The following is a 72089-nucleotide window of genomic DNA, read 5'->3' as shown; positions in this document are numbered from 1 at the left end:
TGGTGTTTACTCTAGCTTTTTTTAATGTTCACCAAAACGATGTTGTTTTGGGGCGAAAATTATGGTGTGTTTGTAATTTTAATTTATTTTATGATTAAATAGTCTTTATCATTCTAATTTTTTGATTTTTCAACCCAAAACAACGTCGTTTTGGTGAACATTAGACAAAGTTGTATAAAATAATATTATAAACTTTTTTCTCTTAGACTTAATACATTAATATTATTTTTTAATGAATTTACATCGAAGTAGAATATGTTTGACACAATTTTATTTAGTTTAAAAGCTATTTTTAAACTAAAGTAAAAAAATAAGGCTTAAAAAAAACAATCGAAAATATTTTCCTTTTTGGCGTTTTAGATATTGGTTCTTATACAAGTATTTACAAACAAAATTACAATAAGAAAGGAAACGATTATATAGATGGTTGAGGCAATAGTTTATTACACTTTGATGAGTATATATTTAAATCTGTTTTTAAATAGTTAGTTCTAACTGTTTATTAGTTAGTTATTTTTCTGTCAATCTCAATTAGCCTCCGTTAGTGTTTCTGTTAGATTCAATTAGCCTCCGTTAGTGCAAAGCTGGCTAGCTTGTGTATTGACACATACTATATATATGTGTCAACTGTACAGAATAAGATACATGCATTGATTATATATCAAACACTGCAATTCAGTTTTCTATTTTCTCTCAAATGGGTTTGTTCAAATTCATTCGTATCATGGTATCAGAACTCTGATATTCGCCTCTTCCTTTTGTTTTTCAATCTGTTCCTTTTCATTTCGATTCTCAATTTGTTCCTTAGTTTCTTTTGAATTCCTATTGGAAGCTACCTATTGTATCTTCGATCTATGACGAATCAGAGCTTTGTTAGTGTTGGAGAAATGATGGAGAATCAAGATCCAGTTTCTACCACAATTCCACCACAATCAAGATCATCGAACTCTATTGATAGTTCGGATCCATCAAGTCCTTATTTCTTGCATTCCAATGAAAATCCCTCACTTGTGCTTGTTTCAACGCTGATGAATGGTAGAAACTACCATGGTTGGGCTAGGGCCATGAAGATGGCTTTGATATCGAAAAATAAATTTTCTTTTGTTAATGGTACCATATCAGCACCAGATCCATCAAGTTCTCACTATGGGGCATGGGAACGATGTAATACCATGGTCCTTTCATGGTTACACCGTTCCATTACTGAATCTATCTCTCAGTCAACATTATGGATGGTTCGAGCCTCAGATGTGTGGAATGATCTCAAGGAGAGGTTCTCACAATCTGACATTTTTAAGATTTCTGATCTACAGGATGAACTTTACAAGTTACGTCAGGGTGATAGTTCTGTGTCAGACTATTACACACGGTTAAAGATCCTATGGGACGAGCTAGAGGCTTTGCAACCAACACCAACGTGTAAGTGTGTGCGTCCTTGCTGCTCCATAGCTTCAGATGTGAAGAATATTCGTGAGAGAGACTACTCAATTCGGTTTCTCAAAGGACTGAATGATCAGTTCGCCAATGTCAGATCTCAGGTGATGCTAATGCATCAATTGCCTTCTGTCAATCGTGTCTTCTCTTTGGTAATGCAGCAAGAGAGACAACTCCACTTGGAAGGAGTTTTTAATAATCAGGAAGCACATAAAGCTTTCTACAATTACAATGATCAAGCACAAGGCAGAGGAAGTTTTCAACCACGAGGTAGAGGACGTGGTACCTTCACTGGAAGAGGAAGGTCCAGTTCATCAAGGCTTTGTACCTACTGTGGGAAAACAAGCCATACAGTGGAGACTTGTTTTGAGAAACATGGATATCCTCCTGGTTTTAAGCCAAGAGGGCCAATCCAACAAAGCTATTCAGGCAACACACCTCACAAAGACAATGCAGCAGCTGTGTCAAAAGATCAGGAGCCAACTCCAATCGAGGGTGTTGTGAATCCTCCACAGATTGATATGCAGGATGGTTTTACCCATAATCAGTACCATGCTATACTTGAGATGATTCAGCATTCTCTCCAACAGAACTCACCTCATTCAAGCAACTTGGCTCAGACCAAAGCATTCAGTGCAGAAACAACAGAATCTTCACCAGGTATCTTTAATGTATAGTGGATTTTAGACACGGGTGCCACTGATCACATCACATGTTCATATGCAAACCTTTCCTGTGTTCACAAGATTGAGCCCATTACCATTTACTTGCCAAATGGAAATCATGTGTTTTCATATTATTCAGGTACTGTTCAACTCTCGAATTCCCTCAAGTTGACAAATGTGCTGTTTGTAGAAGAGTTCACAGTGAATTTAATATCAGTCACTAAGTTGATAGAAGAATCTAATTGTCATGTGATTTTTCAGCATCCAACATGTATCATTCAGCAAATGCCATCTTAAGAGATGATTGGTTCAGCTGATTTGAAGAAGGGCCTGTATGTTCTTCAAAATAATGATCATGAAGACAAACATTTTAATTTTGCTAAAAAGAAGTTGTTCATTAATACACTTCCTTTCAATAATAGTACCCTTACTGTACAGTCCCTCATTTCTGATGAGTGGCATTCTCGTTTGGGGTATTGTTCCAAATCTGTAATAAAGGCCATGATGGCTCAATTTCCTTTCATCTCTTGTAAAAACTTGGATGATCCATGTGATATTTGTCATTTAGCAAAACAAAAGAAACTGTCATTTCCTATCAGTTCCTCTATTTCTAATTGTGCTTTTGATTTGGTACATGTTGATATTTGGGGGCCCTGCTCTCTTAATTCAATATATGGATATCGTTATCTTTTAACTGTTGTGGATGATCATACACGTTTTACTTGGGGTATCTTTATGAAAGCAAAATCTGAGACACGAAGCCAGATTCAATCTTTTGTAGCTCTTGTGAAAAATCAGTTTAATGCTACCATAAAGTGTTTTCATAGTGACAATGGCCTAGAGTTTTTAATGACTGAATTTTTCAATGAAAGAGGCATATTACATCAAACTTCATGTGTGGAATCACCTCAGCAAAATGGAGTTTTTGAAAGAAAGCAACAACATATTCTCAATACTGCAAGAGCCCTTTCATTTCAGAGTAAAATACCACAAAATTTATGGTCTTACTGCATCACTCATGCCATATATCTCATTAATCGACTGTGTTCACCTATGTTGCAAAACAAGTCACCATTTGAATTAATGTACAGCAAGCCCCATATTATCATTCAATTAAGGAACTTTGGGTGTTTAGCATATGCATCTACAATCAGTAATGGAAGGACAAAATTTGATCCACGGGCTAGAAAATATGCCTACATAGGACACAAAGATGGTGTTAAAGGCTATGTCTTATATGACTTGGGATCCAAACAAGTTTTCATATCCCAAAATGTGATATTTTATGAGAAGCATTTTCCTTTCTTAGAAATGGAAAACTCAAGAAAAGATCTTCCCTGGCCTCTTCCAGTTAATTCATCAACTCTATATGATTCGAGTATTTCACAAAAGTCTCAGGCAACAACACCATCTAGCACCCCATCTACTGCACAAGACCACCAACCTATTGTATCTGTGACAGGTTTCCCAAGGGAACCTTTGACCACTTGCTCAGAAAATCCTATTGCTCCCATTCTTCCAAGAAGGTCCACAAGATTAAGAGGACCTCCTAAACATCTTCATGATTTCCAATGCCACATGACAACAGCTGATCATACCCTAAACCAAGAATCTGGTACGTGTACTTACCCTTTATCTTCTGCGATTTCTTATAACCAATGTTCTGATGGATATTCCAAATTCTGTCACAATGTGAGTTCTGTTGTTGAGCCTCAAACTTATAGACAAGCAATCCAATCCAAAGAATGGATTTCTGCCATGACAGAAGAAATTGCTGCACTCAATCATAATAGAACCTGGACCTTTGTTGATTTACCTAAAGGAAAGAAGCCAATTGGCTCCAAGTGGGTTTACAAAGTGAAGCACAATGCAGATGGCTCTATTGCTCGGTTTAAAGCAATACTTGTAGCCAAAGGCTACAATCAAATGGAGGGAGTAGATTACTTTGAAACATTCTCTCCAGTTGCCAAATTAACCACCATTCGACTTCTTTTGGTTGTAGCAGCTTCACGTGGCTGGTTCCTAGAGCAGCTTGACATTAACAATGCATTTCTTCATGGGGACCTTTCAGAAGAGGTATATATGTCTATACCAGATGGTGTTGTTCCACCTAAACCAAGCCAGGTTTGCAAGCTTGAAAAGTCCCTTTATGGACTTAAACAAGCTAGTCGCCAATGGAATGCAAAGTTGACCAATGAACTTTTCTCTCTTGGTTACATACAATCCTCAGCTGATCACTCTTTGTTCACCAAACAGAATCATGGTTCTTTCACTGCCCTCCTTGTGTACTGTAAGAACCCGCACCGTTAATTAAGGAATTTAATTAATAAATTACGAGAAAATAGGAAATGATTCCATAATTGACCCTAATAATTATTATGAGGCTTTAATAATTATAGTAAGTGAGTAATAATGCTGAAAGTCGCTTTTCGGAAGAAAAGTGCAGATACCGGTTCTACTAGTCGATATAAATGCGTACCAAAAAAGTATCCCGGAAAATTATAATAAGTGTATAATAATTACTAGAATAATATGTAGGACTTGTAAAACGAGTTTCAAGTCCAGATAATGAGAAATGGTGCTAGAAACCAGTACTGGCTTGGAAAAGCGCGTACCGGAAAGGTGCTTAGAAAATTATAAGAAAAATATGATAAATCTTAGAAAATTATGTAGTTTCATAATCCAAAGTTTGGGATTAAAACACTAAGCGTAGCAATTAAAGATAATACTGTGTGTTTAAGTGGCTTGGGCTATAAATACCCATTTTTAAGGGCACATAGCCCTAGAAAACAGAAAACCAACGTGAGAGGGAGCTGACCAGCTGCTTGGTGACTGCTCTATTGGCCTTTCCTTCCATTCTTGAACCAAGTCTTGATCTTTCTTGATTTTCTTCATCCTTTCACTTGGGAAACACTTGGGAAACATCTTGAGAGGGTGTGACGGTGATGTGCTTGAGGTTTGGCCACTGTTTGTGGGTTGTTTGTGTTCTGAGTTGGGGTTTGGGTGGAGTGCCTCCTTGCTCATTGGGTTTTGAGGCTTAAAAGAGCTTTCTTGTTGAGTAAAAGGACCACCTTGGTATACTATTTTCGTGTGCAGAGAGAGACAGAACCTTGGAGTGACCTTTTGAGCTCCAAGAGCACCTCTTGTTGGCTAATTGAGCTTTGGTAAGCCTTGTCACCTTTGGTCTTGAGTCTTTGAACTTAAAAATGGAAGCTTGATGCATGTTAAGGCTTAAATATGATAACTTGTTGTTGGGTAATGTTGAACACACCTAGAAATGCATGTTTAGGTGCTTTAAATCGTTAAAAACCCAACCTTGGAAGGATATCTTCACGAAATGTATTTTCTGCATTCTGTCGTGAAATATCCGGATATGTTCCCGATGAATATCCGGATATGTGATATCCGGATATGGGTTTTGAGTATCCGGATATCAGATATTCGGATGTGGAATTATGGATATCCGGATATTGCATATCCTGATATGTCCAGTGAGATATCCGGATATTGCATATCCGGATATGGTCCCGAGGAATATCTGGATATTTTGGGATTTCGAAGAACAGTAGCTGTGTTGTGAGGACAGTAGGCTATTGGGGGTTTGTGGACCCTAGATTGGTGAAGTTGAACTTATGTTTTAATTAAACTAAGTCAGAATCAAGTGATTAAGGACTTATGGCTTGGTATGGAGCTTTAAGACGTTAAACGTATGGAAAAGCGTTGTCTTAATATTGTATGCTTGTGGTGCATGTTGTTTATGTATTGTTGGTCCCTAACAGATTGTGAATCTGCTGTGTTTGGACTTTGAGCTGTGGACTCTTGGCTTTTGGAGTTAGCTTGCAAGGTAAGCTTTCGTGTCCTCGGGTTAGCCATGTTGTGGTTCCACCATGTCCCATGGGGGTATGGTTTATGCATGCTGTGTATATGCTTTTGAATATTTGATATGTTGATTGAACTTTACATGTAATGGCTTTTAATATGCATGTATTGTTTCATCTTGACGGGAAGCCTCAGTATGTAGCGCCATACAAGACGGTGTACCGGGGTGAATGCAAGTGGTACTTGCACGGTGTGTAGGTGATAGACGTATACCTGCACTGTCTCTGGCCAGTAGATTAGTATTGACACACATGGCATGATTATCTGCTGCATTGCATGGTTTTAGAAATGATAAATGATAAACTGCTTTTGAACTTATATTACACATGTAAGTGAGCTTGGGGTGGAAGATCCTTGAGGACTCACTGACTTACTGAGATTTCTAGATTATAGATCTTACCCCACGTTTGGGGAATGCTTATTTCAGGATCAGGTAGTATGGGTACTGATGCCTCAGGCGGCAAGAGGCCGGAGCTTAGCTGATTATGTTGTTTCTGCTTATTTGTTAGCATGACTGGATATTGATGCTGATTATGTTTTATGCCTTTTATCATTATGTTGTTGTTGTTGAGACTGATGTTGGGCATGTTGCCTTATTTGAGTGAGCATGGGGGTTGTCCATGACACTTTCTGTTAGTACTTTTAGATTGGAGTTGTATAAACTGTTAGATGATCCGGTCTACATTGTTGTAGTTCCGTGACTAGAGCCACACTTATATTATCTATGTTATGAGGTATTTCAGTTAGCTGTTTTATTGCAATTACATACAGCGATGTTTATTTAATTGATTATTAAGCAAGTTGGTAATGTTAATGGCATCATAGTTGAAAAGAAAAAGTAATTCCGCATTTTTAATTAAGCGCAGCTTAATACGATATTATGATAACATTACCGGATATATACGGGGTGTTACATTTATGGTATCAGAGCAATGGTTCGAGGGAAAAGCATGTATGTATTACAATTGCTTGGTTGTTTGGTTGTGTCTGTCTTTGTGTTTACTCCGTCGAATTTTATTATGATGCTGTATATGTGATCACATTGCGTGGGCTTGATCAACTCATAATTTGTGTAACTTGTGCAGAGTCATGGTAAGGTCCGGGATAACACGAGAGACTTCTGAGGATCAACCCGATCCTATCCTGACTGCATTGGCTGAGATGCAGGCGGCTAGGTTAGCCGATCAGGAGGCCGCTAGAGTGGCCAACGCGGCAATGATGAAAGTTGTTCGCGAGGCGAACCGGATAACCACAGCTGAGGTTCGTGAAGCGAACCGGAGGACCACTGAGGAAGTCCTCGAGGCGAACAGGATGGCGAACATGACGATGATGAGAGTCATGTTGGAGGAGATGAGAGCTGGTCCTGCTGTTGGCCAGGCTCCACCAACACCGCCACCACCGCCTCCACCTAGTGTTCAGGAGGAGAGCCATAGTCATATCAGCAGTGTTACTCATGTCGCTGAGACGGGGGAGCCCCTTGTGGGGATTGCTGAGGATCGTGATGTGATCAATCGCCGACTGAATGCTTTCAAGAAGCATAAGCCACCTGTGTTTGAGGGGTCTTTGGATCCTATTGCTGCTGCGAGATGGCTAGAGTCGCTGGACAAGATTTTTCGGGTCATGCAGTGTACAGACCCACAAAAGCTGATGTTCTTGACCTACATGCTGGAGGGCGATGCCCATGAGTGGTGGACGCACACCTCTCGTGCTTTTGAGAGGCAGGGCCGTGTCATGACGTGGCCATTCTTTGAGGAGTACTTTTTGGGCCAATACTTTACCTATGATGCGCAGGAGAGGAAGCAGGGAGAGTTTGATCATTTGGTACAGGGCTCGATGTCTGTTGATGAGTACCTGGCTAAGTTTAATGAGCTAGTGAAGTTTGCACACTTCAGGATGGTTCCTCCTACTCTGTTGTTTCTGGCAGCTAAGTTCCGCAGGGGACTTAGTGAGGTGATTGTTGAGCATCTTGCTGGTGCTGCTTCGAGGGATTTTGGTACACTGGTTCAGCAGTGTAAGGACATTGAGGATGTTTGTGTGGCAAGCAAGGCCAAGAGGGCCAAGGTTGAGGAGAGCAAGGGAACAGGTGGTTCCACTCCTGCTCCTACTTCTTGGAAGGACAGGAGGTTTGCTGATAAGGGCAATGGAAAACAGTTAGCAACTAGGCAGGCGCCTGGTCAGTTCAAGAGAGCTGTTTCACATCAGGGGAGTTCTGCTAGGCCTCCTACCACTCCAAGATGTTCGGGATGTGGGAAGGAGCATGTGGGACGATGTGCTACGGGGCAGTTGCTGTGCTTCAAGTGTGGCAAGGAGGGCCACTTCTCTAGAGATTGTCCGTCGTCGACGGCGAGAGCTGCAGCTGTTCAGGCAGTTCCTTTGCAGATGGTTCCGATGGCATCTTCTTCGGCACCTGCAGTGCCACCTTCTGTTGGGAGAGTGTATACACTGGATAGGCAGCAGTCAGACCGCGCTCCGAACCTTGTCAGAGGTACTGTGTCTATTGGTGATTCTTTTGTCGATGCTATCTTTGATTCCAGGGCTACTCATTCGTTTGTTGCTACCCCGATTGCTTTGGGGCTTGAGTTGCCCGGTGCTGTGCTTTTTCCACCGTTGCGGGTGACTACCGCCACCGGAGAGATTTGTGATTCTACCACTGTACATCGCGATGTAGCGTTTCAGTGGGATGACCGTGAGTTCTCGGTAGATCTGATATGATTGCCGATGGCCAACCTTGAGATTATTTTGGGCATGGATTGGTTGTCTAGAAACTGTGCATTGATTGATTGTTGTGCAAAGCGCGTGGTGATGTCTCCGTGTGATTCCACAGCTAGTTCCTCGCCATACATTTCACTGCTGCAGGCCAGGAGAGCGTTGCGAGCAGGGGCATTGGGTTATGTCATGTTGGGTGGTTTGGTGAGTGAGACACAGGAGGATATCACTGGCATTCCTGTGGTGGGGGAATTCCTGGAGGTGTTTCCTGAGGAGATCCCTGAGTTTCCACCACAGCGGGAGATAGAGTTCTCCATTGACTTGTTGCCCGGTGTGGGGCCGATTTCTCTAGCTCCTTATCGTATGTCGCAACCAGAGTTGGCTGAGCTTAAGAAGCATATTGAGGATCTTTCGGCGAAAGATTTCATTCGACCGAGTGTGTCTCCTTGGGGAGCACCGGTCATCTTCGTGAAGAAGAAGGACGGGACAATGCGATTGTGCACCGACTACAGGCAGTTGAACAAGGTGACAATCAAGAACAAGTATCCCCTTCCTCGGATCGATGATCTGTTGGATCAGCTAAGGGGCGCTTGTGTGTATTCCAAGATTGATCTCCGGTCCGGATACCATCAGATTCGGGTGAAGCCGGAGGATGTCCCGAAGACCGCGTTTCGTTCGAGATACGATCATTTTGAGTATTTGGTGATTCTGTTTGGACTCACAAATGCGTCGGCAGTGTTCATGGATTACATGATCAGGATTTTCCAGCCGTATCTGGATCAGTTTGTGATTGTCTTCATTGATGATATTCTGATCTACTCTAAGACTGAGGAGGAGCATGCGGAGCATCTAAGGATAGTTCTGCAAGTGCTGAAGGAGAGAAAGCTTTATGCTAAACCTTCTAAGTGTGAGTTTTGGCTCAAATCAGTCAAGTTTCTGGGGCATGTGATTTCAGCAGATGGAGTTGCAGTGGATCCCAACAAGATTGAGGCCGTGTTGGATTGGGAAAGACCCAAGACAGCTACGGAGGTGAGGAGCTTCTTAGGTTTGGCAGGTTACTATCGGAGGTTCATCAAGGATTTTTCCACGATGGTTCTCCCTTTGACTCGCCTTACCCGAAAGGAGACTCCATTTGTGTGGACTCACGAGTGTGAGGCGTGCTTTCAGGAGTTGAAGGAGAGATTGACTTCTTCACCTGTGTTGATCCTTCCTGATCCTGAGGAGCAGTTTGAGCTTTATTGTGATGCTTCTGGAAAGGGGCTGGGTTGTGTGCTGATGCAGTATGGTAGAGCTGTTGCTTTTGCTTCGAGGCAGTTGAAGCCTCATGAGGAGAACTACCCGACTCATGATTTGGAGTTGGCTGCGATTGTGTTTGCTTTCAAGGTTTGGAGGAATTATCTTTTTGGTTTGAGGTTTGTGGTGTTCAGTGACCACAAGAGTTTGAAGTACCTGTTCGACCAGAAGGAGTTGAACATGAGGCAGAGTAGATGGATGGAGTTCATAAAGGACTACGACTTTGAGCTAAGGTATCATCCTGACAAGGCCAATGTGGTAGCTGATGCTTTGAGTCGGAAATCCAGTAGTTCATCCAGTTTGCTACTTGGTAACTTCGATGTGGTTGAGAAGTTCCGCCACTTGGCAGTGACCGCTCCGTGTGAGAGTGTACTTCTCGGGTTGGAAGCATCAGATGTTGTGAACGAGCTGCTAGAAAAGATTAAAGAGGCACAAGTTCAGAGAGAGTGTCTGGATTATGTGAAGAACCAAGACGGTGTGTCTTGGAATGATGATGGATTGCTTTTGTTCCAGCGGAGGATTATGGTTCCTCGAGGTCCGTTGAAAGAAGAGGTTATGGCAGAAGGCCATAAGGGTCAGTTTTCTATCCACCCTGGTGCTACTAAGATGTATCAAGACTTGAAGAAGAACTTCTGGTGGCCGTGCATGAAGAAAGATGTTGCTATCTTTGTGTCCAAGTGTTTGGTTTGCCAGAAAATGAAGATTGAACACCAGAAGCCGTCTTGTAAACTTCAACCTCTTGAGAGTCCAGAGTGGAAATGGGAGAGCATTTCCATGGACTTCGTTGTGGGTCTGTCGAAGACTCAGGTTGGCTGTGACTCAATATGGGTCATTGTGGACAGACTGACGAAGTCTGCCCATTTTCTTCCAGTGAAGGTGAGCTTCACTACAGATGTGTTGGCCAAAATGTATGTTCGCGAGATTGTGAGGCTTCACGGGGTGCCCGTGAGTATCATCAGTGATAGGGACCCGAAGTTCACATCTCGGTTTTGGGAGGCGCTGCAGGGAGCTTTTGGTACACAGTTGAGACTTAGTACATCCTATCACCCTCAGACTGATGGACAGACTGAGCGGACTATCCAGACCTTGGAGGACATGTTGCGGGCTTGCACGTTGGAGCAGAGCTCGGCATGGGATAGGTACCTGCCATTGGTAGAGTTTTCTTATAACAACAGTTTTCATGCTAGCCTGGGCATGGCACCCTACGAGGCGCTCTACGGTAGGAGGTGTCGTACACCTACCTGCTGGTCGGAGGTTGGGGATCGTGAGTTGTTTGGCTTGGATTTTGTCCAAGATACCACCCTGCAGATCCAGATGATCAGGGAAAAGCTGAAGCAGACGCAGAATCGTCAGAAAAGCTACTACGATGTCAAGCATCAACCACTGGAGTTCAGTGAGGGTGTGCACGTGTTTGTGAGACTTTCACCTGTCACCGGTGTTGGACGGGCACTCGGAGTGAGGAAGCTGAGCTCGCGCTTTATTGGGCCATACCAGATTCTTGGTAGAGTAGGACCTGTTGCCTACCGGCTTGCCTTGCCTCCGAACCTGACCAACATCCACGACGTGTTTCACGTGTCTCAGCTTCGGAGGTACTTAGCAGATCCTTCGCACGTGGTGCAAACGGATGATGTGGAAGTTCGGGAGAACTTAAAGACTCCCGTAGGACCACTAAAGATTCTCGATCGTGGCGAGAAACAGCTGAGGAGCAAGATCATTCCGATGGTCAAGGTGCAGTGGACCGGAAAGACTCCTGAGGAGTGTACTTGGGAGCGTGAGGACGAGCTTCTCCGGCAGTACCCCGAGTTTCGACCAGGTATGTTTCTGATTTTGAGGTCAAAATCCTAAAAAGGTTGGGTGAATGTAAGAACCCGTACCGTTAATTAACGAATTTAATTAATAAATTACGAGAAAATAGGAAATGATTCCATAATTGACCCTAATAATTATTATGAGGCTTTAATAATTATAGTAAGTGAGTAATAATGCTGAAAGTCGCTTTTCGAAAGAAAAGTGCAGATACCGGTTCTGCTAGTCGGTATAAATGCGTACCGAAAAAGTATCCCGAAAAATTATAATAAGTGTATAATAATTACTAGAATAATATGTAGGACTTGTAAAACGAGTTTCAAGTCCAGATAATGAGAAATGGTGCTAGAAACCGGTACTGGCTTGGAAAAACGCGTACCGAAAAGGTGCTCAGAAAATTATAAGAAAAATATAAATTATGTAGTTTCATAATCCAAAGTTTGGGATTAAAACGCTAAGCGTAGCAATTAAAGATAATATTGTGTGTTTAAATGGCTTGGGCTATAAATACCCATTTTTAAGGGCACATAGCCCTAGAAAACAAAAAACCAACGTGAGAGGGAGCTGACCAGCTGCTTGGTGACTGCTCTATTGGCCTTTCCTTCCATTCTTGAACCAAGTCTTGATCTTTCTTGATTTTCTTCATCCTTTCACTTGGGAAACACTTGGGAAACATCTTGAGAGGGTGTGAGGGTGATGTGCTTGAGGTTTAGCCACTGTTTGTGGGCTGTTTGTGTTCTGAGTTGGGGTTTGGGTGCAGTGCCTACTTGCTCATTGGGTTTTGAGGCTTAAAGGAGCTTTCTTGTTGAGTAAAAGGACCACCTTGGTATACCATTTTCGTGTGCAGAGAGAGACAGAACCTTGGAGTGACCTTTTGAGCTCCAAGAGCACCTTTTGTTGGCTGATTGAGCTTTGGTAAGCCTTGTCACCTTTGGTCTTGAGTCTTTGAACTTAAAAATGGAAGCTTGATGCATGTTAAGGCTTAAAGATGATAACTTGTTGTTGGGTAATGTTGAACACACCTAGAAATGCATGTTTAGGTGCTTTAAATCGTTAAAAACCCAACCTTGGAATGATATCTTCACAAAATGCATTTTCTGCATTCTGTCGTGAAATATCCGGATATGTGCCCGATGAATATCCGGATATGTGATATCCGGATATGGGTTTTGAGTATCCGGATATCAGATATTCGGATGTGGGATTCTGGATATCCGGATATTGCATATCCGGATATGTCCAGTGAGATATCCGGATATTGCATATCCGGATATGGTCCCGAGGAATATCCGGATATTCTGGGATTTCGAAGAACAGTAGCTGTGCTGTGAGGACAGTAGGCTATTGGAGGTTTGTGGACCCTAGATTGGTGAAGTTGAACTTCTGTTTTAATTAAACTAAGTCAGAATCAAGTGATTAAGGACTTATGGCTTGGTATGGAGCCTTAAGATGTTAAACGTATGAAAATGCGTTGTCTTAATATTGTATGCTTGTGGTGCATGTTGTTGATGTATTGTTGGTCCCTAACAGATTGTGAATCTGCTGTGTTTGGACTTTGAGCTGTTGACTCTTGGCTTTTGGAGTTTGCTTGCAAGGTAAGCTTTCGTGTCCTTGGGTTAGCCATGTTGTGGTTCCACCATGTCCCATGGGGGTATGGTTTATGCATGCTGTGTACATGCTTTTGGATATTTGATATGTTGATTGAACTTTACATGTAATGGCTTTTAATATGCATGTGTTGTTTCATCTTGACGGGAAGCCTGAGTATGTAGCGCCATACAAGACGGTGTACCGGGGTGAATGCAAGTGGTACTTGCACGGTGTGTAGGTGATAGACGTATACCTGCACTGTCTCTGGCCAGTAGATTAGTATTGACACACATGGCATGATTATCTGCTGCATTGCATGGTTTTAGAAATGATAAATGATAAACTGCTTTTGAACTTATATTACACATGTAAGTGAGCTTGGGGTGGAAGATCCTTGAGGACTCAGTGACTTACTGAGATTTCTAGATTAGAGATCTTACCCCACGTTTGGGGAATGCTTATTTCAGGATCAGGTAGTATGGGTACTGATGCCTCAGGCGGCAGGAGGCCGAAGCTTAGCTGATTATGTTGTTTCTGCTTATTTGTTAGCATGACTGGATATTGATGCTGATTATGTTTTATGCCTTTTATCATTTTGTTGTTGTTGAGACTGATGTTGGGCATGTTTCCTTATTTGAGTGAGCATGGGGGTTGTCCATGACACTTTCTGTTAGTACTTTTAGATTGGAGTTGTATAAACTGTTAGATGGTCTGGTCTACATTGTTGTAGTTCCGTGACTAGAGCCACACTTATATTATCTATGTTATGAGGTATTTCAGTTAGCTGTTTTATTGCAATTACACACAGGCGATGTTTATTTAATTGATTATTAAGCAAGTTGGTAATGTTAATGGCATCATAATTGAAAAGAAAAAGTAATTCCGCATTTTTAATTAAGCGCAGCTTAATACGATATTATTATAACATTACCGGATATTTTAGTTAGTTAGTTCTTAGTTAGTTCTAACTGTTTATTAGTTAGTTATTTTTCTGTCAATCTCAATTAGCCTCCGTTAGTGTTTCTGTTAAATTCAATTAGCCTCCGTTAGTGCAAAGCTGGCTAGCTTGTGTATTGACACATGCTATATATATGTGTCAACTGTACAGAATAAGATACATGCATTGATTCTATATCAAACACTGCAATTCAGTTTTATATTTTCTCTCAAATGGGTTTGTTCAAATTCATTCGTATCACACTTTTAAAAAAAATAATAATAATTGATGTTAATGAGTGGACTTGTTCGGTATGAGAGAATCGTAAATCTATACCATATGATATGTGCTCAGATGTATCTATTAGAGAGATAACTTATTGGCATAGAGCTAACGTTTCAATCACTAAGCACAAGCAATAGGCGTGTAGCCGAGATATGGGTGTGTGGGTGTGTGGACAGTATTGACAGTAATAGTAAATAGGTCAAAAAACGTGTATACCTGGAGTCTTTAGCCTCCTATTTATAGGGTTTACCTTTGTGGATTTTGGCATTAGGTACCTCTTTGATTGATATAATAAATGCCTTGCTTGTTGGAGATAAGGATCATATTCCCTAATTCTCTATGGATTGTATTGATATGATAAGATTGTGATAGATCGTCATCTTCTATTGAATAAGTGGTTGAGATATTGATCCAGTCCATAACAGTGTCCTCAGCCCAGCCGTTTGAGTACTCGGACTACTAGGGTGCAGATGAATTAATTCAATCTCGACGTAACCGAGATAATTCGTCTCAATGCGGGAATGATCATATGCCTGCTGCGTTAAGTGAGGTATGCATCCGACATATAAGGAGGTGTGGGATTTAAACAAGTTTCTTGTTCTTGGTCATTTCGATTTTAGTGCCAATGCATGCGTCAGGGATAAGGTTGGATTTGACTTCCATCGTGTCAAAATGACCCTCCTATCCGCGACAGGCTTGACGTTTGCGCAGACCCACGTGTCGTTTAACCATTGGTGGTTTGTGCATCGTGGTATGCGTGCCGTCCTTATTTTATGCAGATCATGATTGCACTTATTTAATACGTGCTTGATGAATTTACAAGTTTTCCCTTGACCTTTCAGCTCCACGTTGGCCTTTGGCTTTCCCGCCCAATGTCATTATATATTTTCATCTCAGAATTCGTTTGTCATTTTGCTCCCTTCGCAACATCAAGTTCCTTGAATAGTCTGGGATTCTGAAGCTGCTCTTGCATTTCCTCCCTTGCTAAGCATCGAGTTCTTGTGCAACAATCTCCTTTGCTTCCATACCTATAGGTACCTCCCAAATACCCTTCTTTTCTGTTTCTCTATTTTATACTTCTTAGAGTTTGATGCTTGGGAGTTTTGTAGCTTTAATTTTATATTTTCATATTTCCTTCTATGTTCATTCCTCTTGCTTGATTGTGTGGGTGATTCTGATGATTCTAAAGTTTCCTTCCTTTTCGAGGGATCTCCTTTCGTTCATCTTTAAAGGGCCCCTTTCATTTCCTGGTAATCTTTTATTCGAAATGAATTCTTCTGGTCAAGGCTATGTCTTTTAGTTCAGGTCATATTGGTATTAAGGATGGAGACTGCAATACCATGTAATACCAAACTATTGCCATCTCGAAAAGGAGGAGGAATGAAATGGAGGCCTTGAGGAATGAGAATTAGGTGTGGGTGAGACATGAAGCAGGTCTAAAGGAGCTGGTCTCAGAGTTTTATAAGAAATTATTCAGGGAGACTAATATTCAACGTCAGTGGGAACCATTCCCCTGTTGGATGGCCGAGTCTAGAGAAAGCTTACATTAGAAAGCTAAGGAGTGCCATTGCCAAGGTGGAAATTAAGAATGCATTCTTTCAACTTGGTACTCACAAAGCTCCAGGTTCAGATGGGTTCCCTGCGGAGTTTTATCAGAGGAATTGGGAGTTACTAGTAGAGAAAGTAAGTGAAGATGTGGAGAGGATCTTTGAGAACCTAAAATTGATAAGGTACATTAATGAAACTCTTCTTGATCTCATTCTTAAGATTGATAACCCAGAGAATATTGGTCAGTTCAGGCCCATTTCTTTGTGTAATGCGCTATACAAGGCAGTCACTAAGATTATAGTGAACAGATTGAAGCCTGTGATGAATAAGTTGGTGTCCCATTTCCATGCTAGCTTTGTCCCATTGAGGAACATTCATGATAATGTAATATTGCGTAGGAAATGACACATGCAATGAATAGGATGAGGGATAAAAAAAGCTTTCATGTCTATCAAGATTGATCTGATTAAAGCTTATGACCGTCTAAATTGGAGGTTCGTGGAAGCTGTTTTAGGGTAGGTAGGAATTCCAAGCGATCTGGTGAATGTTATTAAGGAGTGTATATCTTCTCCTTCCTTTAAAATCTTGTGGAATGGATCCAAGTTGGATAACTTCTCTACTTTTAGGGGGATTAGACAAGGGTACCCAATTTCCCCTTACTTGTTTGTCCTATGTATGGATAAACTACCTCATTTAATTGCAGAGGAAACTAGAAGGAAGAACTGGATAGCTATGAAGGCAGGCAGGAATGGGCCCTTAATATCTCACCTCATGTTTGCTGATGACCTAGTATTATTTGGAGAAGCTTTCCTTGAGCAAATGAAGGTGATGTTGGAATGCCTGAATAAATTTTGCAATATGTCGGGACAAGCAGTGAGTATTGAAAAAACCATCATTTACTTTTTGAGAAATACTAGCTTGTCCATCAAGACAGAGATTATTCAAGCAAGTGGGTTCAGACATGCTGAATCACTTGGGAAATATCTTGGAGCTTAGTTATACAATGGAAGAGGTAGGAGAAGTAAGTTTGAGAGTATTATTCTCAGAGTTAGACAATGTCTAGCAGGTTGGAAGAGTCAGCTATTGTTCTTTGCTGGTAAGACAACCTTGGCTAAAATAGTTATAAATGCCATTCCTGCTTATCGTATACAGTATGACACTATTCCGATATCTATTTGTAAGGAGGTGGAAAAAATGCAGAGAAGTTTCATATAGGGGGATACAACTCTTAAAAGAAAGCCTCATTTGGTTAATTGGGAGGCTCTATGCTATCCGAGGACTGGACATTACTAACCTTTAGGCTCAGAATCAGGCTTTTTCTTTTTAAAATTGCCTGGAAGATGTTGAATAACAAAGAAGACCTTTGGGTCCAGGTGCTGGTAGGTAAGTATGGTAGGAATGGTGATATGAGGAGAGACATCAAGGCTGTTAGCTATGACTCCTCCTTATGGAAAGGGATAGTTGCCATTTGGAAGGAATTCTTGCAAACATTTCAGTGGGACACTGGAGATGGAAATAGCATTCTTTTTTGGCAGGATTCCTAGACTAGTATGCAGAGGCCTTTGAGAGAACTCACTATTAGTCCCTTAAACAACAATGAGCTTTTGATGAAGAGCTCAGAACTTGTGGTGGAGGCTTCAGGGGAGTGGTATTTGGTGCTCGTAAGAAAGCTTCTCCAGGAGGATGTGGTTCAACATATAAGATCCTTTCTCCCTCCTTCAGAAGCCAGAGGAATGGATCGGCTGATACAAAAAAATAATTCTGGTGTGCGTTGAATGGTGAAGAATGCTTATAACAGCATCATGAGATTTGACAACCGGATGAGTGATCCAATATGGAAAATCATTTGGAAATGGAAAGGGCCTTTTAGATTGCGTTGCTTTATCTGGATTGTTTTGCAGGGAAGAATCCTCACCGAAAAGTTCACTGCTAAATGGGGTGGGTTGCCTTATTGCCATACGTGTGAAACAGAGATTGAGGACACTCTTCATGTGCTGAGGGGGTGCAAAAATGCTAAATCAATATGGGAGACATGGCTGGCAAGAAGTTCTTGTACTGACTTCTTCTCTTTAAATGTGAAGGAGTGGATTAGGAAGAATATGCAGGGAGGATGGAGGCATAATCAGGTGTTAGATTGGGATGATGTGTTCATAACAACTATCTGGCATTTATGGTTGTGGAGGAATAGTTAGATACATGACCCAACTTTTTCCAGACCTTATAAACCCATCCAAATTATTTCCAAGTACATCATGGAAATTAGAATTGCGAGGGAGAATCATAATAATAGTAGCTACCCCCACAGTGCTGGGGGTGAAGGAAGTGTGGTCAGCTCCTTCGAATGGATGGTGGAAGATGAACATTGATGGTGCTGTGGAGAAAAACTCCAATATAGCAACTTGTGGTGGTCTCATTAGAGATGAAAAAGGGACTTGGGTGTGTGGCTTTACTTACGGAATTGGTGTATGCACTCCTCTGAAAGCGGAGCTATGGGCAATATATATAGGATTGAAGGTGGCTTGGGAAAGTGGAGCTAGGAATCTGATAGTAGAAGAAGACTCCTCATTGGCAATGGGAGCTATAGCGGGTGGGTAAGATCCTGGGAATGATGCTCAGCTGGTGAAGAGCATTGGGAGCTGGAAGAATTTGGATTGAGAGATGAAGTTTGTTGCTGTCAAAAGAAATGCGAACAGATGTGCGGATTATCTAGCACATTACCCTTGTAACCTTGATGATGGTTTGCTCATTCATCAAGCCCCACCTGCTAGGCTTGAGTGGATGCTGGCTCAAGATATTGGGTTCTTAAGTAGTTAGTTTCTTTTTTTGTTTTCTGGGCTTGTGCCCCTTTCTTCTACTAAAAAAAACAAACAAACTTAAGTTATGGCCAATGACATGTTGAATTATTTATATTATTTCTTAACATATCTTCTTAAGTAAAAGGCTTTTTAGACTTAAAATATGAATATTACATAAGCCAATTCAAATTAAAAATATTTAAATGGTTGAATGAGAGCTTTTTTGATAATTTATATTATTTTTTAATAAATATAAATATTTTTTATGTAATGTTTACATTTAGATATAATTTAAAAAAAAAATAAAAATGAAAAAATTATAATAGTATTTTTTAAGTCAAGATTTATATTAATGCAAAAAGTAAAAAGAAAAAATTGAATAAAGATTAGAATAGTTTAAATAAATTTAAATAAAATAATTGTTAAGCTGCAAAAATTCTATCATGTAAGCTAAATATGGTTTTATATTGATGGAGGATTCGTGGAAAATTTAAATACTCCAAGTGTGTAGACGGTAGTTATTCAGACCAATACAATTAACTGTCAGGTGTCAGCTACTTTTCTTGGTAAGAAAGCGAACTTACATATAAAGCTTAACTTGTTGCTAACTTGCTATTAGAACTTTTCTAGAGGTTTTGTCCGGAATACTGGTCTTAGAAAGACACGTGTGTGAATCAGATTCACTTGAATTTGTTTATATAGCTAGTCAAGGATGTGGATGTGAACGTTCAACGTTTTGAAGTTTGGGAAAAATATTTATCTGATCACTGAAAATAAAGCCATCATCTCTAGTAAGTTCAAAATGAAGTAATTTTGAAGTTATATGATTTAAAAATTATAATTATAAAAATTAATATAATTCTATAATATATTAAAATTATAAAAATATTTTGATTTTCGTCCTAAAACAACATTATTTTAAACTTAACAAAAATGAGAAATTTTTTACCCGTATTTAATTGAGGAAAAACACTATTAAAGTGATTTTGTTTATTGTTTTCTTTACTATCTTCTAAAATTTTGAGGAATAATTATATATTATGAAAGTATTGCACTAATCTATATAATAGATGTGTTAGACAGAGTGCGATGAAATATATTCTAAATAATGTTCCATTCCATTCCATCTATTTTTCATAATCCAAACATAACATGAAACAATAGGTTTAAAGATTTTTTTTCACCGAGAGTCATTACTTTTCAATGTACCACAAGTGTTCAAGAATCCTTCCTTCACGTATGAGTTTAATAGACACAGATATTAGTGGAAGTCTTTCTGTTCTGGATTGGTCTTCATAAATATACACATGGGTCGGCTTATAAAGGTTTATCAAGATTCAAGAGGTCATTTTCCTGTTTTTTATAAAGAGTACATAGATCTCGTCTCAAAGGATCTCTCATTTTCTGTACAGTTCACCCTTCATACACTTTTTTTTTTTTTTTTTTTTTTTTTAAATACCCTTCATACACTTTCACGTGGTGGCGGAGCGACATATCTTCTGGGTGTGGTCTCGGTCTGAGTTAAATTTTAACAAATTACACTTATTATATATAATTATATAATTAATTGTAATTTAATCCGAGTTAAAATTATAATTTGACCCGGGCTACAATTTATAATTTGACCCTATTTAAAACTTAAAATATTTTTGGTAAGAGATTTGGGTAAATTGTATTAGGTTATGTGTTCAATTTTTACTTGTATAAAAAAAATTAATAAAATTATAATTTTTCTTAGTACTGCGTGCTCAGGTGCTCTGTATTTAATATAATTTAAATGGGGAAGATTATATTTACAAATTTTTTGTTTACAAACTCTTACAAATTACACTATGTACTCCCAGAAAAAGTTACACTATATTTTTTGAAAATATATAATATAATTTGCAAAAAATTTAAATAATATTTGCAAACAGATTTTTTTTCATTTAAATATATTATTATATGAACTAATTAAAATTTTAAAAAATAAATATACGTATAATTTTTTGACCCGGGCTCAAATTTGAGCCTGGTTCCACCATTGCTTCCACGATTGTGGTATAATTCCTCACAAAAATGAGGCAATAGGCAAAAATAGTTAGGCTCATTTTTCTTCTATGATTGAGAAATATTTCTCTCACTTATATATATCTCTCTTTACCTTTTGAAGAGGCATCTTGCATCTATCAATTTATGAGTTGTTATTCTATTGAATCCCCTTTCTTAATTATACTTGAAATAACACCTAGTATGACTCTCTTATAACTTTTGTTTATATGAATACAAACCTATCTCTAATTGCATATATATCTTACTTTCAAACAAAATCATTTGACAATATCACCAAGTCCAACTCACACGTCTCCTCCATTTCAAGTCACAAATGCTGACTTCATACTTGTATCACCGTCATCCAACTCCATATGGTTTGGAAGACTTCTGACAAAAGGAACTCTTCAGATCAATATCTACTAATCACTACCATGTCTCTAATAGTAAGGGAAATTTTCATTCAATAGACTAAGTAAAGAATTACATAAAAGTATACCTTAACCCAAAACTTTAAATAGTAGTTTTCTTTTTCTTCCCCCCGCTGCCGCCCAAAAAAAAAGAAAAAAGAAAAAATAGTACCTCTCCAATCGTATTTAGCTTAAAAGTTGAATTTCCAAAAGAAATAAATGTTAGAAGTAAATATACTAAAACTTTTTGTCCCATCATATTCGATGCGTGCGTTTGAAGAACAAAGAAATCTGACTAAAGCATGAAAGCCGCGTGGTATAATTGTATAAATATAAAATGAAGGATCCTTTTATAAATTTTTTTATAAATTTTTATAAATTATATTATGTATTCTCGAGAAAACATAGTGTAACCTAATATTTTTTCGGGAGAACATAGTATAATTTATAAGAGTTTGTAAACAAAAAATTTGTAAATATAACACTTTCTTAAAAATAATATATAAACAAAAACGTAATAAATGAGTAATTCGCAATCTTTCTAGTTTCGGTGGCCGAAAAGGTTAAAGTAATCAGAAAAATGTGCAAGGGGTTGGCAGAACTCAGTCTGTATGAACTGAATGTTTTGACAGAATAATGAAAAGAATGAATAAAAGGGGCAAAGCTGACGAGTTGTTGAAAGTGATGGCAGATCAAAATATCATTAAAATAAATTTATTGGCATAGGTCCACCAAATTAGTTAATGACCCACTCCAGCTCCACTCGTTAAGTCTGTTGTGTACTGAATCATCGCATAAATTGTCACGGTAGTTTCAATATTATTCTTTTTATAATTCGAATTCGGGATCTCTAACTAAAAAATATTTTTTTTATCGCTCAAACTAATTATTGATACATATACACTACTTTAAATCTTTATAGTTTTTTTTTTCTGTAATAAAATCTTTATAGTTTTTACTATCTAATTATGACTGGTTTTTTTTTTTTTTAAATACAAACCACTAGTTTCATGCATTTTGCTTTCTTTGCTAATTCAACCACATTATTACAATTAGAGGTATTGTGCACTTTGCAATTTTTATTTTTTTTTTGGTATCCTTGTGCACTTTGCAATTAATTGAGTATATATCATGTAAAAAAAAATTACACTAATGATACATCAAAATTAAACTATGTTCTATTTAGTAAAAAATATAACAATATATTATTATTTCATAAAATCATATTTTATAATATTACTCATGACAATTTTAATATTTTTCAGTTTAATTTCAACACTTAATATATATTACCCAATTCCGAAATATATGCTATAATGAGTTGCCTTAATGAGTTTTATTTTATAATATTTGTTGCTTTAGACAACGAATAAGATATTAATTTTTTTTATTTTATCTATATTTCTTATTATCTTTTTTTTGGTATGCATATTTCTTATTATCTTTACTAAATGAAACGAAGGATAATGAAGATTAATTTTATTTTTATTTTTAATTGATTCTTTAGTTAAATACTATTTATATTTTCTTACATTATATTATCTAATAACTACCCTAATTCTTATAAAAAACTTTGAATGATATATATGCCAAATAAATGGACTAACATAAATATGAGATTTACTAACAAGTATCATTATAAGGAAAATTATTAAAATAAATAAATAAAGGGATGAATTATTATAGTGAAAGCAACAAGATATTTAATATACTTGCTTTAAGTATTTTTTTGTTCAAAAAAATTATCACTTCAGAAGATTTAGTTTATTTAAAATTGTTTAAAGGGATGAATTTCTTAGTTTGATTCAAATAATGTTACTTTGAAAATTAATTAATTAATTAAATTTTTGTAACTATATCCTTATCTTTTTTTTCATCATTATTAACATTAATACAGTAGGAGGATAACATAGTAAAAAATAAAATTGATAATTGAAATCTTTTAATAAATATTGTTCAATGTTTCATAACTAATACTTTAAGCTTAGGGCGTTGTTATCAAAACTATATAAATAAATATAACGAACCAACTTTTTCAAATTTGGTAAAATGTGGTTAGATTGGTTGGTTGGTGTATACATCAAATTTCGAGTATTCTTAACTGTGAGAGTCCTTTTAATTTAATGTTGATAAAGTCAAAAGCGGTTTATAGCTTTAAGCAGTAAGCAATTTAAATTCAAAGATTGAGATTTATAATATCAAGGGTTTGAATTCATTAAAAAAAAAAGAACTTATAAACTGTGCAACTTAAATATTTCAAATCTCACCTAACGAATATTAATTAAAAACTTATCCTAAGGACAAAATCAAAGTAATTTTCTATTTATAGTTTATTTATTTTTGAAAAATATCATGAAAAAGTTTGTTTGATAAAGTCAAATAGCATTGAATAATTATATCTCAACAAAACAAGGAGCTGGGGACATTAGATTTCCCTAGTATATATCCAGAGAGCGGAAGAGAAGCATGAGAGGACTCATTCAATAGTCAAAAGTTAAAGTTGAGGCTATTATAGTGAGATTTCACTAATTAAGAACCGGGCATTATTTTTTTTTCAGCAGCGGCAGAAAAATAGTATTTGTCCCAAAGACAAAAAATGAGATCCATTAATTTTTTTTTTTAAAAAATTATCAAGATCCGATGTTATATCCTGATAATTTTGTATATGTGACAGATAAAATATTTTTGTAACAACTAGAGAGAACCAAATAATCGCTATCGAAGTCTTCTTCGTAGGGTGACATATTTGTTCAAGCTGGACTTTTTGGTCATCCACAGCCGAATTTATCGACCCCACGATTCATTACAAATGCGGTCTTGAATTAAGTTAATTTTGACCATTTTCATATTTCAACTGGATGTTGTGTTGTTACATGTCAATACCTCTTTCAACAGACACGATTGGAGGGGGCTGGTGTGGGCCACCACAACACGGGCAGCAGCTCCAATTTTTTAATTTTTTTTATATTACAATAACATAAAATCATTATTAAACATGAACCAATTATCGATTCGGTTTGAGTGTGAATTAATGGATATTATGATTACTGAATTTTATGACACGGTCCAGTTTGAGACTGATTGAACCCGGTTTGATAGCAGTTTGCCGGTTGAATATCAGTTAAAGTGCGTAGTCAATTAATTGTTGGACGAGACAGATTAATTATTCGGTTCGCGATTCAATCGATCAAATTTTATTAACATTGTTTTTAACTGTCAATTTCTTCTTTCGGTAAATAATAGCCAACGGACATCATCCACTAATCATCTTCTTTTCTTCTTTATATTTTATCTTTTTCCAATTTTTATTTTATGATTGTGTAAATGGATCAGCTGGATTAACAAGAGCCTACGGTTCAGCCTATAGCAAGACATACTCGACCTATTAATTTAGTCACACAGAACAGATTAAGGCTTTCAAAAAAGCCCATTTAGAAAACAAGTCATAAGCTTTCTTTTACATGTCAGACCTTTAAGTCCGTAGGACAGCCTATATTATCTTATTTATTTTAAATAAAATAAATAAATTATAATTTTAATGATTTTAAATAATAAAATAATATGTAAAATTTACAATTTAGTCCTACATAATATTAACAGATCATGTCAGGTCTAAAATATTTTACACAAATCTCTCTTATTTAAGCTAAACCCTAACTCATCCCAACCTATTTACGCTCTTTCCTATAACATCAACTTCTAATCCTATTGAAGATTTTTTTAAAAAGGTATAGATTTTTTTAAAATTTTTATAATACATTGATATTAGTTAAATTTTTAAAAATAATACAACCTTAACATCAATTAATTTTCACCGAATCTTTTATCTGATTTTTTTTTTTTTTTTCTGATTCCGCCACGCATACTAAATATTTTCCTATTTTGGGCAGCTAATCTGGTAACATGCTAACTGTACATGATAATTATCAAGTTTAACCTTTTCGTTGAGGACACAACGTGTGAAGAGCACTTTGTGAACAATTATGGTTCCGACTTGTACAATAGTATGAACGGTTTGGATCTTGATACGCGTGCCGACGGAGGCTAGGCGGTGGCGGATTTTCATTCTCCTTCCACATTTGCAACTACCCAACAACAGCATTTCACACATATATCCGATAAGATTTGGATGCTATCATGTAAAATTAAAATAAAATAAAATAATGTGATCATATGAAAAATTATAATTACAAAAAGATGGATCAATAATAATAAAGAATGATTGAAAAAATATTAAAATAAATAATTATAATTTTATAATTATTATTTTACCTTTTATAAAATGTAATCTTTTCACATAATTATATCATCTTTTTTACATGACAGAATTTATTTTCATATTGACAATATATGAAAATGCTGATGTTTCTATATTATTATTTTTTTAAAGAAAGTTAAGTAGGCAATTTTCTCTCTCTCTTTTTTATCTAATGAAATTAGCACGTTTTTCATTCGACATTAATTTAGTGACAAGTAATCTATTAAAGCAGATTTTACAAACGCGTTTTGGCGAATCCTTCGACCCTTCCACGTTTAGAATCTTACGTTCGTGTTCAAACCTGCTGTTTGGTGCTTTCCGACACACGTGTAAAGCTCAAATACAACTTCAACTCCTTTCTTTCATGGACTTTAGTTATTCCTTTCTTCATTTTTCTTTTTCATTATTTTTTTTATATAAAATGGTATTACTGATATTTGAATATATTACTTTATGTCAAACTGTTACCACTTACCACCAAATCATTTCTAGTGCTATTTTTTTTTAAATATAATATAAATTTATTAATATAAGATTCAGTTAATAACTTAACCTTTATTGAATTGATTATTTACATATATAGTATTTGAGTCTCCCTGAGTTAATAAACTCTTATGTAAAATAATTCACCAAATATCTTAAGTTTTTGGTTTTCTTATATCTTATTCTCCGGGTGCCTACTTTGGGTGAGTAGTAAAATAAAAACCAATACTGCTTTGATCATGAATGTCTTCAATCAAGATATATACTAGGAAACAGTCACCGTGGAAACTCAAATTTAATTCGTGCCTTTTCTTTCATAATTAAGACATAGGTACCAACACCATGCTTCTTCAAACAAACATTTCTACATAACATAGTAAATTCAAATATCATAAGGACGATATAATCATGAAAATAACAACAGTAATTAAATGCATGCAGTGACAAACGAAAAAGAAAGAAACACCTTGAGTTGCGGCACACACACACACACACATACACATATATATAGTATCCTCTTCAATTAATGTTTACCATCCATGTCATCCCTCCAATTACTAGGAGGCTGATCAGAAGTAGAAGAAGAACCTCCAAATTGCATATTCCGGAGTCTCAGAAGCTCTTGTTGTTGCTGAGATAATCCAGAAGATGAAGATGCAGCCGTTAAGGGCTGAGAAGAAACAAACATGTCTCTACCATAGAAACGAAGCATATCTTGATTGAAGTTGCTATTACTTCCACTACTACCCAAAATTTGTGCGTAATGAAAGGGACTTGAATATGTTTCTTGAGCAAAGTGTGGACGGGAAGCAAGAGCAACAACTGGGTTAGATGCTTGCTCATTAATATTACTACTGCTTGACACTGCATTAAACTCTTGATGATGATTTGTGAGGTAACCAAACTCGCTTGTACCTTGAACCCTTTCAGGAAAATTCAGCTTTGCTTTGCTTCCTTTGAATCTGAGAGCTGCTTCATCATAAGCAAGAGCAGCAGCTTCAGCAGTTTCAAAAGTTCCGAGCCATACCCTTTGTGCCTTCTTCGGATCCCTAATCTCCGCAGCCCACTTTCCCCATGGCCGCTGCCTCACTCCTCTATAGTGTCTTCTTCTTACGCTCCCTTCACATAACCACATAAATCAATGTATTCGTACACGCATATATATATAATAACCAGTTATTCTTATTTCGATATAACAATAACATTTCTTGTATTCATTCTTGGTCATTAATTCGCTTATATTTAAAGATTCAAATAACTAAACAATTAGAACCGTTAAATATAAGTGGAATAACGATTAAAATTAAATGTAAAATTATTCTTAGCTCTATATATAGAGAAGTAATCCTTATATATAGTCTTAATATTACATATTTACAAAAAGATTATTTTTTAGATTCGAATTTATAATCTTTCAGTCTCAAACAAATAATTGTACGAGAGATATGAGAATGTAACTTCGTAATCACGCCCAGCAACAATCCCAAAGTTGTGCCAAGGAACCCATTAAAAAGGACCTATTATTTTATAGAAACGAAAACTGAAGGATTATGAATACAGTTACACCATGCCTTATCATGTGGAAGCTAATGGTTCTAAGAAAGAAATTAAAACCATAAAGTTTGCACTAGATACGCGAGGGTACGGAACATGAGATATCAACCCTAAATCACTAATTAATTATATTTGGTTTTCAAATCCAATTTGAACGCAATATATCATATATTACAAATTATATAATTAAGACCAAAAACCGGATAATCATATATATATATATATATATGTAGCTGTGTCGGTGAAGCAGTTACCTTGATCTTGCCGTGGTTGTTGGGATTGTTCGTTGTGGGTTGAGCTGGACTGTGACGAAGTTAAAGGTTGTTGATCATTATGTGGCTGAAGTTGGTCATTGTTAGTGCCTCCAATGACTTGCGTAAGGGCTGAGACCATAGCCGACATATCTTGTTGTGACCTTTCGGAATAGATTGGGAACAAAATTTCCTCTTCTTTTTCCGCTTCTTCGGAACCATGTGACCATTTTCCATGTCTTCTATCCACTTTAGCAACTGGTTGATGATATATATATTTTGTGTGTGTGAGAGAGAGATATCAATAAAGTGATTGTTTGAGAGTGTTCTTAACTAAGTTTTCTAGTTCCATTCATCATGGGGACTGAGGATGTTGTGTGGGATAGAGTAGAGTGCCAAAGAAAATTGAATCCAACATGCAGTGGATGCTATGTGTGACCAAATTAACGTGAAGCAGATCGAAGGAAGAAAGAAAGAAAGAAAGAAAAAATAGATCTAGGATGAGATGGGAGAGGATGAAGCTAGGGTTTTGGTTCAATGATTTTTATGTGTGTGGATGACTTGTTGTGAAGTGTGAACTCGATGAGAAAAGATAACGGCGCGAAACAGAACGGAAGGAAATCGAAAGTCACAATTTTATTTTTTTTCTTTTCGAGAAATTCTTTAAATGTAGTGTAAGAAAAAAAAAATTATTTATTTCATTTTCACCTTAATTACGTGACTCATTATTATATTCCTTTAACAAACATTTTTAATATTAATTATAGTTAAATCGAAAAAATTTGGTTACATAACAAGAAGTTTTTCTAAGAACAGTTATCGTGTTTGGTATTAAAAATGTTTTAAAATTCCTAATTAAGAAAGTTATGTAGAAGTAAAAGTTTTTTACATGTTGTATAAGGTAAAAATAAATTTTTTTTATCCCTAAGTATAAAAAATATCCCCAAAAAAATATGAATATATATAAATTGGAAAAACTTTTTTTTCTCACCTTGTCGATGGGAATGAAACTTTCTTGTGAGAACGGAAAAATGTTAACTAGTTAAATTGCTAAATTATCCATAAATTTTGTCTTCTTTTACTATATATAGACTCATTCTCATGCTTCGTATTTCTTTAGGTTTTGCTATATAATTTTCTTCGAATTCCTTTTACACACTTATTTACCATTCGAGCTTTATTAAGTTTCTAGGCATTGGAATTTGGATAAGATAACACAAACGTACAGCATTAATGACCTTGTTACCTGCTTCAAGCATGAAAAGAAAGGAGTAAACAGAAGGATTTGAGTATTTCAACAATTGAAAAGGATTAAAGGGCTAACTAATATGGAAAAAAGTACAGGTTTGATTTATGCATGATTGCGAAGAATTATATTATAGTGGATTATATTTTTACTGAGTTGAAAGATTTTTATGTACGCGAAATTTTAACAACACAAATCCTATAGAGATCAATTAGAGCCAAAATTGCTAGGCTTTTTCTCATTGATTTTTTGGAAGGTGAAGTATCAAGTTGCCTATTATCTCAAGTTGTATAAATGTATTGGGCTTACCAACCAATTGATATGCTTAGGTTGATAAATTTTAAAATATTTTCCAAACCTTATCTTTTGTTGCAAATTTGACACACATATATATATATAGGTTTTTTTTTTCTGCAATCAATGTAGTTAAGTTATCTATATTTAATTCAAAACGACGTCGTTTTAAGGTGAAAATTAAAGTATTTTTATAATTATAATTTGTTTCGCATTTATAATAGTCTTTCTCATTATAATTTTTTAACTCAAAATAACATCATTTTGAGAGTGAATGTAGATAACTTATCTATATTCACTGTAGAAATATTAAAGCTATATATCTAACTCCTTCAAAAATAATTTTATTTTGAAAAATCTTATATTTGTAGTACTCCCTTTATTATAAAATAAGTTATAAACACACATTCCTAACACTTATTACTTAATTTATATTAATTATTACACTTTGAAATTTAGAATATTTAATTATTTAAAAAAATTAAATATATTGTATTCTTAATTTAAATATCAATATAGTGTAGCAAGATGTACTTTTTATATTTTTTAAATATTTATTATCTAAAAAGAATTTTTTTTTCTTTTATGGATTATTAAATTGTAAGTAGATATTCTGTAATTTCATTTATTATTTATTTATTGACTAATAATAATTTTTAGAAGTAAATTATATTCCTAATAATATTTTACTTGAACCAAACGCGATAATGAAATTTTGTTAGAAATATAAAATATTATTCTGAAGAAATTGAGTTCTAGCCAAAATATATTTTGTCAATTGTTTAAATCAATTCTATTCTTTTGAATAAAATATTATTTTGTTGTGAATAAAACATTCTCCGTACCAAACATTGCCTTAAGAATTTCCCTTTTTCTTTCGTAAGACTATGAGGTCATTGAATACGAAATTAATTCAGCTTATAATATGATTTTGAACATTAGCCCTACACGCAAAGCCCATAAGTTGGTTAAGTCGTATCTTAGGATTGAAGTCTAAAGTCTTCATTTGCTCATTATACTTGTTTCATTTTTTAGAAAAAGAAGTTATTCTTATACACTTTTTCTTTTATGTACTAGTTATATAATTCTCATGTCACAGACACGATTAAAGAACAGGTTCGGGGTCCATCTGTGTTTTTTTCTCTTTTCTCTTTCGACTTTCTTTCTCTTTTAATTGTCATTCTCCGGAGAATTATATAATCCTTCTTTTATATACTCTAGGACTCATTTGCTGGACAGGATAAGATAAATGTAGGATATGATATATGGCTGATAAGGGTAGGATATGATATGAAGCTGATAAGCCTATATCATATCCTGTGTTTGATGAGCACTGATTAGCAATCTGATAAGATTATATAGAAGGAGAAAGGAGAAAGGAGAAAGGAGAAAGAAAAAACAAAATATAATGTAATGAATACAAATATATTGAGTAACATGAGAATATATTGAGTAGCGTGGGATATATTGGGTATCCAATATTGGTATCCTATTCTATTGAATCCTAACCCAGCTCCCCCCATAGGATAAGAAATCATGTATTTGATAAGATAAAATGAGACAATAAGATAAACTAATCATATCCTATTGACTCACCAAACAAGAGATAAAAGTAGGATATGATAAGTTATCTTATCTTTTTTATCAAGTGCCCCAAACAGACGCTTAATAGTTATCAAGCACGTGATGGATTCTTTTAGGCAAAAATTACATATTCCTTTTCTGATTGAAATGATTCGAAAATAAAGAAAATGAATCACAAGTTTACTTTTGATCTTCTTTTTTTCCATATAAAATACTTTATACGATCATCAAATCATCTCTCAGTATATTGGTTTTGACCGATCGAATGACCTTATTTGGACATTCATATTGACAGTTAGACAAAGTTAGCTTACCCACTCAACTCTCAAGGATGAATTATTTCTTTTATACCCGATTATCTCTCACTCCCATACATACATGACCTTTCCATGTAAAGAGTCACACATCCTCACACCTCAATAAAGGTCACAGAATTAAAAAAACGGTTATGAAATTACATTTTTTTACAGTAAAGGAATCTTCATCATGCTGCATATACCTCCACTGTATCATTTTTATAACTTGTCTACGGCGTGGTTGGAGCCCGAAATCCGGACACACCCTAACCTAGTCCCCAAAGCACCTCCTTGGACTGCCGAAATTCACCTGACTTCTTTTAGTGACTTGTCGAGTAAAATTTGATGCAATAATGTGTGCAATCTTGTTGATGTCTTCCTAAATTGGGACCTGGCCCTCTATTTTATTTCTTAATATAATTTTGAGCAAATTACTTCCTGTCCCCTCTCTAATGTTAAAATTAAAAGCTTCTTTCTATATTCAAAATTCAAAATCTACACAAATTTCGTTCAAATTTAAGATCAATTATGGTTGGATTTGGCACTCTACTTTTTTAATAGAAATGGACTTTTAAAATTATAAAAATAAGCATATTCGTATAACTTAACATGATATTTTGTACTATTTGCCCTCTAATTTAATATTTTAATTTTTAAAAAAGTCAATATCACAAGAAATTTATTGTTTGAATAATAAAATAACAGACTTCAACGGTGCTGAATTTCTGAAAGCATCTTCTTCTTTTATTCGTCGAATGCCATCTAAACCATCCACAAATGCGACAAATTATAGGATTCCATTAAAAATCATATCATAAAGGGACTGGACGACTAAACTTTGCCCTCAGTTTAGGAGAAAACATACATTTCAACTTGTAGTACAACTATTTTCAGGCCGAACCAACCACCAAGGAAAACCCAAAAGAACACAAAGACAAGAAAGAAAAGGAAATACCAACCACCACAAGGCTCGATCAGACAGATCTTAAGATAAGACAGCTAGCCGGCGAACCATTCTTGAGCCGTTGATTAGCACAAAGCAATAGTTCTCAGCTCTTTAGCCGAATTTATTGATTGGAGAACTGAAAAGGGCTTTGAAATTGCACAATGATCAATGAATAGAAAATAAATTTATGTACAGTTTTTACATGACTATAAGGCTCGGTTGGATTTTTCTGCTCCGCACGAAAGTTAAAAACTGAGTTGGTAATTCTGCTAAAAGTGCTTGAACAACTGAAATCTCTCCACCTGCAAGAGAAAGAAATTGACCAGTGCTTGATATATTAGGACTAATTCGCCAAAACTACATTATTTACAAACTGATACTTACTTTGAACATCCCGAAATGGAACAAATTGGACTATATCACGTGATGCAACGCGTCCATATGTACTTTCAAGTCTCTCTCCCTTGTCTGCATCCAAAACCTAAGCGACAAGAAATCGGAAAACAGAAAGACATAAAAGCATTGAAGTGGCATACCAGTCACATACTGACATACACAGCTCAGCGCCTCAGATGCCAAATAATTATTAACTCTACGTGTAAAGAGAAGACAAGTTGGATTTAATACCTCCATTTCTTTGAAATCAGCTCCTCCTACTCCGACAATAAGGATTGATAACGGCAGGTCAGATGCTTTAACAAGAGCATCTTTTGTTTCTTGGAGATCTGTCACTACTCCATCCTTGGAGGATAGCAATTAAATCTCAGAGCAGCAGTGGAAAAATAAGATGGGAAATTCTTAAAAAGTTCTCAGAAGTCAGGAAGGATGGGTGATTATCTTGTCATAGGTACGACAAATGTGGAATGTTACTATGCATAATATAGATGCTTGAAGGCATAGTACAGACTACAGAGAAACATTCGTGACAAACAACCAAAGAATCACTAACTTGCAAGTTATATTCAATGAGGCACAATTACAATTACTTGCAGAGACAATAAGCAATGATATAGAAGACAGCTACATATTTTAACTCTTACTGTGATTATTAGCAAGACAAAGTAATTCCTTCCACCATTTGCTACAGATTGGCTTGCAATCAGCGCAGCATTGCTTATGACAGGTCCAAAAAGAGTAGGTCCCGCAAGGGATACGTTATGCAGGGCACTTATGTATGCCATCATAATTCCTTGGATCCCTTCCACCTACAACAGACTGAAACTTATAACAACCAAAGAACTATTTCAATATGACAAAACAAGCAAGGGCAGAGTTAGTAGGTCTACCTCACAGTAATGACTGCTTCCATTCAAGTTGAAACAATGGGAGACAGGACCATCAATTGGCCGTGCTCCGAATCCCCAAGTAGGATATCGCTTGTCTGAATCATAAAACTGTAACACTTCACCAACCTCAACAATGGCCTAGATAAAGCATTCATAGAACATGGATCAATAACAAATAAGCTTGTGAATTTAAACCAAGAATCATTTCTTACCCTCTGGTATGCATTTGGCCGTCCTGAAGGATCAATATAATGCAAAGAATCTGGAAGACGATGATTTCCATTTGAAGCTGGTAAAAAAAGGGAAGGATTTAGTCCATAAGTGTGTGTCTTCCCTGTCATCCCTTACATAACCAGCATGTTAGTGGTTAGGTGAAAGTGTGAAACATGTATTATTGAGTTTATATTAAGTTTATCTTCTTCTATCCTCCTAATGAAAAGGGTGCTGGGGATGGGAGGGAGAAAAATAGATAGGATAAGGAGGGGAAGGGCAACCTCATACCAGCTGTTGAGCCTGACAACAGGGGCCTCGGAGGATTAGCATTTTGGGGAACTCGCAAATGGTTTCTCAAGGTAAACTAGACATAGCCAGTCTCCACCTAAACAAGCGCATTAGTGGAAACTGGAGCGTAAGTATTGAGTGAGGAGGACATGTGGTTAACTACTAAGCCGCTAGTTGGTGATAGATTGTACCATGAAACCAAAGGGTACATTATAATAGTGAAATTATATTGAACTTCTAACATTATTGTAAACCTCATGATGTCAAACGAATGACTTTGCAAGGCTAATCCTAGGCTGCAAGTATTAACGTAATTGGAAAAGCTAAGAAAATGTCTTAATATCTACAATAACTAGATGAAAGGTCAAAGAACAACAATCAATGTGTCAGCAAAGTATTTAAGATAGAAAATTTGTTAACATTTCATCCAAGTTCTCACGGAAATGACAAACATAACAAATTTAGCTATGATATAAGTTTGAGAACCTTTGTGATGTACAACAGTAAAGGGAAACCATTAACTATATTGAAAAATGCTCCAACTTGTTAAGGATAAAATGATTAAATTATATGGCAAGATTAGGAATCCTACAATAATGTTTATCATCTCATTCGCTATCACTTATCATTATGTTTATATACCGAGACCAGTACAAGAAATTTGAGGATAATAGTCTGTACCTGTAAAGTCAACAGCCACCATGAAGTTCAATTCAAATCCCCCAGCCAAGTAATCCAGGAAAGTGTATTGGACACTTTCAGTAAATTTTTCCACAAATAGCTGGCTCTTTAACACCTATATTATAGTTAAATATGCTTTTAGGGATAGATAGAGGAATTCATGATGGAAATCGACTTAATTAATATAATAAGACCTTGTTATCATGATTTTGTCCACTAGAAGCAGGCAAAAGTAACTTTTCTCCTTGGCCATTACAATGAATCATCTCCAACTCCGCCAAAGATCTCTGCACTTTTCTGATAAACCAAGAATAAACAACCCTAAAATGTGTTTCAGCCTAGGAATAGGATTGATGGAAAAATGGACAGACACATGAAAAATGGACTGGCAATTACCCCATTAAATAATGTTTGCCATTGCTATTAAAGTTATAGCACTCTATTATCAAAGGACTGTCCTGTACACGATTAAAATGAAAAATGAGATAGCTTCAATTATTTGCAGTAACATCAAGCCAAAACGTACTAAAGTCAACATTACCCAGAACTCTATAATAGTGGTAACATGCATTAATACGAAATTTATTAATTATGAAAGAAGAACATTTCTAGAATATACAGTCTTAAACACTGCAACTTGAATCAGTGACCTTCCATTTGAAGAAATCTTTGAAACAAAAGGAGCATGATATGGCTGTTTACTACAGGCAATGAAAACTAGAAATGGTCTATATAACAGTACGATTGCCATCCTTTATATTTTTAGATAAATGGCCACATCAAATGACAGAATTGTATTTAAGCTATATACCTTGCTTACTACTTGTTGAATATTCAAGAACACTGGCTTCCATATTGGGTTGAGATCATTCTTTATAACTTCTGTTTTGCAAATGGGAATTTGGGTACCACCTTCCACGACTTTTGATATCAACAGAAAGGGATCCTACAAGACAAACAAAAGCATGCCTTATACTAGAACTGGCACTCCTCATAATGCCAAAAGGAAAAAGAATATAGGCACATACACTTCTGGAGAAAAGATCCCTACATTCCAAATCTGAACACCTGAATGCAATCTCCATTGCAGTCTTTGAGTTAACACTTTCCTCGGCATGCACCGAGAGCTTCCCACTGTTTTGGGAGTGGGTAGATCTTATAGAATCTTCTGCGTGTAGATCTAATGGCAATGATCGATCAGATTTTGTTATTATCTGCAGAAGTCAATTTGTTATTGTTGATGGATATAATTGTTGGGAATTAGGGATACTATTTAAATTTCAGTAATGCATAGGGCAGCATAATTTGAGTAAGCACTTCTTGGTTTAAGAACTTTTAACATGCTTGGTAGTTACCAAATGAACTATTAACTCTAAAACATAAATGTTACACATTTTCAAGCATCATATATTCAGAAAAACAATTATTTTGTAAGATAGTTAACACTCTTGGATCATAAAGATACAGGTTCACTGGTTGCATAATGAATTCCCCTTAAGTTGTCAGATATCTGTCGGCAAAAAGCTGAACAGTCTCTATATTACCTCAGATAATGCACAGGTAGTCTCGCCAAGAAATTGCTGCTCTTCTAGCTTTAGCATCTGCAAAGTCAACCAAATAGTTACAATCTGGACCTTTTTACACTCATGCTCTATCAACATGTTATCACGTCTAATGAACAACAAAACAAAATTGTCCACATGGCAAACTAATATCTTATCTTGGTAAAAACTGGGATATGATTGTTGCACAACCCCTTATGAGTTGTGCAGAATCTGCACCATTTACAAAAAAGTTAAGTGGGTTCAGTTTTCTAGTGGCTGGGAAGAAGGTTGTTAGGAAACCATTTCTGCAAATAACAGTACCCAAAATGTCACCTACAATGATCCATGTTTAGCAAGTACACATTTTTACTTTTCTCCTAATATGTTACAATTACTTTTCAAATTTACATGTTATAACATGTAAATTATCTTCACTTCAAAAAACATTGAACTAAAAAATGATAGAAGAAAAAAAAAACTTAATACAATGATAAATGAGGTAAAATTATAATCACATGGAACAGTGACTCCAACATACAACACATATATAAAGACTTCAATTTTTTGTAAGTAAAAGGATGCACAATATAGAATAGGATGTTGGCAAATGTGTAAGAATGAAATTGAAATGAAAGACATGTTTACTTTTCATGCAAGACAATTAAATAGAAAATTGAAATTTAAACATCCTAACTTACCCATTTCTCGAGTATATAATACGATATGTTCATATTGTCAAAATATATCAGTAACACTATTAGAGCTTGAAGAATTGCAGAAAATAGTAAGCTATTTAACAAAAAATTTCTAACCCTCTTATCCTTTACATGAACTTCTACACAGTTACAAATGATAATTGACTATTAATTTATCACACACAATCTCAAACTAGGTGATATCAACATCTTTACCCTCCTCACATTTCTTAATACAAATTAGATTACAAGATTCTCGGAATCATTGGCGCATTTTTCTTGATATCAACATCTTTACCCTCCTCACATTTCTTAATACAAATTAGATTACAAGATTCTCGGAATCATTGGCGCATTTTTCTTAGAAAAATCGGGAAAAAATTATTTAAGTTTGCTGAGTTGCTATGAATTTGTATTTGAAAGGAAAAGAAAAGTTCTACAGAATTTTGAATAAAACAATATAGTAGTCTTACAATTATAAACATTGACAGAAAAAATTGTCATTCAGGAACAGAATTTTAACCATTGTATGCATAGATTTGTTAATGAATCTATAAATTCTCAAAATGGGAAGTGGTAGACTAGAATCTAATTTGATGAGGAAATTACATATTGGAAATATCTTACTCAAAAATATTCAAGCACACACGCCATCATAAACGCTATACCTTTACATCTACATTGTGAAACTGAGTATCAACATCATACACACGAAACCTGTGATGAAAGAAATTTTACAGAAAATTTCCTGGTGAAACAAGAAATGCTCATCCGCCTTGTTAGAAGTATAAATATCAGATTCAAACTTACACTAAAACCTGAACAACCTCAAAATGATAAATGAGGGTGTGTTTAGTAATCCACGCGGGATTCAATGAATTCAGAACTACTTCCGTGCGGCAAAGTTCCTCAAGTGCTCCATTTTTTCCTTTTGCATAAAGAACCATCAGCGGATCACTCTACATCAAAGAAAAGATAAATATAAAATATCCTAACTCTTTTGAGACAAAAGCAAGATTCACGCAACAAAATGACGAGAATATTAGCTATTAAAAGCATAATGCTTTTTTTATTTGTTTAAAAAAATGGCAATTCTATAACCAAAGGAACAACTGACAGTAGCCCCGTTGATCCGTTTGGTTTATTTACTGACTCATGGCAAATTATTTCATATAAAAAATATTTGTTAGTATATTAAATAACAATTAGGAAAAGAACTGTTACGCTTTCTTCTTCTCTCTTTTATTTTATTTTTTTTACTTAAGGGACTCTGCTTGCATTTGGCCTGGATTAGTGGATTTATTTTATTTTATTTTTCTTTTCTTTCTGTATTTTCTGTGCGCTGTGAGAAATTTCCTGATAGAAATTGCAGCTCACGAATTCATGATCATAAGAGCTACGTGCTCCTGATTTCTTAAAGAACTATACGACTAATTCTGATTGAAGTGTTAAGGAGTTTCCCTATAATTCATTCCCCCCCCCCCCCCCCCCCCCCCCCCCCCCCCCCCCCCCCCCCCCCCCCCCCCCCCCCCCCCCCCCCCCCCCCCCCCCCCCCCCCTAAACGTGCATGATGATTTGTTAACCATTAATAATAGATCAAAACAAGAGATAATCGATCTGGTATAAAAAAACAAAACCAGAGATGATCGAGTAGTAGACAAGTTCAATTCAAACTAAACAGAACCGAAACAAGTTTAACAATAAATAACTAAATAGCTAGGATAGAATGCATGAGCTTCAGATTCATGAAATGCTTAACCAACAGAAACAAACCTTGGAGAGCACATCACGATCACGCAAGCCTGAAGCGGAAAACGATAACTGCAGCACAAAAAGAAGCCACCGTCACACAAGGAAAAGCTCCTTCCATGAAAAACCAGGCATGAGCGAAGTTACAATTCCATGGGGGAAGAGGAAGAGAACGTGCAAATAAATATACAGAGAAAGTCGAAAGAAGCAAAGAAAGAACCTCGATCTGAGAGAAGAGACCGTGGTAGCCTCGAGACCTAAGGAAGTTCTCGACGGCGTCGTTCGGACCGTACGCCGAATTGTGGAGATAGCCGGCGGTACCGCCGATAGCGGCGCTGCCTCCGGCGATGTCGGAGAAGCAGTTTCCCATCGAACAGTGCGCTCAGCGTGTTGAAGTTGGCCTGCCTGGCTTGACCTCAGTCTTTCCGTTGAACTCAGCAAGTGACCGGGAACAAAACTGCAAAATGAAAAAAATGAAAATAAATAAATAGATAAATAAACTGAAAACGACAAACAAAAAATACACAGAATATCCAAATATCTAATTTGTTAATTTGTGTTGCAAAATATGGATGACTTAAATTATACTTAAATCATGTCACCGTTACATTATCGTTAGAGTAACGGTACAATTATGAATGACGTTGTGTAATTATCTCACATTCATAATTATGTAACCGCCGCACTAATGGATCATTACTCCCTTATTTATGGTTATAATCATATATATTGACATTGTTTGTATTGAAGTATATGTTGAAGAGAAGATTTGAATTTCAAATTTAAAAGTTTGTTGTAATCTGAAACCATTTGATAGAAATAGTAATGTTAGGAAGTTGTTAGTTTGTTTTTAGTTTGTTAATATTCTCTGTTTTAAATTTATTTTAGAACCATTGTTCGCTGTGTATAAATACACCTCAAGGCTGAGGATACAATATATGCAAATAACCATTTCTTGACATGGTATCAAGCTGTGAAACACGGACACGACATTTTAGGGGGAAAATGCGTGTCCGACACGTGTCGGACACGGACACGTTCGGACACGCTCGGACACGCGTTCGACACGTGGTCAACTTTTTGGGACACGTTGACTATTGGGACAAGCGAATTTGACCGAGTCCGACACGCGATCAACGCATATGGACACGTTCTGGGACACGTTTTTACATTTTTTTTAAAAAAATAAATAAAATTACCATTAAAAAAATACAAAATAATTAATAAAAATATAGAATGTCTTATGTCTGAACCCTATCATCGGATCCTCTCTCGCGCTGGAGGCTTTCTCTTCTTCGTTGTCGGTCTCCGGTCGTCCTCCTCCTCCGGCTCAGCCCGCCAAGAAGCTCCTCATTGTCGGTCTCCGGTCGTCCTCCTCCTACGGCTCAGCCCGCCAAGAAGCTCCACAAAGGTACCCCATTCATTCTATTGTCCCTGTCCCACAAATCAATATACATAGTTGTGTGCTTTTTGAATCTTGAATTTCAAATCACGAAGATTCATGGTATCTACAAGCGGGACACTGTCTCTGCGCCATGTGAAATTTTCAGTCACAATTCTCATTCAATAACCTGTATAAAATTATATAAGCAGCTTTTATGAACCATTATCATTTAGATAAATATTATTTGTGCACCATACCCAAAAAAAATAATTATTTGTACAATTATAGTTAGGCGAAGCTGCTTCCAATTTTTTTATTTTCATTTTTTGCTTAGTATTTTACATTGGTTTAGGTACTTTTTCCTTTCATTTGTGCCCATTAAGCAGTGATGGAGGCATTGCATCAACTTTTTTTTTTTTAATTGATAATTCTTTCTTTGAGAATTGAAAAAAACGTCAACAGTTTTTTGACATTTATTGGGTTGATAGACTGCAAATGCTCAAAAAAGGGCGTTTATGTTGTATAATATTTGGCATGATCAGAAAGATATTGATTGCACTCTGCATTATTTGCATTTTTTTCAAAATTGATGTCCTCTGTAGGCTAAGTGAAATCCAATTAGTTTGACTCTCTGCTTTATTTCTCTTTATAATTGGATTCTCATGATGATGGTTGCAAGATAACTGGTTGCAAGACACTTTATGTTGCATGTTTGATGTTTCCTCAAAGAAGGAACAAAGACTGGTTGGCTCTTATGTAGCAAGCAGGTCAAAAATCAAAACATGCCATCCCAAGCAGGATGTTCGAAACTTATGTTGGATAGTCCAAGAAGTTCAAAGATGAAGTTTTGTAGGCTTGATTTGATAGGGAGAGAATTAAGATAGCCTCACTCACTTCAATTGTTTAGAGATTATTTGGAAGAAGAAATAATGTGCAATGTCTCTGTTTGTCCATGCTTGCATGCCTTTCCAATCTGTTTGCGTGTGTGTCTGTGAGTGTGTGTTTTTCTATTTATGGTTTTCAGATTCATTTTACATTTACTTGCTTTAGTTATGTTTTTTATTATTACATCCTTTGCATTTACTTGCTTTAGTTATATATATTAAAAAATTTATTTAATATCAAAACGTGTCCCAACGTGTCCAAATATGACATTTTTTAGAATTAACGTGTCAGCGTGTCGTGTCGTGTCGTGTCCCGTGTCCGTGTCCATGCATCATAGGTATCAAGAGCGTTGTTCTGATCTTGGACAAAAACATTTTTTTTCAGAATTTGGTTTTACCCTCCCGTAGCCCATACCATTTATTACCTGGGCAAAAACATTACCCTCCCGTACCATTTTTTCAGAATTTGGTTCTACTTCTCGTGATCCTGGGCAAAACCATTTCTTCTACCCTTCTGTACCCACCCTTTTAACATTGGCAACCCGAACCATACCTGAATTTGGTTTCCTTCAGAATTCTTTTTCCCAATTTGTTTTTTTCCTAATTTCATATTCAGAACCTTAATTTTCTCATCGTAGCCATGGACCACACTTCTCCACAAAATTCTGAAACTGTTCCCCCATCGTCCTCCACCCCACCACCACCAACACAGAACATTGTTATCCACCAAGACCATTCCTCTCTTCCTCTGATTGTTATGCTTGATGAATCAAACTACCCTCTTTGGTCACAACTCATGGATATGAGAATTGGGGCCCGTAATAAACCGAACCCAGGTGACCCCTCATTTGATTCATGGATCACCGACAACAAACGAGTCAAAAGTTGGTTAATCGACTCCATGAGCCCTAGCCTGATGCAACGGTTCATTCGCTTGGAAACTGCATGCGAAATATGGGAAGCTGCTTCAAAAACGTTCTATGTTGATTCTGATGAGTCATGTCTTTTTGATCTTAACCAAAGGTCATTCACCACAAAGCAACTCGGACGTCCTCTTGCAACCTATTACAGTGAACTATTAGCCATCTTCCAACAAATTGACCACTGTACATCTTCATCTGAGTCTGTTGTTCATCTTGTTCAGTAGCACTCAACTCTCTCTCGCTTACGGTTCCACATCTTTCTTGCTGGTCTTGACTCTGAATTCGATCAGGTACGTAGTGAAATACTTTGCAAAGATCCCAAACTTGACCTGGAGAGTTCTTATGCTTTTGTGAGGCGTGATTCCCTACAACGCCATACCATGAATAATCTGAAAGTTCCTTCTCTGCTTTTCTCACTCATAACCTCACACCAACTCTTCTCAACCCTCCAGACCTCGCCGGGATAATGCACCTCCCCACAAGTCTTCTTCCTTCATTTGCTCTCATTATGGAGTGTAATATTCAAAGTAATAATAATAATAAAATAAAATATAAAATATCTTAGATATTTAGCAAAATATCTTAGATATTTATAAAAGTAATGATTAGATTCCTTGGATTTTTATAAACGTAATGATTAAGATTCCTTAGATATTTATAAAAGTAATGATTATATTCCTTAGATATTTATAAACGTAATGATTAAGATTCCTTAGATATTTATAAAGGTAATGATTAAGATTCCTTAGATATTTATAAAAAGTAATGATCTTGAATCAAGTTTATAGAAATTAAAGAATTTCTTTGGTACCAAATGAATACTAATGGAATATGTAATCCTTTACTAAATGATTCTGATGTGACTGACCACAAGGGGATCAGAATGGTTATAGGGTAAGGGACGCCTTATCATGGTTTGAGCTCCGCCATACAGAACCTTTCACATACAGAACCCACAGAGTTTGGGCGCTCCAGAATTGAGCATTAGTCATTCCAGTTAAAGATTACACATTCCTATATATGTATCTAGAACCCACAAAGTTTGGGTAGAACCCACAAAGGTTTGGGTATGACTGAATGAAGAACCCACAAAGGTTGGGCTTATATTTATTGTTTATGATATTATCTTCTTATTATAAGTTTACTTTGTGAGAATGATATTTTTCACTAAAGTGGTTGGATTGGTTATAGTTCGAAAACCCCAATATTACTGAGATTTATCTCACGTGTGTTTGTTTTTTATGCTAACCTTTCCAGAGTAAGCAGACCAGTCTATATAGCTTTGGAGTAGGATAAGCACTATGGCTAAAGACTTTGAAGACTATATGGAGCTTAATGGAGCAAATTAATAGAAAGAAAATATGTTTTTCTTAGTTTAGATTATGATGTATTTCTGATGTAATAGTGAACTTAACTTTTGTATAATTAGATTTTATGGGTATTTTGTCATATGCCTTATTTCATATCTGTTGCGTTAGAATTTCACTTAAGAATCAATGTGATATCTTCTATCCTAGTCAGTTATAGAGGATGTTACATGGAGACTCTGGTCATTCCAAGCAACGCTGCTATGAGCTAATTGGGTATCCTGATTGGTGGGACTTCACTAAACGTCCTCGGAAGAAGATCTCTCCTAAAGCAAATCTCACTATTATTGATGATACGTCCCCAAGTCCCCAGGCCAATGTCGTCTAAAGTAGCATCTTGGGTAAGTCTTTTGCTTTTTTCTGCTCATTCTATGAATACTACATGGATTATTGATACTGGAGCTTCTGACCATATGGTTCGGGACTCTTTTTTACTGTCAAATTTCCAATCTTGTTCTAAACTTTTTATATCCACTGCCAATGGAGGTGCCTCCCCAATTTCTGGACAAGGTTCTATTTCTTTATCTCCTGAGTTAACACTTTCCTCTGTTTTATGTGTACCCTCCTTGGAATTCAATCTTTTATCCGTGAGTCGCCTAACATCTGATCTTATCTGTTGTGTTACTTTTTTTTCCCTCTTACTGCCTTTTTCAGGACATCCCCCAACAGAAGACGCTTGGTTATGGCATTAAGATTGGTGACCTTTACTACTTGGATCTCACCTGCAACATCTCTCCCTCTATTTCTCGGACTTGTACCTCTCTTTCTGACTCCAAGGCTTTTTCTCAAATCTGGTTATGGCATCGTAGATTAGGACATTTATCTTTTAGTTATCTTCATAAAGTGTTTCCCCATTTGTTTTCTTCAGTTAAAGTGTCTCAATTTCAATGTACTACTTGTGAATTGGCAAAAAGCCACAAAATCCCCTATTTTCCAAGTATGAATAAAAGTTCAATTCCTTTTGAAGTTGTACACTCAAATATTTGGGGACCTGCGAAAATTCCCTCTCTTTAAAAAAACTCTATTATATTATCTTTATTGATGAATGTACTCGTATGACATGGATTACTCTTTTATCTCATAAAAATGGTGCTTTTTCTACCTTCAAAGTTTTTTGCAACATAGTTCATACACAATTTCAGTCTTCTGTTCGTACTCTCCAATCTGACAATGGCTCTGAATACCTTAACTCCCACTTCACATAATATCTTACCACTCATGGCATTAAACACCAAACCTCCTGCCCATACACACCCCAACAAAATGGCCTTGCTGAGCGTAAAAATAGACATCTTCTTGAGGTTGTCCGTGCATCTTTGTTTGGCATGGATGTTCCTAGACATTATTGGGGGGAGGCTGTAATTTCTGCTGCCTATTTGATTAACCGCACCCCTTCTCGTGCTCTCAATTTTCTTACTCCACAACAAAAATTGGAATCCTTCTTCTCTATTCCCCATTGCCCAAATCTTGAACCCCGTGTATTTGGATGTGTAGCCTATGTTCATGTCCCTAAGGTTCTTCGAAATAAATTGGACCCATGTGCAAAGAAATGTATTTTTGTGGGTTATTCTGAGGTACAAAAAGGCTATAGATATTATGATCCTTGCCTTCGTAAAATATATGTTACTTTAGATGTATCTTTTCGGGAGTCTGAGCCCTTTTATTTAGGGGGAGCTTTACCCTCTTCTCCTCAGGGGGAGATTGACTATGGAGGAAAAGTTTCTGTTGAACTTCCAACAAGTTTACAAAATACCAATGCTCCTGTCGTTGGTCCAAGACTCCATGAAGCTGAAAGAGATGATCCAAATGACACACAAGACTCCCAAATCTTAACACCTATAACTGAGCCACCTTCTCTGGATGTCCCAAACACTGCACATCACATGGAAAATGAGGTAATTTCTGATCCAAACTCCTCTACATTTGATTCCTCTATTCCCACACATTCTACTCCTATATTAAGAAGATCAGAGAGAGTTACAAAGGGAATTCCCACAAAATTATATGAACCTAACCCACATACCTCCGTCAAATACCCAATTGGAAATTATGTGTCAACAAAAAAATTATCTGAATCATATGCATTAGCTACTAATCAATTATCTAGTATATGTATTCCTAGGAATGTGCAGGATGCAATAGCTGATCCAAAATGGAAAGAAGCCATAGCAATAGAAATGGAAGCCCTACAAAAGAATTCTCCTTGGGATATAGTTCATCTACCTACAGGAAAACAGAGGATAGGTTGCAAATGGGTCTTCACCTTGAAACTCAAGTCTGATGGCAACTTGGATCGGTATAAAGCAAGGCTGGTTGTAAAGGGGTACACACAAAAGTTTGGAATTGATTATCAAGAAACGTTTGCACCTGTGGCCAAACTTAACACCATCTGAATCCTAATATCCATAGCAGCCCAAAAAAATTGGCCCTTGAAGCAATTTGACGTAAAAAATGCCTTCTTAAATGGAGATTTGGAGGAGGAGGTGTACATGGACATCCCACCAGGTATGAATTATGGTTCCTTGAAGGGAAATGTAGTATGTAAATTGAAGAAAGCTTTATATGGACTAAAACAGTCCCTAAGGGCCTGGTTTGGCCGATTTTCTCTTGCTATGAAAAAATTTGGATACAAACAAAGCAATTCTGACCATACTTTGTTTGTCAAACAATAAAACAACAAGGTAACAGTTCTAATAGTATATGTTGATGATATTGTACTGACTGGTGATGATACAGAATAGAAGCAAGCATTAGAAGCCGAACTAGCAACCGAATTTGAAATGAAAAATTTGGGTTAGCTGAAGTATTTTTTAGGCATCGAAGTAGCCAGATCTGATCAAGGTATATGCTTATCTTAGAAAAAATACGTGCTTGACTTGTTGACTGAAACTGGAATGTTAGCTAGTAAACCAGTATACACTCCAATAGAAATGAATCATACCCTTGCAGTTTATCCTAACCAAACAAAGACTGATATTGACAAGTACCAAAGATTGGTTGGAAAATTAATATACCTATCATACACTAGACCTGATATTTCTTATGTTGTAAGTGTTGTGAGTAGGTTTATGCACTCCCCAAGTGATGACCATATGAATGTAGTATATAGAATTCTCAGATACTTGAAAGGAACTCTTGGAAAAGGACTACTTTTTTTCAAAAAATCAAAATGTATCTATTATAGGATATACTAATTCTGATTGGGCTGGAGAAAAAACTACAAGACAGTCAACATCTGGATACTTTACCTTTGTAGGGGGCAACCTAGTTACTTGGAGGAGTAAAAAGCAGAAGGTAGTGGCAAGGTCAAGTGCTGAAGCAGAATTCAGGGGAATGGCTCGTGGAATTTGTGAACTACTATGGATAAAAAAAGTTCTTCAAGATATTAGGATCAACTACAATGAACCAATGAAGCTTTACTGCGATAACAAGGCAGCCATTGAAATAGCTCACAATCCTGTACAACATGATAGAACCAAACTTGAGGGGGAGTGTTGAAGAGAAGATTTGAATTCCAAATTGAAAAGTTTGTTGTAATCTGAAACCATTTGATAGAAATAGGAATATTAGGAAGTTGTTAGTTTGTTAATATTCTCTGTTTTATATTTATTCTAGAATCATTGTTCGTTGTGTATAAAAACACCTCAAGCTGAGGATACAATATATGCAAATAACCATTTCTTGACAGTATATATAGCTGAATGATAATTAGATTTATGCCTTATTTCGTGTTGTCTGTTTGTATTGAAGTATATAGAATTAGATTTATGCCTTATTTCTTGTTGTCATTTTCTCTTTCATTTCTTCTTTTATTTTATAACATGTTATCTATCAACACGATAGCCTCTACCAACCAAATAAACCCCCCATCGCCTAATCTAAATCTATACACCCCTCTACCAACCAAACAAACCCCTCATCGCTTGATCTAAATCTATACACCTGATCTAAATATATATTATTTTCTTTCAAATCAAAACCTCTTTTCTCTTTCTAAGATTCCTTGGGTGAATAACAAGTTGCAATTTTTCTCAAAGTTGTTGCTATGACGGTTGATCACTTTCTTCACAACAAAATGGGTATCTCATCTTGTTATCAAAAAAAAAATGGGTATCTCATCTCAAATCACGTGAGAAGTAGTGGTTAACAGGTATGCCATTTTGATATCAGTTAATTATTATCATTATTTTTTTTCTCTTTATTAGAAATTTAAGAAAATACAATTTTTGGGTTTATGTAAATCAAAAGCATGATAATGATGATGCCTTATCTATCGATAATATGTTGATTTTTTTTTATAAAATTTGAATATAAAATTTTCAGTAATCTTTAAGTTATCTTTGATGATAAATAATAGTAAATAACCCTCTAGACCAATTGCTATGGTTAAATTTCTCAATGAGAGTGCAGAAGTAAAACAAAGAATAGTAATGACAAATTAGAAACGTGACATTAAAAAACAAAGAAGTGTGTGTGTATAAATTTAATTAGTTGAGACAAGTCTAGCTCTAATGGCAAGATCCTTCATCATTAACCAATTCCCCTCTCCCTATCTCAATAACAAGTCTCTCTTTGAAACTTTTCCACAAGTCACGAAACTATTCATTTATCAAAATTTTCGGATGTGCTTCCTTATCTTCGACCTTACAATTCTCATAGGCTTGATTACAAGTCCATTCAATGTACCTTTTTAGGCTACTGCACTTCTCATAAAGGCTACAAATGCCTCACACCTTCTGGTCATGTCATAATATCCAGTCATGTTTTGTTTATCAATTTCCTTCAACCATTCCTTTACCGTCCACTGAGCTTGAAGCGAGATGGGATGAAAGTGTCACATACTGCAACCATTCCGTTTTAACTCCATAACAACCACTTTGAAACCACTTCTGTAATTGACTTCTTAGTGTATCATTGAATGCAATCAATCACATATTCTCTTTTCTCAGCATAGAGTAACTTTCTCTTATACTTTTGTCTTTCTCTTCCACCTTTTCCTTTTATGAACGTTTATGAGCAAACTTCACAAATTTATGAAATAGAATTCAAAATAAAAATGACATTTCATTATTTTTACAATAAATATTCTATCATTTCAATATGGAATATATATAATTTTATGATTAGTAATAAGAAATTCTACTTCGAATTGCAAAAATGGACTTACAGGTAAATTAGTAAGAAAAAAAAGATTAAATAGAAAAATCTAGCCGCCATTGATCTTTTTACTGTTGTAAAAAATTTCTAATGATTTAAAAATTAGATTCTCCTAATTGACGAGCGAAACTTGAGATTTATGTAAAAGTTTATAAATGTAAAGATATTAAAAAAGTTTATAAAGAAAGGATATTATGCCTATCTTTTTTATATTCCTGTGTGGAGATGGGTATATTTTTATTTTTAAATGCATTCATGAATAGAGATGTAATACATATTGCAACAATTTATTCTTGCTACTAAATGAAAGGTTATGAGATTAACTGTTTTGTTTTATGTACAATTTATTTTATTTCGATATATTTAGTAATATTCTTTTAATTGAATGCAATTAAATAGTAATGATGATATGTAATTAAATAAATTTTTTCAATTATGCGAATCAAAATTAATGTCATAATTATTATTGCATTTTGATTCTTGATAACAATCAGTTTGCCTTTTATTATTTGATTTTTTAATTAAATAGCGTTACATTTGTTTCATGGTTAAATGTGATTCAATACTTTAATGCATGAATTTGTGAGTTGGCATGATTATGCATATGTATTAAATAAGGCAATAATGATTATTATTGTTTTGCTATTTGAGATTGAATGCAATTTAGTCATTTATGCAATTTATTAAATTATCTCTGCTTTAAATCATTATGATTATTCATTCAATATATAGTTATTTTTCCATATCCAAATGAGTGGAAATAATTCTAATTTTAGACCCGTTGGTTTAAAAGGCTGCTTGAAATAAATGCTAAATTTATGAAAGACTCTAGTTATTTTGAGGGCTATGAAACACAAATAATGATGTAACCCCTGAAGGGACCATTACAAATCCAACTTTGGGTCAAATCAAGAAAAGGAAAGGAGCCAAACTAAAGTGGCTAATGAAATGAATATGGCTGATTGAATATGGGCAAGAATGGTGAATCTCACGTTATATACATCCCGGATGGATTGCTTAAAAAAATGGTAAAAGGATTCACTAGATATTGTAAAATTTTTGATCGATACATTTACATAATCATCAATGTAAACATATGCTTTTACTCGCCTTTTGAACTTGTACGTGAATGTGAACATGATGTTTCCCATCTGCGCATTTTTGGTTGAAATATATATGTCTCTATGTCATCTGAAGGATTGACATTTACGTATTTAGAGTGCCTGATAGGCGAATTGTTTAATACACAATTCACTTATTAAATAGAGGAATTAAATAGAGGGACATTTCTCGGCATTAGGGGGAGAAAGTCAGAAGCTTGATGAATCCCGGGAAATTATTTTGAATGAAAAACCAACTGAATTGTTATAATGGTCCACATACAAGTATAATTGAACTTGAAGTTCAAAATATCATTAGCTTGCAATCATTAACAAGAAAAATGCCATGTATATTTATTGATCACAAAAGAGTGACTAAGTCTTATATCCAATGAGCCACCTGTTGTGGAGAATTTAATGACACAAAATTTGTTTGAATCTAGACAACACCAGAAGTGTGAATGAGACTAAAGACATAAATCCGTGGAAAATAAAAATAAGTCACTCATCGCGCCTCCTGAAGAGGTTAATCCTAAAGAAAGCGAACCCGGTGAAATAAATGCAGCGCTGCTAACCGCAATAATCCCGAGAATATTGAATGCCCAAATCTGAATGTCATAGGAAACGACAAAGATTTGGTTGAGGTTGAGATAAAAGTTAAAATACATTATAGCGGAATGGGAGAAAATATGATAATATCATTTGTCACCGGCGACACTATTTCCTTCTCAATAAGTCTTGTTGTCTCAAGAGATAATCTGGATCCAGAATCGTAAACTATTCAAGAATGCCAGGTGCTCTCTATACGGGAGCGACCTAAATTCAAAGAAACAGAGCCGGAGTCGCCACTACTATATTTCACCAAGAAGAAGTTGGAGGATGTGATGCCAGGACATGTGGATGGACTAGTCATTACGGGAACGCTAGTCAACTACAGAGTCAAGAAGATATTTATAGACAACGGCAATTGTGCCAACATAATCTTATGGCAGGCGTTCAAAAAAATGAATCTAGATTAGGAAGATTTGAAGCCTTGCAACGCGGCCTTGATTGCATTTAACGGCCATAACACTATTCCCAAAGGGTATATTGAACTCAGGCTTACCTTAGGAACCAAAGAGGCGTACAAATCCGAACGGGTAAGGTTCATCGTAGCCGACTTCCCTTCGGAGTACAATGTCATATTGGGAAGGCCGACCATCTACGATTAGGATATGTTAGTATCTACCAAACACCAAAAGCTTAAGATGATTGGTAAGAAGAATACGATAATTACCATTGCCGGAGATCAGAAGGAATCCCGAGACTATTATTTCAAATCGGTTAGGACAGTGGAAAATGATCCCAAACATTCAATCGGGATCAATAATAGTAGCAGTAAAGAGGGCCGAGTCAGGAGAAGAAAACTACGGTCAACATGGTTGAGTTAGACGTGAGGGATGATACTCAGATGCCGAGGCCTGAACCTGATGGAGAATGAGAAGAAGTGACCATTGGGGAGCCGGGACAAGTTACAAAGATTGGTAAGGGGTTGGCGGACGAGGTAAAAATCCAACTTACAACATGTTTAAGGAATAGCAAGGACGTCTTCGCTTGGAACTCCTCAGAAATTCCTGGGGTCAATCCTGCTTTCTGCTGTCACAAGCTAGCAGTGTACCCGAGGTCTAAGTCGGTAGCTCAAAAGAAGAGGAAGCTCAGCCCGGAACGTCGGCAGGTATTAGAAGATCATGTGAAGGAACTATTGGAGGCAGGATTCATCAGGGAAATACAGTACACTACTTGGCTTTCTAATGTGGTAATGGTTAAGAAGCCAAATGGAAAATTAAGGGTGTGCACGGATTACACTGATTTAAATAAAGTGTTCCCTAAGGATGCATACCCTATGCCTAACATAGACCAATTGGTTGATAGCTCTTCCGGGTTCCAGAAGCTGTCATTCATGGATGCCTATTCGGGGTATAACCAAATTCCACTGCATCCAGAAGACCAAGAAAAGACAGCCTTCATAGCAGAGAAGGTGAATTATTGCTACAATGTGATGCCTTTTGGGCTGCAAAACTCAGGGGCTACTTACCAGAGAATGATGAATCAAGTATTTGCAGACCAACTTGGCAAAAGCGTGGAAGTATACATAGATGACATGATAGTTAAGTCATCGGACTTGGAGGTGCATATTGAATATTTGAAGGCAACCTTTGAAAAACTAAGACAATACAACATTCGGTTAAACCCGGCCAAATGTGCTTTTGGAGTCCTTGCAGGGAAATTTCTTGGATTTATGCTGACTCACAGGGGCATTGAAGCCAATCCAGATAAATGTAGAGCCGTGCTGGAGATGAAAGCCCCGGCGAATAAGAAAGAGATACAGCAGCTGACAGGATGGTTAGCCTCCCTCACTAGATTTTTACCTCGGTCTGCAGAAACGACACTACCTTTCTTCAAACTACTTCGAAAAGAGGTGCAGTATGGATGGACTTCGAAATGTGAAGCCGCATTCCAAAAGATTAAGAAGCAGCTGGCTTCACCACCAATTTCAACCAGACCAAGAGAAGGGGAGGCATTGATAATGTACCTTTCTGTGGGAGATGTAGCTGTCCGCTCGGTCCTAGTTCAAGAAAATGAGGAGGGGAAACAACCAATCTACTTTGTGAGTCGTCTACTACAGGGAGCAGAGCTCAGGTACCAGAAGCTGGAGAAGGTCGCCTTCGCCTTGCTAATCTCATCTAGGCGACTCAGAGCATATTTTCAAGGACACCAAATTGTGGTTAGATCGGACTTGCCAATTCGGCAGGTCCTTCACAAGCCTGATTTAGCACGAAGAATGATGGCTTGGGTTGTGCAATCGTCAGAATTTGATATAGTATTCGAAAGTCGTAAAGCAATCAAATCCCAAGCATTGACAGATTTTATTAGGGAGCTTACTTTAATCCAAATGGAGGGTTCAAACAGCTCGGACACATGGAGAGTATACATGGACGGATCCTCTAACTCCAAAGGCAGTGGGGTCGGGGTTATCATCGAAAACCCGGAAGGAATATCGGTTGAGTACTCTATGCAAATGAATTTTGAAACATCAAACAATCAGGTGGAGTACGAGGCCTTTATAGCCGACCTACAACAGGCTAAGGAACTCGGAGCACGGAAGCTGCAGGTTTACAGTGACTCTCAATTGGTTACTTCCCAAATCGAAGAAAGTTATCAAGCTAAGGGACCATTGTTGACAAAATATCTGGACTCTGCGAGGCAGCTAATAGCAGAGTTTGAGAAGGTGGAGGTCAGTCATATTCCAAGGAGTGAAAACAACAGGGCTGACATATTATCCAAGCTAGCAAGCACCAGAGGGTGGGGAAACCATAGGACAGTGGTTGAACAAAGTATCCCATAACCCACATGTATCATGCAAATATCAGAAGAAGATGACTGGCGTCACCTTATCATCGATTATCTGGAAAATGGGACGTTGCTCGTCGTAAAGGAGGAAGCTAGGAAGTTAGTTAAAAATGCAGCATCATATACCATGGTGGAAGGACAACTTTACAAAAAAGGTATTTATTCACCTTTGTTGAAGTGCTTAAGCTCAGATAGAGCAAGATATGTCTTGACTGAAATCCACGAAGGGATCAATGGCCAACATATTTAAGGTAAGGCTTTGGCTCGAAAAGCGGTTAGAGCCGGGTACTTCTGGCCATCCATGAGTAATGATGCAAAAGAACATGTGCAGAAGTATGATCAATGCCAGAAACATAGAGAGAACCTCCTGGCCTCCCCAAAAGAATTAAGCTTAATCACGGCTCCATGGCCGTTCTTTAAATGGGAAATGGATCTTCTGGGCCCATTTGCAAAAGCTGAAGGACAGTTAAAATGGTTAATAGTAGCCTTTGATTACTTTACTAAATGGATAGAAGAAGAGCCAGTGGCAACGATCACTTCGGCTAGGGTTCAACTTTTCTTTGAGAGAAACTTGATCTACAAATTTGGGATCCAGCCGAGGTAGTTACTGATAACGGAACCCAGTTCACAACCAAAGCCTTCCAGGAGTTAATGGCAAACCTTCATATACGGAATCGCTTCGCATCCGTAGAGCATCATCAGACTAACGGACAAGCAGAAGCAGCAAATCAAGTCATCATAGAAAGACTAAGAAAGAGAATAGAGTAATCCGCTAAAGGCAAGTGGGTAGAAGAGTTGAGGTATGTACTCTGGGGATATAGAACCGTGATGCAGACGTCTACTGGAGAAATCCCATTTAGGTTAACCTATGGGTGTGAGGCCATGATCCCGGTGGAATTGGGAGAGCCGACATGGAGAAGAGTTCAAGCCCTATCACAGACAGAGGAAGAAAATAACAAAAAAGTAGCAGTGGAACTGGATCTAATAGATGAAGCTCGGGTTATGGCTCACTGCAAAAATTTCGCGACAAAGCAGCTAGTTGCTAACCAGTTCAATAAGAAAGTGAAGCCTAGATCGTTCACGATAGGAGATTTGGTTCTCCGAAGAGCAGAGATTAGACGGTGAAACGCGGCTGAAGGAAAGTTGGCTCCAAAGTGGGAAGGACCATTCAAAATTAAAGCGAAGCTGTCAAAAGGATCTTACGTGTTGGAAACTACACAAGGAAAAAGTATTAGAAGGACATGGAATGCAGACAAGCTTAAGAAATAATTTAGTTAAAAAGAAGAGCAAGTTTAATATTTCTTTTTTGCAGTCAGAATTTCAAATTATGAATGATTGAATAAAAAAATCATTTCTTCTAAAAATATTTTTGCTTCTAAGCCGAGGTATTGGACCCCATCTTGCCCAAGGGCAAGATTGTGAGTTCTAGCCAGGCATAAAAGTCGAGATATTGGAACCCGTCTTGCCTAAGGGCAAGATCATGAGTTCTAGCCAGGCATTAAAACTGAGGTATTGAAACCCGTCTTGCTCAAGGGCAAGATCGTGAGTTCTAGCCAGGAATTAAAAATCGAGGTATTGGAATCCGTCTTGCCCAAGGGCAAGATCGTCAGTTCTAGCCAGGCATAAAACGAGGCATTGAAACTTGTCTTGCAGAAATAAGCAAGAATGTTTATGGCATTGAAACTACTTATCAAATTCTTATTGTCTTGAACAGCCTTGTCATGACTCACCCGGAGCTCGTCCAGCTCAGTAACAACTTCAGAATGTTTATCTAGCAGCAGAGAGTATGGCTTTAACAACGATGCCGCCTTGAAGGGCGAATGACACCACGAAGTTCGGGGGTTACCCCCGAGTCCCATAATGCTCCACCCCTAAGTCCGGCTGGGAGGGCAGCTGGAGCTGGAGCACCACGGGGAAGAGAGATTATGGCACGTGTATTACCCCCGCCAGACGAGATCGGTGAAGCCGGGTTAACATCAGACTCTAGATTTTCAGAGTCATTGGTGAGATCTAAGATGGAGACGCCGGGGTTGAAAGCGGGAGCCGAGGTTGTGGTTACAGCAGGACTGATTGTTCTTGGTCTTTTGGAAGATGGTGGGGGTGGGGCAGTGGACAGACCTCTCAAAGACAAAATATAGTCTGGTCCCGGCCCCTCCTCTTCCATGTCATAATTTATACTGGAACCTACAAGTTAAAAGACGACATTAAAACAGTGAAAAGAAACTATCAAAAGCAATAAAGATGAAATAATGTGAGCATACTAGTTGGTTCCGAGTGGGAGTGTGATTTAGCTACTAAGAAGGCTGCACTCAGATGGCCATTGGAACGGCCATGGGCCAATAAAGTTTTAACACTAATTTTGTCCTCCTTTGACATCCTTTGACAACCTTAGCTTGAGGTCGGCTGACTTGCGAAGATGATGTTCCCGAGACCAATAAAGGGGAAATACTCCCTCCCCATCATCGCCAATGAACCATGGCTTTTCCCCAACCTCGGACACCACTTTGAAGTAAAAGGCTTTAAAATCCTTAAAAGAGTCGCTGTACACAGATAACAGCTTCCTAGAAGGGTTGCTAGCACGTCCTCGAATGCTGGTCCATCCCTTGAATTGGGGAGGCTCAGAGCCAGTATGAGGGGTGTAGATGTTGAAAAAATATAAGAAAAGAGGAACTGTGCACGACAGAGATAAGGATGCACACAACTGCTCGAATGTGACGATATAAGCCCAACCATTGGGGTGAATCTGAGTTGGTGCAAGGAGAAGGTGGTTCAAGAGCTGAATCTTGAAGGGAGAGAAGGGAAACCGGACTCCGATCTTCGTTACTAGGTCACGGTAAAAAAAGAAGGAGTGTGGTTCCTCTGAGTTCCGCCCTGAGCAAACCGGCTCATCCTCTACAAGAGTGAATGTGTTGAAGCCAACCAGGTTGCCGATTAGAAGCCCAGATACCTTTTCGGTGGATATTTCGGACCTAAAGCTTAAAACCTCTTCGTTGGATATTTTGGACCTAAAGCTTAAAACCTCTTCTGTAACCCACAGATATTGCTTTCGAAGGTCAGTACTGACAGGGGCAGAACCCTTCTCGGCTGGGCTCACCTCGGTATCTTGACCCTGACTGGAGGAGGCAATGTCCACATTTAATTCTGCAAAAAGGGACTCCATAAATACCTAGAACAACAAAATGGGAGGATTAAAAAGCAAGAAAAGTACATAGCAAAGAGGATACGTACCCGAGCTAGATAAACAATTATCCAAAGATCTTGAGGAGTCATCGGATCCGACAACGGAAGCAGGGATAGGTGAACCAGGGTAATGTGAACAACTGCCTAATATTAAATCGGCCATGAAGTCATTCCCTTTCTCAACAAATTGAGCGCTAAGGTAAACACAATTGAAGCAAGGTTCTGGACCCCTATTGTTCGGATAAGTGGGTATTCTTGGATGCGAAGCAGGAAGAGGAGAAGGGTTACAGGTTGGAGTCAGAGTTGAAAGTGAAGGAGGAAAGGATGGAGCTAGATCATGAATTGGACGTCTGGGTGAAACTCCTAAAATACGGTCGGGATCCCGGTTGTGTCCCCGGGTCGGGGGGCGAGATGCCCTCCTACCTGGATGACCCCTGCCACCTTGGTGACCCCCGCTCTGCCCTCGGATTGAGGGGCGAGATGAGGATGCCCCTCTATTCTCATCGCCTCGATAACGTCCTAGTAAGGCGGCTTGGGTCTCCTCCTCGGTTCAAGGTCTTCCATATAACCAGAACCTTGGACCGGGAGGCAGGCTTTGGATAAACCTTTCTTCTTCTTCCGCATTTCTCCATTCCTCCTCGGCATCAATTTCATCACAACGGCAAAAAATGCGAGGGCAGGTAGGCCTCCCGCGGATGGTAAAGTTTCTCTCACCCATACCAGGAGGATTTTCAATCTAAGATATGTGGGAAATGAACAGGCAGCAGATAATCTTGTATAAGCAATACAGTGCAAATAAGCGAAGCTTAATCAAAAAAGCAAGAACAATATGGCACATTACAGATACAGGTATGTGCATGGAACTGAATAATGCACGAAGAACACAGTAGAGCAGAAAACCACATTCAAGTAAAAAGGAAAGCACGCAAAATGATGAAAAAATACCAATAAAACGCACCTGAGGAGAATAAGCGTCAGGGAGGTTTGAGGATGATGGGTGGAAGGGAAATGCGATGAGCGATACGAACGTTGATGAATGATTCTGAAAAGTGAAATGGAAAGTTAGTGAGGAAACCGAAGTTGAAAGGATTTAAACCGCGAAACCGAAAGGCAGGGGTATTGGAGTAATTTCAGGGTAGACAAGACAGTTGAGGGACGTTTTTGCAGTGGGAATTAATGCCAAAACGGCGAAGAGAGGGCAATATCACACATCGCACTCGTTGAAGGGGCTTACGTGGAAAGGTAATCATTAGGTGGAAGAAGAATCGTTTCTCACATAAGACGAACCGTTTCTTGGAGAACAACAGGAAAGAGGAACCATTTTTGGAAAAAGAACGGTATAGCACGATACAAGTAAGGCACCCTGGATAGGGTCATACCCGGGGTCTCCAGAAGAATCTCAGTTATCTCCTACAAACAGGATGAGAAACCGAGATCCAAACTGAAGCAGAAAGTAGTAAGGCCAAGATGGCTCGCATCCGGGGTGAAATGCAGACATCAAGAGGCCTAACTTGGACATCCCGACATCCTGAATATTCAGTCTACCGGGCTGGGGGGCAACTGTTATGGACCTTAGGAGGGCCCATATCCGCATGAAGCCCAAATAGTACTAGCCCAAAGGTAAGCACTATAAATAGGGGCTAAAGACCACATGTATGACTGATCTTTCTCTAACCTTATTTTATGCAATCATGACAGCGCACACCCACACCCCCTTTGGCTAAGGCCGTCATATAGTGTGTAGTGATCTGCTACCCCCAAGATACCTAATTCTTAGGTATCTAGAGAGAAAGCACTAGATCCAACATCATTTATCTGACCTACGGTTTGACATTTCTGCCTTGGGCAGAACAGATATATCATGTAAAAGAAAATTCTCATTACTTACTATCATTTTCAAACCGAACCGAATTAGTTTTTATTACTTTATTTCTTTATTTCTTTAATTTTTTTAGTTTCTTTTCAGAATAGGGTCGACCCTGGTTCCGAACCAAACCAAACCGTTTCCAATCGACCTAAACCGCTTTCAAAACGAACTGAACTGGTTTTGGACCGAACTGGTTTATCTTTTAAACTAATTCGGTTCAGTTTTTCAAGAAATTCATTTCAATTCGACCCTTGAACATCCCTACCTCTAAGGCTCTAACTCTATACACTCATGCTTACAACAGTCCATTTCTTTGTAACTAACGCGCTTTATGTTACTAAATTATCAATTATCTATATATTTGTGTTGAGTTATGTTAAAACAAATATCCACTCATAAGCGGAATGTGATAATTGTTAAACAAATATCTTGTGTGTTGTGCTCTTTTATTTTTTTTATTTATATTTTTTTTCATTTTTCATTCCTCTTTTAGTTTTAGAAGAGAACTAGTGCACCTAACCTCCAAAAAGAAGAGAACTTGTTTACCTAACCTCCTCAGATGAAGAAAAACAAAAAGAGGAAGGTAGGAAGAAAATACACTAAGCAATAAGCGCCAATTTTGCATGCACATTATAATAGAAGAACATTAGTTGCAACGGTTTTAAGTACATTTTTTTAAAGTTGATTTGCAAAACTTTAATAGACTGACGTCGTGCAACAACTGGAAGGTTTCAATTAGAATAATTTCAAGTGAAGCATCTTTCGCACATCAAATGAATCAAGTCAGACCCATCTCTTTCAGTTGTGGACGGTAAACATGGCTCCTTTATATTTGCATTTCGAAAATAGCGAAACATGAATAATAATTGCGGGGGGAAATTAAGAAAATATTTTTACGGGGGAAGTACTTTTCTTTTTAATATTACCAAATATTTCCACAATCTTTCCTTCACTAATTCAATCAAAATTGCTCGACGTTTTTTCACTTTCATTAGTTTACAAGGAAACATTTTGTACTTCAAAAAGATACAATCTTCTCGTATCATGGTACAACAGATATAAGGAAAAAAAAATTAATTTATTGTTTTTTTAATAGAAAATTACGAATAAGTAGTTGTTTTGAAAATAATTACGAAACTATAGCACTCAATCACGTTCACATGGGACGTGTTCCAAAGGAGAGAGACACGCCCATATGGAGCGTGAGCCTCAGGGAAAACACGCCCAAGATGGGCGTGACCAGGAGAGAGACACGCCCAACAAGGGCGTGACCTCCCTGATCTATAAATACTCCATTTTTCACTTTTTCCTCATTTCATCCCTCACTTCCTCTCTCTAAACCACTCCTCTAACTTCTCTCTACATTTCTTCTGGAGCGTTTGGCATAGCGAAACTCTGTCTCTCTCATGTAAGTCCCTATTTATTGTTTATATTTTTTTTAACAGCAATAAATATATGATAGTTATTAGTGACTTAGATAATTGTTAGGAGGTTAGAAAAATATTAGTGACTTAGGAATTAGATAGGGACTTAGAAATTAGTTAGTTACTTATAAATTGGTATATGCTGGTGATAGGAATTAGTTATACACTTAGAAATTAGTTAGTTACTTAATTAGATGGGTCACTCACACCCAGAATGGGTGTGTCTTACACATAGGTCACGCCCAAAGAGGGCGTGTTTTCAACATTGGTCACGCCCCACATGGGCGTGTCTCTCTCATCTTGGTCACGCCTCATGTAAGCGTGTTTTCCCTGAGGCTCACGCCCCATATGAGCGTGTCTCTCTCCTTTGGAACACGTCCCATGTGGCGTGACTGAGTGCTATAGTTTCGTAATTATTTTCAAAATGACTATTTATTCGTAATTTTTTATTAAAAAAGTAATAAATTAATTTTTTTGCCAGAGATACAACGAGAATTACATTTTTTTTTTATGTTTGCTTACTTTTAAATTTTTATTAGTATTATTTTTTTTAACTTTTACATTAATTTTTTAATGGGAAAAAGTAATTAAACATTTAAAATTTAAATATGTAAACGGACATGTGTATTACTTAATTAAAGGATTAAGCAAACGAATAATAATTTATATGATCAGATTACAAATAATTGTATAAATTGTATCAAGAGAACATCATCGTCATAGTTTTGCCGTAGGGAGCGTTTGGTACAGGAGAAATTTTTATTTGTCCGGAAATCTCGATTTTCAAAAATATAATTTTTGCATTCAGTTTATGATAATATTAAAAAATTAAAAATTTAAAAAAATTCAATTTGCCAAGAAAAGTGGCATAAAATAGCAAAACTAGCTTCCCTCCGATCAATATTTTAAAAACAGAACAGTTCAGTCGATTCAACTAATCAGATCATAAACTAATTATGTTTTTTAACTGATTATTCCAATTCAACCCTGTTAATTATATTCAGCAGTGTTAAACCGAAGATGTCCAGCATGAATGAGCTGGTATTTCTATCTACGGATAAGTGGTAGAGAGACGCCTGAAAATGAAGTATCAGTCACCCAAACAATAGTCCGATGGAAATAATCAAGGTAAGTGTGTGTTCGATTGAGGGAGTGAGAACGCTCTAAATGATAGAAAGTTCAAAATGCTCAAGCGTAAGCATGTGTGTCCCTCATAACATTGTATCTACCTTTTATAGAGGTTTTGTAACAATTAGGAGAATGTGGAGTGATCTAGAGCAGGAAATCCGCAAGTGATAATCATGGTGATGGGGTGATCATGAGGGAAAACCACGACGCAGGCTGGAGTATCGTGGCAGGCTCCCAAGCTAGAGCGAGTTTCGCTTATGTACAGGGGCAACCTTTTTCTTTAAAGGAGAGTTTCTTTGGTACCACTTTTATACTGATTATTTTTTTTTAAAAAAGATAAAGTTTTGAATTTAAAGAAAAATATGAAAAAAAAAAATTGGATTCAAATGGAATTAAAAAATTTCAATTTAGGAAAAATATTGTACGAATTACCAAAGAAATTTTCCTCTTTACATGTAACCCATATCCCAATTCTAAAGAAAGCTCAAAGCCGAGAACCGATCCCGAGACAACTACCAAATTAGTTCATCTTTCTAATCAAATCATAATCTAGAGCGCTTAATAGTTCAATCACTAATTCAATTTTTTAAATTGCTTCAAATTTTTATTTGGAAAATGCTAATTCTTACCAATAGCATTATGTTAAAAAAAAAATTTACAAAGGAGTTGGTCTTCAGTAAAATGCCACATAACTGGCTAGTAAAGGAGTATATCAAGGCTCTCCATGATGTACTTGTGTACTTCATCCTCTACTAGATGCTATTGATTAGTCTCTTCCTTGCGTCTCCCCAAACAGCTACTATGCCTCGATTATCAATTATTTCCATTTTCTTCAAATTTGTAGTTTTGGGGTTAACTTTTTTGCCGTTACTTTGGAGACGGTGAAATATTAGAAGAACCGGAGTATACTTTCTGGTTCTTAAACCAGATGTCATTTTTGCATATCCTGGTCATGTTGTATTGTAAGTTCTAAAATATCTTTATGATCTAATCATGCTCATATACAATCAGAAGCAATTATATCTAATGCAAAACAATTAAGTGTCATAAATACCCCTGCCATTACTTTCCCTTTTGTTCTGATAACGAGTTGAAATAGTCCACGAGTCAAGTAGTATGCAAGTCTCTTTGAGCACTTTGTAAATCTTCCAAGCTCAAGTTCTCAAGCACAAAGATATATAACCATATGTAAACCCTAACCATCAAGGTATCTGTTATTAGTGGTGTGCACAAAATATAGGATATTGGGATTTTTTTTTTACTATTATAAAAGACTGTTGCTGAAACAATATCGACCATATCTTTGACTTTATTCTCGGTTTCTTACAGATAAAAAAAGGTACACTAACATGTATGTCATGAGTTTGCTATATGATGGCTTCTTTTAGGGACCCTTGTCTCTATTTTTTTAATCTAGAAAATAATTATTACTGGAATATAGCGGGAAATATATTTTACTGAAAAGTTATTAAAAAGCTGTTTGGTAGGATCAAATTTATCCGAGAAATTATGAATTAATTTATTGAATGTGTGTTTGGTTGGTTGTAATATATTTGTGAGAATGTTAGGTTATTTTACGAAAATAACCCTAGCATTATTGGAAATTTACAAATCGTACACATTGTGAAGGTCAATTTAAATATTTTCGCGCTATAAATTTTGCTTCCCCGGACACTGAATAATTCCATCAATTCTTTGGATGTATAATTTGACAAACAATGCGAGAGTTAACACACAGATCCATTTTCCCATAAACATATTTTGCATGAAAAGTTTCGATATTTGAGCTACCAAATGCAACATTCTTTATTCCCCATTTTTGCTTTCCCGAGTTTTAATATAAAAGTCGCGTACCAAATGCCTTGTAATTGTTTTCTTTCCTAAGCATACAAATTGGGCCCTTCAAATTTATTTTCTTATGAAGAAAACCACCGTAATTGTGAGAAGAAAACCAGGAGGTGGAGAAGGAGAATATGGAATATCAAACATTATGATTGAGTCATCTCTTAATGAAATTAAAACAACTGTATCTTAGAAGTACTTGACATGTGATCCAAGCGGAGTTGACATATGACTTTCATAATCGTTTCACGGATATATTTTATATCCTAACTACCTATCCAAGAATCCTTTAAAATATAATAACTCAATTATCCTAATAATATAAAATAGTAAAGTTATTAAGGATAGAATCTTTATCCCAACAGAAAAGGAGTTGAATCTTACTACAACTAGGAGATCTACACAGCCCAAGAGATAACCTCTATAAATACAAGGCTTAAAATCAGTGTTTAAAAACCCGGCCCGGCCGAGGTCAAGGGTCACTGGGTCACGGATTCAATCGGGGGGTCACGGGGTCACTACGCTGACCCGGTTTTATATATTAAAAAAATATAAATATATATATCCTATAAGAAAATATTAAAAAACAAACCACCAATCATCAAAGATTCAAAATATATTTAACATAATTCACCAATTATAACCACAAGTCAATATTACACAACCTAATTAAAGTATCAAGATACCAGAGTACAAAACTCATTCTAATGGGGTCACTATGCTGACCCGATTCTGCCTCTTTTGAGAAGGTCTCTGACAGAAAAATTTAAAGGAAGTAAGAATGAGTTTTTGTTTTCCATCGACGACCGTAAGGATTTCATTTGAATGGGTAAAATCTTTACCTTTTCTAAAAGATTCACGGCAGCGAAGTGAAGATTGAAAACGTTTAGATCGCTAGGAGAGAAGAGAACGATTAGATTTAGGTTTGAAAGCATTTTTATTTTATTTTTTTAATAAAACAATGTTGTTTCATGAAAATAAATTAAAAAAAAAAACATGTAGTGACCCCCTTTGACCCCTCTGATCCCGGAATCACTGAAATTCGATCGAATTTTGGGGGTCAGAGGGGTCGATATGCATATAGGGTCCAACTTATGACCCCAACCCTCAGAGGGGAGGGGTCAGGGTTGACCCGAGTCAACCCAAGGGGCTGGGCGGAATTTTAAAACACTGCTTAAAACCTCCAGGTACACACACTCTGAACTCATTTACTACTTCTGTCCACACTGTGCACACACCCACGTCTCGACTATAAACCTGTTGCTTATGCACAATTATTGGAATATTAGCTACAAGCCAACCAAGATACCTATCTATAGGGTATCTCTAAGCGCATATCTTATGATATTACTATACGGTTCAATAGGACTGAACAGTTTCAAATATATCCAGCTTTTCATATGAAAAAAAATTCTTGCATGCACCTTGACGTACCCAAATTGAATGCGCTAGACTGATAAATTATTAACACATTATTAATTAATATTAAATACTGTTATTAATTAATAATTAAATAACACATTATTCATGATTAACATCTTTTTACAAAAATAAAATAATAATAATACAAAAGACCCATAGTAACTACAAGGTTTCGAAAGACATGCAACGCATTCGTAACTAACCAGTCAACGCATTCAGCTCTTGTACTACCTACCAGCCATCTTCAATTTATAGATTACAAATTTTATTGTCACGCTACAAAATTAATCTTCTATACACCATGTTCCAAGTCATTTCTAAGCCAATTACCACACCTCAACATTCAGCTTTAAAATCATAGCTCTACCACAATGTCTAGAATAAGCATGAATAAAATGACCAAGACTCTCTCACCTAAAAGAGAAGCCCACACCCACTCAGATTTGGAAGCACTATCAAAGTTTGAGAGTAAACCAACCTAATGAAAGGGCATTCCTTAAGCCACTTTTGCAAGTCTGAAGCCATAAAATCTCGGTGCAAATTGGACGGAATGAACTGCACCCAGATAGCCTGCACAGATAGGCAGTTACGAAGGTCACGAAGGACGTGTAACAGCAATTCATCTACATAAAGGCAACTCAAATGGAAACAGTAATTTTTGTATATTAGATCCAGTTCTGCAAATTTGTTATTATGCAAGTTTCCTGGTACATAACAGGGAAGGCCACTATGCCCTCTAGTGTCAAATTTCTACCTGGCAAAAAAAAGCATGCACCAACAATAGGTTTATGTGGCCCCTGTATATGTACATACGGAAGCAAATGGAATATGTCAAATTTCCAGACCAAGATCCCCTCACATTTGGACATGCAATTCAGCACTTGGGATAGGAATTTGCTGAATACAGGTGGCTCACAACATTCTCTTGCATAGATTTATTCTCTGTTAGCATAGATGACTGATAATACTCACTTCCCGTTCCGGTTTGTTGATCACTAGATATCAACCCTTGTATGGCTCCAGACCTAGGCATTAGCCATAGCAGCAACATTAGATATTGACAAAATTCATTTCAATAATAAAGACAACTTAACCGGAAATTAGCAAAATGCCTTAAGCCCATAGATAAGTATGCTTTCTCAGCAAACATTTATAAATTTTTACGTTGACTTTCATGCTTGAATAAGGATATGAGGCAATGCTTTCTCCAGTGGAATCTTAAACATCATAGCTTCAGTCAATGAATCATCTCCTTGTTGATGTTAAGAAAATTAATAAAAACCCCTATGCCAAACAAAGGTTGCTGAAGTAATTTAAAGAATTTCAACTCAAGGATAGGAATAAAGTTCACCCAGGAAAAGTTGAAAAATACCCTTGGCCCGAATATGTGGCAGACACAACTTGTTGAGGAACGTATGGATAGTATAATGATGAAGAAGCATGTGACTGCATCGTGACATCAGCATGTCCCATATTCATTGAGTAGGAATTGAAATAGGGTTGTAGATTTTGGGTTTCCTGATGCGTGTGTTGAGGATCTGGCAATTGAGCATAACTGCTGCCTATATTCGCCATGGAGGAATAAGAGTCAGACTGCATATTAAGGATATTCTGGTGTGTATCGTATTGGGCATAACTGCCGCCCACATTCGCTACTGAGGAATGAAAATCACGTGGCGGGTTTAAGACACTCTGATGTGGATGTTGAGGATCTTGTAGTGATCGAGCATGACTGTTATCCATAGTTATTGTGGAAGAATGAAGTTCAGGTTGTGGATGTATGATACTCTGATGTTGAGTATCTTGTAGTGATTCAGCATGACTGCTACCCATAGTTATCACGGAAGAATGAAATCCAGGTGGTGGATGTAGGATACTCTGATGTTGATGTAGAGGATCTTGTAGTGATTGAGCATGACTGCTACCCGTAGTTATCATGGAAGAATGAAATCCAGGTTGTGGATGTAGGATATTATGATGTGCATATTGAGGATCTTGCAATGACTGAGCATAACCGCTGCCCTTATTCAACAGGGATGAATGAAATTCAGGTTGCCGGTTAAGTATATTCTGATGTGTATATTGATAATCCAGCAGTGGTCGAGTATAACTGGTGCCCATCCCAGCTGCATAAGTACCCTCCAGAGTAAGTGTACTTGCTGAGGCATGAAGCTGATTCCTTGAAGCTTGGGATGGCAAAGATTGGGCTGCGGCTGAATTTGGCATCAAATTAATGACAGGATAGGCACAACCAGTAGGCTCCTCCAGTTCATTTACATGTCTATAGTTCAACTTCCTTGGTGTTTGATCAGGTAACATCCTAGATAAATATGCATCTTCAGAAATGGATGGCCTTGATATCTGATGAAAAACATTATTCACTGGTGGAAGTGGCATCTCTGAGGGAGAGTATATCTTCTTCAAAACAGGATGTGTAGGTGCAGTTGACGATACATGTAATGGGCGAAACAATTCTAATAAACTTCTTACCTGCAACATTACAACAAATTCCAACTAAAAAAGACATAGTAGTTACAAGAAAAGTTTCTCTTACTCAAAAAGAAAAGGCAAGGAAAAGAAAGGCAGAATGAAATAATTGTAATTAAAATCAATTTGATAGATACCAAAATTAAACTTACTTGTCTAATATTGAGTTCAGGGTTGAATTTGTTGTTGTTTTTCTGGTAATTATCCCGAATAGCATGTTTAAAGCAATTCTCTGGTAAGGGTAAACAGTCCACGTAAACTTTGAATCTCACCTGAACAAAAGCAAAAAAAGAAAGGAGGCAGATGGGAAAAGAAAAGCATTAATAGATATGGTGTATTTGAAGTCACTATTTGATTTTGAGTACAGGAGTTATGTAACGAACTAAAGCAAATATTCCAAGAATAGACCGGAAACAGAGATAATTTGTATATATATTCTTCAAACAACAGTGTCAATTACATGTAATCAATGGAACAGTATTCCATCCTGACTACCACGTTTTACAGAAGACCAGCAGAAAATACAAAATTAAAGGAAATGAAAGATAGGTTCAGAGGAGTTGGAGAGCCCCTGGTCTCTCCCAAAGAGCATTTGTCCCAATAGCCCAAAAGATATCTGGTTATTGATCCTTGATTCCCTTTTATTCTAAAGCTCTAACCGCTTGCTGAGTCAGCACAAGCGTTTGTTGCACCAGCTGCTACGTAGTGAACATTATCACTTGTTGCACCTGCATTATCGTTTGTTGAATCGCTAGATAAATTGAGAGAGGTTAATTCCCTGACGCGCTGCCTATGATAAGTTTTTAATATAGGAGGGGTTGTATCAAGTTATCAGAGGCACTTGTTGTTCAGGTGCCAAAAACTTATAGCCCCTCAACTAGCCATATGACTTATAAAATTAATAAACGAACACTGACCAAAATAAGGAAAAATCAGGGAAAACAATATACCCAACTAGGTAACCATACAATGTTACAATGAAAAAGAATAGTGGGGACAACTTCAAAATAATCAATTGACATTAAGGTTCACTGGTTTACTCCTAGCACTACAACAAAGTGAATGGTAATAAGTATTGCCAAATGCACCAGAATAATCTGCCAGAACCAATCATATTCCTCCATATGTATCCAGTATGCACCCCCACAAGTAAATCAAGAAAGTAACACCCAACAAGCAAGTTATACTCTTGAAGCATCAACAATTTACAGCACTAGATTTCAGAAGATGAAAGCTACAACAATGGAGGATGTGGGAAAAGGAAAAGATAGGAGAAATGAAGGAAAAGGAACAATATTATTGTAAAATGAACAAATAATGAATACAAGAGGTGAACCTGTTAACAAGGGAGATGCTCCCTTCCCATAGAGAATGTCTGGGTCACTATAAATTTGCCAAACGATATTCTAACAGAGGCTTGTATCCCCTTATATACAAATGATTAGGATTCCTGTTAAGCCACTAACTAACTGCTTCTAACTACCTATCCATCAACTCTAACTAACCTGGCCTCTAATCAAGGCCCTTTTACAATCCAATCCCAGTCGTAACACACTACAATAAAGTCAATGGTAATATGTATTTCCAAATGCACCAGAATAATCTGCCAAAACCAATCATATTCCTCCATATGTATCCACCCCCACAAGTAAATCAAGAAATTAACACCCTACAAGCAAGTTATACTCTTGAAGCATCAACCATTTAACTGGCTAATCTAAGAACTAACCAAATAAATAAGTTTGAGAAAAGGGCAATTTTATTGTATTCAGGCAACGGATAGTAGAGGTAAAAAATTACTACATAAACGGCATATTATAAATGCGATTAAAATAAATTGTTTCTTCTTGTTACTCACTGGAAACATGATTAATGCGACAAAAAACTAGGTGATGCTACCAACACCATTTCTACAAACACTAGCAATCTCACCTGAGCAGGGAATTTCCGACCAAAAGCTAATGGTTCTAACTTTAGCTTCCCAGTTGAGGTTGCTATATATGGGCCATAGAGAAGCTTCACATCAGTGTCAAACAGAAAAAGGTATGTGCCAGGATTGATTTTCTCTACAACATCCTTTCTCCCTGCAGGAAGCCCAAAGACACGGTATCGGTAGCAATCTGGTTTTGTCGCACTATTACACATGAAAATAAAGCCAGAAAGCTTTTCATGGTTGTTCATGCCCTCTTCTTCTGCTTCCATTGAATCACTGCATAAGTTAGCAACAGATTGATTCAGGTAACATTATCTCGAACAATCTTGTATTCCCACACCTGCCTTGGCTCTTAACGAAAATTCAAACTAATAAAAAGGACAAGGAAATGAACACAAACCCAAACAGGCAATGCGGTAATTTCATGTTATACAAGAGAAAAAGACACAAAAACAAGTATACTACCACCTACCATTATTTGTGTAGCTCCACTAAACTTGATTTTATGTCTTTCCCCTAGTAGTGATCCAAATCCTTAGGAATAATAAACCCTAGTTTCAATTTCAAAATCAACCATTCTATCAAAGTTTAATCACTAAAATGAATAAATAAATAAAGAGAACCAAAAAATGCAGAGCTGGCGAACTCGTCAGACAGCCATGAAGACGTCAAGGGTATGATCAAGAACGCAATTAGAGTGAATAAAAAAAAAAACCCAAAAAGAAAAGGGGGGAAATGTTAGGTGCCGAAAATGAATTAGGCATTTTAATTTCTTTATTTTTTTCACGCAATTTAAACGAGGCAACGTTTTGGAGAACCAAAAAAGGAAAAAAAAGATAGAAAAAAAAGATTGAGGTTGATTTCTTACATGAAAAAATGGGGACCCAGTGGGAGATTGAGAAAAATGGAGCAAGTAATTGAAACTGAGCAAGAGTTGTACTTGTGTTCCTTTGAACGAAATGACTCAAGCACTTGATCTTCTGTAGAAATATTCTTTTTCCATGTCACTTAGCAATTAATCTTTGGTGTCAGTGTTGTATAAAAGATTCGCTGCATTTCACCAATGTTTCATGGGAACAGTACATCTTAATCAAAATTCTTTTTTTCTTTTTGTCAAATTTATTTTCTCTCTCGTGTGTAATACTCTTATCAGTGAAATGCACTGAATTTAGGTGCAACATATGCATTTAAGATTTATTTATTACTTAGCTCAAAATGGTTTTTTAAAAAGAATTTAATATATATATATATATATATATATATATATATATATATATATATATATAGATATAGGGTTAGGATCATTTTACACCAGAGTAAGTTACACTCTCAATCTTGTCCGTTGATTCCACTTATATCTATGGGCTCAAATTTTTTAATAACTTGAACTATTGGATACAAGTGGATCAATGGTCAAGATTGAGTGTAAGACTTCTAACTCTTACACCGGTGTAAGAATATCCTGCCCCATATATATATATATATATATATATATATATATATATATATATATATATATATTTTTGAGATTAATGTTTTTCGTATTATAAGATATCATTTTATTTTCTAAGCACGCATAAAAGTGTATGGGGCTCATATTTTTTTTTCTCTTCTCTTTACATAGACTCCATCCATTTTTATGTGTATTTAAGAGGGAAAATACAACTCTCATTTTACATGAGATAGTTATCTCATTTTCTCTCACTTCGAAAATCGCATCCCTTCTTTTTTCTTTTTCTTTTTTGCTTTTTAATGGTGGGTCTCACTTAAATTCTCTCTATAACATGAGAGAACTACTCTCATGTAACATGAGACTAATATTCCCCGTTTAAGAGATACAATTATTTGTAGAACATGAGAAATATTAATCTCATTGTGGGCTTTGATTTTCTCATATTGCATGAGAATACAATTCACATGTTGTGACTCAATTAGTGGTGAGCTCCATACTTATTAAAAAAAAGAAAAAAGCTTTGGACGCAAATCGAAGGATCACAACATGAGAAATTCTCATATATGATAAGGATCATTTTACATCGATGTAAGTTCACTCTTAACTACACTGATGTAAAAATAAGAAGTCTTAAATATTTAATAAATCAAATCTTGGTTATTGATTTCCTTGCAACTAACGTCTTAAATATTTAATAAATTAAAATCATTAGATATAATGGGTAGTCATAAGAGTTGTTCCTGTTTATTCTTGTGTTTTAATTTCTTAAGTAATCCGTGTTTAATTTATTATAATTTAAATTATAATAGGCCTGGTATGCCTTGAAGGTTTGATAGGCTAGGTAAAGCTCAAAGCATTCTATATTGGTATGATCTACTTAAATTAAAGCCTAGTCTAATTATAATAACTCTAATTTTATAATTTTGAAATTATAGGATTACTATGAAAACTTTAGGGTCATAAATAGAATGAGAATGAAATTATAAGAATTTTGATATCCATATTGATAGTATTCTACACAGGTGGATTTTAATCTGTTATTTTTTACTGCTGACACAGTAACAGTCAGTAGAATAGCTCCAAATTAGCAAATTTGAGTTGAAGAGCTATTTTGATGATATGATTACCATAGATGAGGTTAGTATATGATTTGATGAAGTTTGATACTCATATTGGGATATTTTAGAAAAGTCACTTCTGCCGGGTATTTTGTACTAATGTAGAAGGAGCCGGTAGAATCCCGGAATGGAAAAAAGATGAGAAAATGGAATGAAAGACCAATATATGTCTAACAAGTCATAATTAGACCAATAATGTTAAAGTTAAGAAGATTATAAAATTCGGGTACAGTTAAGAACACCGGTAAAGACTACAGTGCAATTAAACAGCAGTAAGTGGATCTGTGATCTACTAATCAAATTTTTAAGTTAGGGACATGATAATTAGACAAATTTAATATTAATTACTTAAAGTTAGAGTCTTGGGTGTTTCCGGGTAGAAATTTGATAACCGTTCAGAGAAAAATTACACCGGGTGTCACTAAATGAGAGAAAGTCCCTTAATGACATGACAAAAACCCTAAAAACGTAAGGAGACCCTTCCCCTCATTCTCATCAGCAGCCTAAACACTTCTCTCTACCTTGGAGGCTTTCAAATTTTCTCCTCCTTCTCTCTAGATTTCCACATCCAAAACTCCATCAAATCACTAAACACCCTTCACAAAACTTGTTCCCCTCATCCTCTTCAGGAACATATCATTTTTGTTCTTGAAAACCAAATTTTCGTGGTGAATAGCCCTCCATACAACAGCGATTTTTTAGTATGTTCAAGCCATGGTGATGGTGTTTTGAGTTCTCTTTGAAGAACACCACTTTGGTGCTTATTCCCTTGAGTTCTAGTGTAAGTCTCTTGAACTTTGTTCTGGAAAAATCCCACCTTTGAATTGTGTTCTTGAGTTCTAACATAGTGCCTTTCTTAAAGGTGTGTTCTTTTTGGAAAGAAATCATTTTTGCTTGAGAAAGATGGGAGCTTGAAGCCTTGGTGCTCACTTGGAGAAGTAAGCGTGAAACCTTGGTGAAATGGTGACCAAAATCCTCCCCCACCCACATGCACAATTCAGCCAACATGTGTTCATCATGGGGTTGATGTTTTAAATTAATAAAAATTGGTTCTTGATGTTCTAAAGAGTATATAATCATAAGTGTGATGGGAAAGGTTAAAAATGCAACCTTTAATCTTAAAAACACTAATTATGATTAAGGAATGGATTTGAACCCTAATAATACCACTTAATCAAATCTTCCCCTTGGAGTATGATTAGGATTTTATGTTTGAAAATTAATGAAATAATGGATTAGTGGACTAATTAAGTGCAAGACTTAATTAACTAAAGAAATGGGGA

The 72089-nt window shown here is 36.5% G+C and overlaps 4 protein-coding genes across 8 annotated transcripts; 1 reads left to right on the top strand and 3 right to left on the bottom strand.

Moving 5' to 3' along the window:
- Positions 1-26624: 26624 nt before the first annotated feature.
- LOC133301517 (ethylene-responsive transcription factor ERF113-like) lies at positions 26625-28133 on the bottom strand. The gene is made up of 2 exons (XM_061501152.1): positions 27929-28133; positions 26625-27239 (listed from the first exon to the last, which is right to left on the bottom strand). The coding sequence occupies exons 1-2, from the start codon at positions 28074-28076 to the stop codon at positions 26644-26646; spliced, it is 744 nt and encodes a 247-aa protein (XP_061357136.1). The 5' UTR covers positions 28077-28133; the 3' UTR covers positions 26625-26643.
- Positions 28134-32130: 3997 nt separating this feature from the next.
- Positions 32131-39183, bottom strand: LOC133301508 (protein BONZAI 1-like). The gene is made up of 16 exons (XM_061501138.1): positions 38968-39183; positions 38772-38819; positions 37809-37957; positions 37667-37715; positions 36304-36360; positions 35788-35973; positions 35571-35705; positions 35156-35217; positions 34954-35056; positions 34760-34874; positions 33790-33866; positions 33578-33715; positions 33332-33496; positions 32919-33032; positions 32676-32772; positions 32131-32593 (listed from the first exon to the last, which is right to left on the bottom strand). The coding sequence occupies exons 1-16, from the start codon at positions 39115-39117 to the stop codon at positions 32490-32492; spliced, it is 1749 nt and encodes a 582-aa protein (XP_061357122.1). The 5' UTR covers positions 39118-39183; the 3' UTR covers positions 32131-32489.
- Positions 39184-41655: 2472 nt separating this feature from the next.
- On the top strand, positions 41656-42162 carry LOC133301516 (uncharacterized). Its single transcript, XM_061501151.1, has one exon. It carries the CDS (start codon positions 41656-41658, stop codon positions 42160-42162), a length of 507 nt encoding a protein of 168 aa, XP_061357135.1.
- Positions 42163-63973: 21811 nt separating this feature from the next.
- LOC133301510 (uncharacterized) lies at positions 63974-69180 on the bottom strand. Of its 5 annotated transcripts, none has more exons than XM_061501140.1 (6): positions 69104-69180; positions 68708-68786; positions 68235-68511; positions 66455-66574; positions 65188-66305; positions 63974-64840 (listed from the first exon to the last, which is right to left on the bottom strand). In XM_061501140.1, the coding sequence occupies exons 3-6, from the start codon at positions 68502-68504 to the stop codon at positions 64690-64692; spliced, it is 1659 nt and encodes a 552-aa protein (XP_061357124.1). In that variant the 5' UTR covers positions 68505-68511; positions 68708-68786; positions 69104-69180; the 3' UTR covers positions 63974-64689. The 5 variants fall into 5 exon arrangements, 4 of the variants coding, with proteins under 4 accessions (XP_061357124.1, XP_061357125.1, XP_061357126.1 ...); XM_061501141.1 differs by lacking the exon at positions 69104-69180 and having other exon boundaries at positions 63974-64385; positions 64675-64840; positions 68708-68903; XM_061501142.1 differs by lacking the exon at positions 69104-69180 and having other exon boundaries at positions 63974-64385; positions 64788-64840; positions 68708-68903.
- Positions 69181-72089: the final 2909 nt, after the last annotated feature.

Source organism: Gastrolobium bilobum, unplaced genomic scaffold (assembly GCF_033153095.1).
Source record: "Gastrolobium bilobum isolate Gb01-03AN ecotype WA unplaced genomic scaffold, APGP_CSIRO_Gbil_v1 utg1427, whole genome shotgun sequence".
Taxonomy (NCBI): Eukaryota; Viridiplantae; Streptophyta; class Magnoliopsida; order Fabales; family Fabaceae; genus Gastrolobium; species Gastrolobium bilobum.
The sequence above is the reverse complement of the archived record's forward strand: the minus strand, read 5'-3'. Positions and strand labels throughout refer to the sequence as shown.

Coding starts and splice junctions, on each gene's coding strand:
- LOC133301510 (XM_061501140.1), bottom strand. CDS start 68,504: ATGGAAGCAGAAGAAGAGGGCATGAACAACCATGAAAAGCTTTCTGGC. Junction 66,306..66,454: donor CTGAACTCAATATTAGACAA/GTAAGTTTAATT, acceptor GTAATGTTGCAG/GTAAGAAGTTTATTAGAATT. Junction 64,841..65,187: donor GCCACATATTCGGGCCAAGG/GTATTTTTCAAC, acceptor GCTAATGCCTAG/GTCTGGAGCCATACAAGGGT.
- LOC133301508 (XM_061501138.1), bottom strand. CDS start 39,117: ATGGGAAACTGCTTCTCCGACATCGCCGGAGGCAGCGCCGCTATCGGC. Junction 35,218..35,570: donor TTCAACAAGTAGTAAGCAAG/GTATATAGCTTA, acceptor AATCGTGTACAG/GACAGTCCTTTGATAATAGA. Junction 34,875..34,953: donor GACAAAATCATGATAACAAG/GTCTTATTATAT, acceptor ACTATAATATAG/GTGTTAAAGAGCCAGCTATT.
- LOC133301516 (XM_061501151.1), top strand. CDS start 41,656: ATGGACCACACTTCTCCACAAAATTCTGAAACTGTTCCCCCATCGTCC.
- LOC133301517 (XM_061501152.1), bottom strand. CDS start 28,076: ATGTCGGCTATGGTCTCAGCCCTTACGCAAGTCATTGGAGGCACTAAC. Junction 27,240..27,928: donor ACAACCACGGCAAGATCAAG/GTAACTGCTTCA, acceptor GGTTATGTGAAG/GGAGCGTAAGAAGAAGACAC.